The 72,089-nt window shown below is 36.4% G+C and overlaps 1 protein-coding gene across 1 annotated transcript; it reads left to right on the forward strand.

The window, feature by feature from the left end:
- The first annotated feature begins 12,755 nt into the window (after positions 1-12,755).
- On the forward strand, positions 12,756-57,805 carry LOC137243305 (lysosomal acid glucosylceramidase-like). Its single transcript, XM_067770873.1, has 10 exons — positions 12,756-12,970; positions 13,037-13,170; positions 43,425-43,548; positions 43,603-43,750; positions 43,822-44,142; positions 52,599-52,728; positions 52,794-52,907; positions 52,968-53,310; positions 53,386-53,557; positions 57,460-57,805. The coding sequence occupies exons 1-10, from the start codon at positions 12,913-12,915 to the stop codon at positions 57,557-57,559; spliced, it is 1,644 nt and encodes a 547-aa protein (XP_067626974.1). The 5' UTR covers positions 12,756-12,912; the 3' UTR covers positions 57,560-57,805.
- Positions 57,806-72,089: the final 14,284 nt, after the last annotated feature.

Genomic DNA, 72,089 nt, shown 5'->3' on the forward strand with positions numbered 1-72,089 from the left:
TATAAATTTCTCAGCTATAACTACAGATGCACGTTTATAGCTTCTCGCATAGGAATATGCGCGTGTATATGCCAGTAATACTTCCACCAATGATTGCATACTTTTGTGAGTATCTCAGATAAATGCATGAGTTTCTGCGTATTTCTTTGCTGCTTATATGTACATATGTGTAGACATAATTATTGATTTGTTTATGTAGATACAAGTGACTGCTTAGTATCGGCTTAGATATGATAGCATGCCTTAGTGTTGCTAATATTCGTCACAATATGTAAAATAAACAACAGCGTAAATCCAACTTACGACTCCCTAACTTTTTTTTGAATATTTTCTGTTTAAAATATGCCTGAGAAGGATTGGAAAAATAATTTATCGGAAATGAACTACTGTACAGTTGTAATTCACGCTGAGTATATAATGTTCGGTTACACCGGAACATACGCACCCTTACTTGTTTTTCCTCTGTTATGGGGGTACAATTTTCTTAGAAATGGGGAAAATTTTATAAAAAAAATTTAAAAATTAATTGCGTAATGTTACGGAGGTGGATTTCTAGTCGAGTTCCGCAACTTTACAGTCGGGTACCCTTTTTCACTAAGCTAACTCCTACACGTATATTTTCAGAAATATATAATCAAGTATTCTTGATTGCAAAAAAGAAAAAAATGAAATCAAAAATTTTTCTTCAAATTAATGAAAAGTTTTATAAAAAAAGAAACTCTTACTCGTTGCATTGAAATTTTCCTCAAATAAAAAAATATATTTTGCGTCAATAAACCAATCCAAAATCATGTTTCATCTCTTCTTTCATATTTGGTATAGAATTATGGAATTTTTTTAATTTTTCATAATTTTCGATATCGGAAAATTGGGCGTGGTCATAGTCGGATAAGTACGTGAACTAAGTTTAGTAAAGATATATCGATTTTTGCTCAAGTTATCGTGTTAACGGCCGAACGGAAGGACAGGAGGTCGACTGTGTATAAAACTGGGCGTGGCTTCAACCGATTTCGCCCATTTTCACAGAAAATAGTTATCGTCCTAGAATCTAAGCCCCTACCAAATATCAAAAGGATTGGTAAATTTTTGTTCGACTTATGGCATTAAAAGTATTCTAGACAAATTAAATGAAAAAGAGCGGAGCCACGCCCATTTTAAAATTTTCTTTTATTTTTGTATTTTGTTGCTCCATATCATGACTGGAGTTTAATGTTGACATAATTTACTTATATACTGAAAAGATATTAAATTTTTTGTTAAAATTTGACTTTAAAAAAGATTCTTTTAAGTGGGCGTGTTCGTCATCCGATTTTGCTAATTTTTATTTAGCACAAATATAGTAATAGGAGTAACGTGCCTTCCAAATTTCATCATGATATCTTGCACGACTGCCAAATTACGGCTTGCAAAACTTTTAAAATCACTTCTTTTAAAAGTGGGCGGTGCCACGCCCATTTTCCAAAATTTTACCAATTTTCTATTTTACGTCATAAGGTCAACGCACGTACCAAGTTTCATCGCTTTATCGGTCCTTGATAATGAATTATCGCACTTTTTCGGTTTTTCGAAATTTTCGATATCGAAAAAGTGGGGGTGGTTGTAGTCCGACTTCGTTCATTTTAAATAGCGATCTGAGATGAGCGCCCAGGAACCTACATACCATACCCATAATTGTTACCAAAGACGGCTAAAGCGATGAAATTTGGTAGGTGCGTTGACCTTATGACGCAAAATAGAAAATTAGTAAACTTTTGGACAATGGGCGTGGCACCGCCCACTTTTAAAAGAAGGTAATTTAAAAGTTTTACAAGCTGTAATTTCGAAGTCGCTGAAGATATCATGATGAAATTTGGCAGACACGTTACTCCTATTACTATATGTATGCTAAATAAAATAATAAATAAATAAAAACAAGTAAGGACGGGAATGTCTTCGGCTGTGCCGAAGACTTCATGTATTTCATGAATGGGCTGAACAATAATCTTATCCCGTTTGTAATCTCCAATTAATCGGATGTGTAAGATAAGAAATATATAGTGAACAGATGTACATACCTAAACGATTTTTAAGATAAATATAAAATAAAAAATGGCAAAAAACCCCCTTATCTGAACGATCGGTTGTATGGGATATATATTATATATAGCTCCGATCAAAATGATGTTTTCAGGAGATCTTCTATGATGTATTAGAATAAATATCACCAAGTTTAACGTTTTTATATTAGAAATTATGGGAGAAAATGCCAAAAATCTTTCTATCTGAACGATCGGTTGTATGGGAGATATATGTTATAGTGGTCCGATCCTACCGGATCCGACAAATGTCTAATATAATCCAAAAATACATCCTTGTGCCAAATTTCATTGAGATATCTCAAAATTTGTGGGACTAGTTTTCGTTCAAACAGACAGACGGACAGACGGACGGACGGACAGACGGACATGTTGATATCAACTCAGTTCGTCGCCCTGATCATTTCGGTATACTTAATGGTAAGTCTATCTTCTATATCTCTCAACGTTACAGACATCGGACCAAAGTTAATATACCATTTCATGTTCATGAAAGGTAAAATTAGCAAACTCGGAAGACGAACACGCCCACTTTAAAATTTTTTTTTTTTAATTAAAATTTTAACAAAAAATGTAATATCTTTACAGTATATAAGTAAATTATGTCAACGTTCAACTCCAGTAATGATAGGTGGAACCAAATACAAAAATAAAAGTAAATTTCAAAATGGGCGTGGCTCCGCCCTTTTTTATTTAATTTGTCTAGAATACTTTTAATGCCATAAGTCGAACAACAATTCGCCAATCCTTTTGAAATTTGGTAGGACTATAGATTCTATGACGATAACCGTTTTCTGTGAAAATGGGCGAAATCGGTTGAAGCCACGCCCAGTTTTTATACATAGTCCACCGCCTGTCCTTCCGCTTGGCCGTTAACATGATAACTTGAGCAAAAACCGATATATCTTTACTAAACTTAGTTCTCGTACTTATCTGAACTCACTTGGAATTGGTATAAAAAATGGCCAAAATCCGACTATGACCACGACCACTTTTTCGATATCGAAAATTACGAAAAATGAAAAATTGCCATAATTCTATACCAAATATGAAAAAAGATATGAAAAATTGTAATTGGATTGGTTTATTGACGCAAAATATAACTTTAGAAAAAACTTTGTAAAATGGGTGTGACACCTACCATATTAAGTAGAAGAAAAATAAAAAATTCCGCATGGCGAAATAAAAAGCCCTTGGAATCTTGGCAGGAATACTGTTCGTGGTAATACATATATAAATAAAATAGCGGTACCCGACATATGATATTCTGGTCCACATTTTGGTCGATATCTTGAAAACGCCTTCACATATACAACTAACGGCCACTCCCTTTTAAAACCCTCATTAATACCTTTAATTTGATACCCATATCGTACAAACACAATCTAGAGTCACCCCAGGTCCACCTTTATGGCGATATCTCGAAAAGGCGTCCACCTATAGAACCAAGTCCCTCTCTATTTTACAATACTCATTAACATCTTTCAATTTATACCCATATCGTACAAACACATTCTAGAGTCACCCCAGGTCCACCTTTATGGCGATATCTCGAAAAGGCGTCCACCTATAGAACCAAGGCCCACTCCCTTTTAAAATACTCATTAACACCTTTCAATTGATACCCATACCGTACAAACACATTCTAGAGTCACCCCAGGTCCACCTTTATGGCGATATCTCGAAAAGGCGTCCACCTATAGAACCAAAGCCCACTCCCTTTTAAAATACTCATTAACACCTTTCAATTGATACCCATATCGCACAAACACATTCTAGTCACCCCTGGTCCACCTCTATGGCGATCTCTCGAAAAGGCGTCCACCTATAGAACTAAGGCTCACTCCCTTTTAAAATACTCTTTAATACCTTCCATTTGAAACCCATGTCATACAAACACATTCCAGGGTTACCCTAGGTTCATTTTGCTAAATGGTAATTTTCCCTTATTTTGTCTCCAAAGCTCTCAGCTGAGTATGTAATGTTCGGTTACACCCGAACGTAGCCTTCCTTACTTATTTTTTATTTACTCTTAAGGCATGGTTTCCTCCAAAAGCGGTACCGCTATGTTACGACCGCTAAAGAGCGGCCGGTATACTCACCGTTTCTAGCGGCAACGTTTTGTTGGAAACTACGAACTGTTACGGCAGACGAGTTGCAAAAGTTAATTTTACATTTTTGCATGTCTTTTTTAGTTTTTTATAATTTTTCTTTTAATAAACTCGCAAGAAAAAAATTTCAATTCAAAAATGTTGTTTATTTTGTAAATCATTTGAAATATTTGATAAAATATTCACCGCTTTGGCAATAGCGTTGGGAAAAGCGGTGATGAACGAGTTTCTACCGTCATGACGGCAGGGTTGCTTTATGCCCGGGCGCTATATTATTACGTTACGGTGAACTTCACCATCTTCTTAGTTTCCACATAATTACTTTTACATTGCAATAGTTTTGACAACGTACTCTACCGCTATGTAACGGCCGCTATATAGCGGCACCGTTTTCAAGGAAACCAAGCCTTTAAAGATTGAGGGGTCTCAAGCTGCCCTTAGTCAAGTTGCAATACAGTGGTGGCCATGTCATATGCAACAAACAAGGCATTTACGCAAAATTGTATGTACTTTATCATCAAACTTTAAAGAATGTTGATTGAAAGTTAATTTATTTTAGTTTGGTATGTACACTTTTAATTTATATTTTTAAATTAAACAAAATAAATTCTGATATAAGAGAAACATTTAACCTTTATAACAAGTAAAAAAGGACGTGGACAAAAAAAATGCAACTTCTGGAAAGCTATTGTGAAAATAACCATAGACCATTAGTTAATCTATTTAATATGAAAGATCCTTCCTCGGAACTCTCTAGAATCAGATTAGATTTATCGGAATATAACTTTACAAATGAATACATTAAAGGAAAATTCAATGTTGTGGCTGATGCTCTTTCGCGTATAATTATAGACGAAATTAAATATTCTTTAACTGTTAAAACGCGATCACAAACTAAACAACAAGAATTACAAAACGAAAAAATAAGTTTAAATGATAGGAATTCTAACGATAATAAAGTACAAGTTTATGATAAATTTTCATAAGATTTTTCAAAAAAGACGCCGCGAGTAAAACCGGCTTTACAATATAACAAAAATAAGGAGATCCCCAATTTACAAATTTATGCGCATTTAAAACATAAAAAATATAATTTACTTAATCTCGTGACTGTTAACGAAATAACGAATTTAGATGAGCTACTTTCGAGGCTTGAAAAAGCAGCCGGCAATCACAATATTAAACAGTTAGAATGGCCAAAAAATGATATATTTTCCAATAATTTTTCAATTACGAATTTTAAGATCCGCGGAAATGAAATTTTAAAATCATTACAATTAATATTGACGGACCCTGTAGAAACAGGAACAAAACAACAGAAACAAAAACTTATGAGAATTTATTGCGAAGATCCACTGTTAGGCGGTTATTGCGGTACAAAAAGGTTATATGCCAAATTAAGAACTAAATATTACTGGAAGAACATGACACGTGATGTGGCGAAATATGTAAAACATTGCAACAAATGCCTTTTAAATAAAGTGAGACACAAAACAAAGGAAAATCTTGTTCTTACTCCAACACCCTGTAAACCATTTGACATGTTAATTGTCCATACAACAGGGCCACTTCCAGAATCAAACTATGGTAACAAGTTCGCTGTTACTATAATTTGTGACTTTTCTAAATACCTGGTAAGGGTAGCCGTACCAAATAAATCAGCAAAAACTATCGCATGTGCTATTTTTGAAAGCTTCGTATTAACATATGGTACAATGAAAGCCATTACATCCGATTTAGGAACAGAATACAAAAACCGATTATTCTCTGAATTAACAAAACTTTTAAAAATTAATCATGATTTCTCAACAACTTACCACCATTAAACGGTTGGTACTGTTGAAAGAAATCATAGAGTCTTTAACGAATATTTACGTGCATATGAAACGTATTCAGATTGGGATACATATTTGAAATACTTCACATCTTTACACAATACTACAAGTAGTTCGGGTTTTGATAATAAATTTACTCCTTTCGAATTAATATTTGGCAGAAAATCTACAATGCCACATGAATTGCGAAGGGAAAAATTTTACCCATTTTACAATGCCGAAAACTATGCTAAAGAGAATAAATTTAGAATGCAAGAAATTTAATAATTAAACAAGTAAGAAAGGCTAAGTTCGGGTGTAACCGAACATTGCATACTCAGCTGAGAGCTATGGAGACAAAATAAGGGAAAATCACCATGTAGGAAAATGAACCTAGGGTAACCCTGGAATGTGTTTCTATGACATGTGTATCAAATGGAAGGTATTAAAGAGTATTTTAAGAGGGAGTGGGCCATAGTTCTATTGGTGGAAGCCATTTAGGGATATCGCCATAAAGGTGGACCAGGGCTGACTCTAGACTTTGTTTGTACGATATGGGTATCAAATGAAAGGTGCTATTGAGTATTTTTAAAGGGAGCTTAGTTCTATAGGTGGACGCCTTTTCGAAATATCGCCATAAAGGTGGACCAGGGGTGACTCTAGAATTTGTATCAAATATATGGGTATCAAATGAAAGGTGTTAATGAGTATTTTAAAAGGGCGATATCGAAAAAGTGGGCGTGGTCAGAGTCGGATTTCGGCCATTTTTTACAACAATACAAAGTGAGTTCAGATAAGTACGTGAACTGAGTTTATTAAAGATATATCGATTTTTGCTCAAGTTATCGTGCTAACGGCCGATCGGAAGGACAGGCGGTGGACTTTGTATAAAAACTGGGCGTGTCTTCAACCGATTTCGCCCTTTTTCACAGAAAACAGTTACCGTCCTAGGATCTAAGCCCCTACCAAATTTCACAAGGATTGGTGCATTTTTGTTCGACTTATGGCATTTAAAGTATCCTAGACAAATTAAATGAAAAGGGCGGAGCCACGCCCATTTTGAAATTTTCTTTTATTTTTGGATTTTATTGCACCATATCATTACTGGAGTCAAATGTTGACATAATTTACTTATATACTGTAAAGATATTAAATTTTTTGTTAAAATCTGACTTAAAAAAACAAAACGAATTTTTTGGTAAAATTGTCGGGCGTTATTCCTTGTGGCTAGCATCTCAAGCCCCTATCTAGTTTAAAAGCTAAAAGTTAAGAGTGAAACATTAGGCTAACAGGGTCTTCAGAAAAGAAAACGCCAGTAATAACTCTTAAGTTTGGTGTTCAAAGTCAGGGCCGCAGGAAGCCGAGCCGGGCCCCTTGCTGCCAGCAAGGCTGGACTCCAAGGCCAATGTTCCAAGGCTTGTCAAACGATTTGGCTCATAGTAGAACATAAACAATTTTTTACGCGAGACAATACACTAAAGGATGCTCCCCTTCAGCCACACTGACTGGAAGTGTACAAAATATTGTAACGAATTTGCTGCAAATCCTCTTATTTGCAATCCTCTGCTAAGTTCGAATCACTAAACTCTTGAATAAATAACTCCAATATTGAATGATGGAAAAATGGCCTTTATTAAAGTACTTCACAATAACACTTATACTTTGCTACTCGCTGGCATAATAACCAAACTGATTAATAACTCAAATGAAACTCTACTATTGGCCGCCAGATCGCGTGCTTAAGCAAACTGATTGATAGCTCAACTCAAACTGAATTACAGCGCCTCTTCATCTGTTGCCTTTTATACCCTTTGGTTTCCTCGTTCGCATTTTTCCAGAATGTACTAGCATTGTCCATGAGCTCTCAAACTTCTCAGCTATAACTAAAATTGCACAATTTTATACATCTTTTAGGCGCTTCCAGAATCTACTAGTCCAGTAGCTCTCAAACTTCTCAGATATATGCATGTGCTTGCGCATTGACTCTCCGCTGCTCGTATTCGTACATGGTACATATGTGTAGACGCAATTATTTATTCGTTTATGTAGATACATAAAGATTGAATTATTGAGGTGAATGTTTGTAGTTTACAGTCTCTCGCGCGCACATAGGCGTATAAGTAAATGCATCTGTGTGTGACATCTCTCTGGGCTGCCTTATATATGTGTATACTTGATTTGATTATTAACGTAAATACTGCTTGGCATGGCCTTAGCATCGTCTTAGTGATGGGATAACTTAGTGGTGCTAATATCCGTGACACTGCCCTCCACCTATCTAAACGCCGCTAGCATCTCCAAATGAACCACCTTTCTATTTCGTGGTTTCCCAATGGTTTGTATGCGGTAGATGGAATTACTGATCTTCTTCACAACCTTGTACGGGCCTTCCCAAATACACCAAAATATGGCTGAAACACCTTTCCGCCGGTGAGGGTTGTTTAACAGTACCAAATTTCCCTCCAAGAACCCTTCCGAATTATTGTTCTCATTGTACCTGCGTTTGATCTTACTACTCATTATCCTTAGTCGTTCCCTCGCACTCTGTTTTTTGACCAATGAACTACTTCGCAGAGCTTGCGCTTGACGGATTGGCTTGACAGTATCGTTCCGCCGTTTCCCAACAGAAGTGCGCGATGGCTTGAAACCACCCTTGCATGCTTCCTGCAAAATTCTTGCAGTCGTTTTAGTGCGTCCATTAGGGTTTGTCAATGCCGATGTTTTTCTCGCAGGTACTTTTGATTTCGCTTTGTTTGGCCCATTTGTTTCATCAACCTTTACCTTTGACTTTCGTGGCCTTTGTCGACTTTTCTCCACCAGTACTCAATTACTGCTGAAACCTTTTTCCAAACTGAAGTTAATTGGCACATCCTGGTTCTTATAATGCATCACACTTTTCTGCATATCGATCTTGATGTGATGGTCAACCAAGAAGTCCACTCCCAATATGACTTCATCAAATATCCCCGCCGCAACGAATTTGTGTAAAACCATGACCTTCCCAATCAGTACTTCACATATCACTTCTCCCCGGACATGGTTATACTCGCCTGTGACCGTACGCAACCTTGCTCCAGGTAACGGTTTTACTCTCCTTTTGACTAATTCAGATCGAATCAAGGAATGAGATGCGCCCGTATCTACAGTCAGTACACGCTCCTTGCCATCGACATTCCCTCTGACGGTAAGACTGCTCGATTTTCTACGAATTTGCAACACAGATATCACAGGGCATTCAATAGCTGGATCTAGCTCTCGATCTCTACCTCTTACTCGCTCTTGCTCATCTCCTCGAGCTTTGCGTTTACGGCCACCCACATTGTTGGAATTATTAGGACCAAGATCGCAGTGACGTGCAATGTGACCGGACTTCCCGCATTTGAAGCATTTGATAACTTTTTCACTCTGCTTTTGCGATCCTTTCAGCGCCTCCAATATTGCGTCTACCCACTCTGGCCTTTCTACTTCCACACGGCGTGCTTTGAAAACTGGCTTACACAGAAGCGAAGCTGTTTCCTGAATCAGAGCTTGTGACACCGTTTCTGCGAATGTTGGCTTTGGGTTTGCGTATGTAGCCCGCTTCGTTTCCACATCTCGTATGCCATTTATGAAGCTCAGGATTTTTACCCTTTCAGTGTATTCCACGGGTGCGTCCGCATTCGCTAAATGTGCTAGCCTTTCAATATCCGACGCAAACTCTTGCAATGTTTCACCAGGCCTCTGGAAGCGGTTCAGCAACTCCATTTGGTATATCAGTCTCCTATGCTCAGTTCCGTATCGTCTCTCTAGAGCGCCCATCAATGCTTCATAACAGTTCCGTTCGCCCTCTGGAATGGTTTGTAAAATCTCAGCTGCAGGCCCTTTCAACGCCATGAACAGTGCAGCAACTTTATCTTCCGCATTCCAGTTGTTCACTGCTGCGGTCTTCTCAAACTGTACTGAAAAGGAACAGAACCGTCAAAGGATGGTGTCTTTACCTTTGGATTACTCGCTGAAACAGCTGGGCGATTTAGTTGTAACTGCTCCATACGACCTTTTAAATCATCTACTTCTGCCTGAAATTGAGCCATTTTTGCATCCTGCGCTTCCAGTTTTGATGATACCTGTTCCAAAATTTCTGCCGACATTTCAGATATACGTGCCTCTTGCGCTTCCAATTGAGATGCCATATATGTCGTTTGGTCTTCCAGTTGAGATGACACTTGCGACGTCATTTCTGAAATACGTGCCTCCTGTGATTCAAGTTGGGATGCCATATATGTCTTCTGTGACTCCAGTTGGGATGTTATATTTGTCTTTTGTTCTTCCAGTTGGGATGTTATATTTGTCTTTTGTTCTTCCAATTGTGATGACATGTTGGTGGATATTTGTGATGACATTTCGGACATTTGTGCCGATATTGCAGCCAATATCATGTTCAAGTCTGTGTTTGTAACTGTCTGCGATGTTTCGTTTTTCTCTTCAATTTTTGTTGTTGTTTCGTCCCCATCAGGATAAAAGACAAACTCGTCCACATCAATTCCTTGCGACTCCATTACCTCTCTTAGCCGTGCTTGCAGTTCGAGTTTAACGCCGCTTGTATTTAACCCACGGTTCTCCAACTCCTTTTTCAGTTGCTGGATCTTCAATTCACTGAACTTTGCCATGTCCTTGTTGTCTGCTGGAATTTATTCAACAATCCCACTTCTGACACCAATTGTAACGAATTTGCTGCAAATCCTCTTATTTGCAATCCTCTGCTAAGTTCGAATCACTAAACTGTTGAATAAATAACTCCAATATTGAATGATGGAAAAATGGCCTTTATTAAAGTACTTCACAATAACACTTATACTTTGCTACTCGCTGGCTTAATAACCAAACTGATTAATAACTCAAATGAAACTCTACTATTGGCCGCCAGATCGCGTGCTTAAGCAAACTGATTGATAGCTCAACTCAAACTGAATTACAGCGCCTCTTCATCTGTTGCCTTTTATACCCTTTGGTTTCCTCGTTCGCATTTTTCCAGAATGTACTAGCATTGTCCATGAGCTCTCAAACTTCTCAGCTATAACTAAAATTGCACAATTTTATACATCTTTTAGGCGCTTCCAGAATCTACTAGTCCAGTAGCTCTCAAACTTCTCAGATATATGCATGTGTTTGCGCATTGACTCTCCGTTGCTCGTATTCGTACATGGTACATATGTGTAGACGCAATTATTTATTCGTTTATGTAGATACATAAAGATTGAATTATTGATGTGAATGTTTGTAGTTTACAGTCTCTCGCGCGCACATAGGCGTGTAAGTAAATGCATCTGTGTGTGACATCTCTCTGGGCTGCCTTATATATGTGTATACTTGATTTGATTATTAACGTAAATACTGCTTGGCATGGCCTTAGCATCGCCTTAGTGATGGGATAACTTAGTGATGCTAATATCCGTGACAATATTCTTAATGTCATGCAGATGTTAGGAAATAATACTTCCATCTTCAAGTCATGAAATTTGTTCAGAAGTTGAAATGGTGGCAGCGAATCACATCCCAAATTTGCTAAGTGGATGGCTTTGAGATGAATGATTTCATCTTTTATATCCGAAGAAATATCGATGCCATATATCGCGCATTTAATCGCAATGTCATTTACGGTTTCGAAACGTCTTGTCATGTTACCAATCAAGCAGTCTAAAAGAACGTAAACACTTGCTGTTTGAATTGAGTTTCAGAATCACACGTAGGTGATTCGCCAGTTAATTCATCGAACTGGCGCTTTCTTATCTTCCTTCTTTCCCTGCGAAGGTATTCACAACTCATATACTCCCTGCCAGAAACTTACATTCTTGAAGTATGATCGACCATTGATCCCTGAATGTGAGTTGCGAAAGGTTTCACACTATCCACACGAGCAGACCATCGTTTTTGTGACATGCTGTGCAAGGAGCAATTAGTTTTTTACTTGAGAATTTACCATCTCTGAGGGTTTGCGCTAAAGATATTATACAATTTCTGCATAATACCGAAAAATGTGATGAGTTCTGCACATTAAAAAATTTACCAATAATTCCACGACTGAAAAAAGAAATACCAAGCTTGCAACAATTAACGCGAAACTGACCTAAGTAAGCTTATCCGCGGCATACTCATATGTTTGCAGAAATTTGCCCTTCGCAAAACAAGTCAACTGTACTAATTTCTTCAAATTAACGCTCTAGTTTATTATCAGCCAGAATTTACAGATGTCGCTGGCTTTTACAAAAATGAAAAAGCAATACGACCAAACCGATAGGGGCATAGTTATAGTCGAAATAAAATGTGATTTTAAGTTAGTTGAAGCATTTTTGACAGATAGCGCTTATAAAATTGTGTCAAAAATGTTTATCTAACCTAAAATCACATTTTATTTCGACTATAACTATGCCCCATAGTATTTGATTGGCTGCTTATGATTTTAGTTTAGTGATTTTCAATTTTAAAAGAATTTTTTATATGTATCTATGAAATCCTAGATAGAGTACTGTAAATACTGCTTTGCCTTGCCGGGCCGCCAAAAACCTTCCGGGCCCAGGCCAATTGCCCTGGCTGTGGCCTCCCCCTCTCCGCGGCCCTGCTCAAAGTAACCGTTGTTTGCTTGATTGAAATGAGTTGAGTAGAGCGTAAATTCAAAAGCGAAGAAAGTAATTAAAACAAAAGCGAAAATTAGCAAACCGATCGGTTGATAAGTCACAAACCTACATAGAAACATGTGAGGCTTACTATGGGGCCAGTTTGTAATGAATCGCAAGTGAGTGTGGGTCGTTAAATTATTACGGTGTCGTTTTCGGTATTTATTTCGCTTGTATACATTATAAGTTTGCATAACAGCTTGTGAGAACTTTTAAATTATTGTTTAAAATTTATAAAAGCGATAAGTAAAAAAAACGAGGCATGATTACTAAAATAATTCGCACATCGACGTTTGGCCTTCTGTGCTTCATATTTAGTGGTAAGAAAATAAAAAAAGGAAAAATTCAAAAACAAAAAATTTATTCATCGAAAACATCTCTTCCAGCCTATGCGAACACTGATTGCATACCGCGAGAAACAAAATATGGTTTGGTTTGTGTTTGTACGTCATCATACTGTGATTATTTGGAGAATCCGCAGCCGATATCAGATAATGTTGTGGTAATCACTTCAAGCAAGGTATATAATAAAAACGGGTTTTACATTGTATGAATGGATTTCAGCATATCAAACTTAACGAAATCAAAAGATAACGGAAATGGCATCTTAATAGCAGTGATGTAAACTACATAAAGATTTGTTTGTTTTCTTACTTTGCTACGAAAATTTCTATCAAAACAATGCACCGACTGTAATACAAATACCTTCCAAACAATTGTGCGACTACTCTCTAAAACAAGCTTAAAACAATTCCTTAAGGGTACATAATTAGATAGGACTCTCATGACACTCTTAATACCTGTAAAAAATATCGGGAGGGGTATGAAAAGATGATCACGAAAAACTGAAAAGTGACTCCGATCGCTGCGAAACCGAGGTGGGATCTATAGTATTTCTTGCGCAGAACATCTTTTTGCATTGATGACGCTCGGACGCGCTTATAAAAAATTACCCTGGGTTGGTGCAACACCGGTTTGGAGACCAAAATCATATCCGCGCAAAACACTTCTATTCAAAATTTTTTTTTGGGCTAAATCATCAAAATTATAACAACCATATGAAACTATTAAATTTATTTTGCAAATATCTCTTGGCAGACGTAAAATTTTCAACGTCCGTTATAGTATTTGCGATCATTTGTCCAAAATGCGTCTCTTGATACCCCTCTCGATATTTTTGGACCTGCATTAACGGTGTCTTGCTTTCTTATAGAATTGCTGTATTAGGTACCCAATACAATTGGGCTATTAGTCTTAGATTAGAATCAATAAACACCTCACATAGACTGAATGTGTCCATAGTGTTGCTATAATTGGTTTGAAAACCAAAAGCAAAAATCTCAGTTAGGTACCAGGACTGTTGTTTTAAAATAGCTTGGGTTAGGTTGAACGGGCTAGGTCGCGAGGACCTCACATAGTTTGAATGAGTCTATTTTGGTACAAGAAGTGCGCTCAAAGACCAAACTGAAAAACTATATCAGAAACCAGGACATATATAATAAAATAACTCCGTCCTCTAGGCATCTAACAGAAGCTCTGCTATAGATATCTGATAGCTGTACCACTAGAGGTGCTTGACACATGATCTTCGACAATTTGCAGCCCCGCGTTTGTTTCCACGCCTTTCCTGCTTGGTAAATCATGTGCCCCTCTCTTCTACTCTTCTACTCTCGGCTACTACATCCGCATGAAAAACACTACAGCGATCAGACAACTTTTAGGATTTGTTTATTTCCGGATCTGCGCAGTATAGCGCATGACCTACTACTGCCATTACTTTGGAACCATCCGTTTACATATGCATAGTCCGCCTACAATTTGAACGCCCTTAGTCCAACCTCAGGGGTAGTTTTCTAAGCTCCCGTTACGCTGAGATCATTGATAGCCTACGTACCTAGTCTAATTTTTTGAGGTACTTTCTTTTTTGAGTGGCCGTCCAGCAAACAAGGACTCCATAGTATAGGACGGGCTTTAAAATCGCTGTAAATATCCAATGATAGAGAGAGATAGAATGATATAAACCACTGAAAATAACTCCAACCTCTTGACAGGTATTAGACGTTTTGTGGGACCCTTCTTAATTTCCGCCTCGGGATCTGGCAATTTTGCCGCCTCTAGCAGCTAGAGCATTGTCCTCGAAAGCGTAGGACACGAATTCCGAACATACTCAATCAATTATATATGCTGTAGTTGACGAGGCCTTATTTATAGAATATGATGCATGAAGTCAGTGCAAATTAAAACAAGTTCATCGGGAGTTCTAAAGTCGATTAATTGCACGTAATACACTCAAAAAATTCCAAAATATATTCCTGAAAACGAGGAAAAAATCAGATCGATTTTGAGCCATAGAAACGCTTCCCTTAATCCAGACAAATTTCTTTCTTTAAAACCAAGAATTTTTTTCGTTGGTTGGAACAATTTTCTTAAAAATGGATAAAATTATAAACAAAAATTTTTAAATTTAATTATGTTACTGGGACGGCCGTGGAATTCCAGTCGAGGTTCGCAACTTTACAGTACTCGACTGAGCTAACTCGTACATGTAAATATTGTGAGAAATATTCAATTGAATTGATTGAAAAGAAAAATGAAGAAAAATGTCCCCTAATTAAAATCTTTATAGGACATGCTCCGAAAATAGGGACCAGTTTATGCCATACAAAAGGGTCTAAAGTTTTATTAGTCGCAAAATCCCCTACGAGGCATGAGGCATTTTTTTGCAGAATTGGTACTAGGAATGCCAATTTTTCCCCTTTTTATAACCCCGACCTTTTCGGGATCTCTGCATTACAATCCTTGGATCAGTTATATATTCATTACTTTGCAACAGCTTAAATTTAAAAAGGTTATTGATTCACATGTTGAAAAATAAATAATAAACAAAAAATTTGAGCTCTTTATTTAAAAATAAAATTCTTTCTTTAATAACTAAAAATAATAGAGCTACTTAAATTTGTACATATTTGATTAAGCTGCCACGCTTTGCGCATATTTGGTAAAGGAATATGTGTGTGCACATAAAGTACATATTTCAAAAAAATTCTCTCCAAAACAAGCAGAAAAAGTATTTAATACAAATTCATAAAAAAGTTTTAATTTGTTCTTGCTTGTATTTTTATAGAACGGACTTCGTACAGAGCATTTTTTCTTGAACAAACGCACGTCTGCGTTATTTTTTATTTACACCTAAAGATTGAGGGGTCTCAAGCTGCCCGTGGTCAAGTTGCAATACATCTGGAAGAGTTACAACTTTAGTGTCCTAGAAAATATTGTCCCTTGTGCAATGCCCGCAAACTACCTCAACTCTCCTCGACTGCTTCCAAATTTTTTTTCCTCAGAAATAAAAATTCCGAGTAAGTGTTCAGCAACATGTTGCAGCAACACGTTGAAAATTCCTGATCCACGTAATGGAAGGAGAAATGGGGGAACCGTTTGAATGAAATGCTACTAATTTAATAACGAACAATACTCTTCGGGAACCCAACTTAAACCTTTAATGATTCTGCACATAAAACTAAAGGACACTTTTTGACCAGCTCAAAATTTAAAGTATACGGACTATAAGTTTGTTCAGAAAAATTTATCTGTAAAATGCCACCTTGCAGAATTCTTAGGGGATTTTCAAGTATATACTGACATGGCCCTTTGAATTTTATTATTATATTAATGTGCAAACCAAAATTTGATGTGTGGACTGATATTCAGACTCTTGATAAAAGTATGAAATTTTTTTTTAAATGGGCGTGGCACCGCCCACTTGTGATGAAATCAATTTTACAAATATTATTAATCATAAATCAAGAACCGTTAATCCTATCATAACAAAAGTCGACAGAGAGGTTGCCTCTTTCTATAAGGAATGCTTCGAAATCTGATAAGGATCACGCCCACTTTTATATAAAAGAATTTTAAAAGGGTCGTCGACGAATGAAATAAGCTATATCTTTGCAAAAAAGAGCTTTATATAAATTATATTTATTTTCCCAAGAGAAATTTCAAACAAGAAAAAGGAAAAAATTCAAATTCATGAATATGGGCGTGGCACCGCCCCTTTTACAAATAAGCAGTTTTTATGTTTCGGGAGCAGTAACTCCAAGAAAAATTAACATATCGTAAAAAAATTGGGAATACATACCTACTTTCTTAATATGTACCAGGAAATATTTCTAGTAAAAACGGACGGTATCGGTTAAGGACCACGCCCACTTTTATATAAAAGATATTTAAAAGGGTCGTAGACTAGAATAATAAGTTATATCTTAGCGAAAAATAGTTTTCTATCAATGATATTTCACTTACCAAGTTTTATTGTAAGAGGAGACATTTTTTTTTGAATGGGCGGTGCCACGCCTCTATTTCGATCATGCATTACACAACATTTCTAGAGGCTCAAAACAAAAATAAAGATAAATCCCTCGTCAAAAAATTCGATACACATGTAAGTGCATATATATAAATATGCAAAATAAACAACAGCGTAAATCCAACTTACACCCGAACTAAGACTCCCTTACTTTTTTTGGAATAGTTTGTGTTTAAAATATGCCTCAGAAGGATTAGAAAAATAACTAATCGGAAATGAACTAGTGTACAATTGTAATTCACGCTGAGTATATAATGTTCGGTTACACCGGAACATAGACACCCATACTTGTTTTTCCTCTGTTATGGGGGTACAATTTTCTTAAAAATGGAGAAAATTTTATTAAAAAAAATTTAAAAACTAAGTTGTGTAATGTTACGGCGGTTGATTTCTAGTCGAGTTCCGCAACTTTACATTCGGGTACTCTTTTTCACTAAGCTAACTCCTACACGTAAATATTTTCAGAAATATATAATCAAGTATTCTTGATTGAATAAAAAAAAAAAAATGAAATGAAAAATTGTTCTTCGAATTAATGAAAATTTGTATAAAAAGAAAGAAACTGAAATTTTCCTCAAATAAAAAAAATTTTTTTTTTGGGAAATATTTTTCCTCCCTTAAGTGAATGTTTTTTTTCTGAGTGTACCCATTCGATTAGAAAAACTGTAAAATAAAAATCTTTAGAGGACATGCTCCGAAAATAGGGATCAGTTTAGGCCATACAATAAAATCTTAAGTTGTATTGGTCGCAAAATCCCCTACGAAGCATCCAGCATTTTCTTGCTGAATTGGTACTAGGGATGACAACATTATCCCTTTTTATAACCCCGACTTTTTCGGGATCTATGCATGCGATCCTGGAATAAGTTCCGGGAATTAGATATTCGTTATTTTGAAACAGCTTAACTTGAAAAAGGTTATTGATTCACCTGTTGGAAAATAAATAATAAACAAAATGCTTAAAAAATATGAGCATGTCTCGCTAATTAAATACAGAAAATGCTTTTAATATTTCATTTAAAAATAGAATTATTTGTTTAATAACCAAACGAAATTATACAGCTACACAAATTTCTAAATATTTATTTAGCTATCGCTCTGTTTGTGCATATTTGATAAAAGAATACCTATAAGGTCAAAAACGCTAACAAAACGTTTGAAAACAAATTCATAAAAAACAATTATAACTTATTTTTGCATTATAACCCAGCCCAGCCCGTCTGTGTTATTTTTTATTTACTCTTAAAGATTGAGGGGTCTCAAGCAGCCCTTAGTCAAGTTGCAATACAGTGGTGGCCATGTCATATGCAACAAACAAGGTATTTACGAAAAATTGTATGTACTTTATCATCAAACTTTAAAGAATGCTGATTGAAAGTTAATTTATTATTATTAGTTTGGTATGTACCCTTTTAATTTATATTTTTAAATTAAAAAAAATAAATTCTGATATAAGAGAAACATTTAACCTTTATAACAAGTAAAAAAGGACGTGGACAAAAAAATGCAACTTCTGGAAAGCTATTGTGAAAAATACCAAGACCATTAGTTTATCTATTTGATATGAAAGATCCTTCCTCGAAACTCTCTAGAATCAGATTAGATTTATCGGAATATAACTTTACAATTGAATACATTAAAGGAAAGTCCAATGTTGTGGCTAATGCTCTTTCGCGTATAACTTACTTACTTACTTAATTGGCGCTTAACCGTCTAAACGGTTATGAACGTCCAACAAGGCGCGCCAGTCGCTCCTTCGCTCCGCCAACCGGCGCCAATTGGTCACACCAAGGGAGTTTAAATCGTTTTCCACCTGGTCCTTCCAACGGAGTGGGGGCCACCCTCTACCTCTGCTTCCATAGGCGGGTTCCGATAGAAACACTTTCTTGGCCGGAGCATCATCTTTCATTCGCATAACATGGCCTAGCCAGCGCAGCCGCTGCGTTTTAATTCGCTGGACTATGTTGATGTCTGCGTATAGCTCGTACAGCTCATCATTAAATCTTCTTCGGTACTCGCCATCGCCAACGCGTAGAGGTCCATAAATCTTTCGAAGAACTTTTCTCTCGAACGCTCCCAAAGCCGCTTCATCTGCTGTTGTCATGGTCCATGCTTCTGTCCCATATAGCAGGACGGGTACGATAAGTGACTTGTAGAGTATGATTTTCGTTCGCCGAGAGAGGACTTTACTTTTCAATTGCCTAAATATTCGACAAAACACGTTTTAGCCGTTAAAACGCGATCACAAACTAAACAACAAGAATTACAAAACGAAAAAATAATTTTAAATGATAGGAATTCTAGCGATAATAAAGTACAAGTTTATGATAAATTTTCATAAGATTTTTCAAAAAAGACACCGCGAGTAAAACCGACTATACAATATAATAAAAATAAGGAGATCCCCAATTTACAAATTTATGCGCATTTAAAACATAAAAAATATAATTTACTTAATCTCGTAACTGTTAACGAAATAACGAATTTAGATGAGTTACTTTCGAGGCTTGAAAAAGCAGCCGGCAATCACAATATTAAACAGTTAGAATGGCCAAAAAATGATATATTTTCCAATAATTTTTCAATTACGAATTTTAAGATCCGCGGAAATGAAATTTTAAAATCATTACAAATAATATTGACGGACCCTGTAGAAATAGGAACAAAACAACAGAAACAAAAACTTGTGAGAATTTATCGCGAAGATCCACTGTTAGGCGGTCATTGCGGTACAAAAAGGTTATATGCCAAATTAAGAACTAAATATTACTGGAAGAACATGACACGTGATGTGGAGAAATAAAAAAAAAAAAATCAAAAGAAAATCTTGTTCTTACTCCAACAACCTGTAAACCATTTGACATGCTAATTGTCCATACAACAGGGCCACTTCCAGAATCAAACTATGGTAACAAGTTCGCTGTTACTATAATTTGTGACTTTTCTAAATACCTGGTAAGGGTAGCCGTACCAAATAAATCAGCAAAAACTATCGCATGTGCTATTTTTGAAAGCTTCGTATTAACATATGGTACAATGAAAGCCATTACATCCGATTTAGGAACAGAATACAAAAACCGATTATTCTCTGAATTAACAAAACTTTTAAAAATTAATCATGATTTCTCAACAACTTACCACCATTAAACGGTTGGTACTGTTGAAAGAAATCATAGAGTCTTTAACGAATATTTACGTGCATATCTTAATGAAACGTATTCAGATTGGGATACATATTTGAAATACTTCACATTTTTACACAATACTACAAGTAGTTCGGGTTTTGATAATAAATTTACTCCTTTCTAATTAATATTTGGCAGAAAATCCACAATGCCACATGAATTGAAAAAGGAAAAATGTTATCTATTTTACAATGCCGAAAACTATGCTAAAGAGAATAAATTTAAAATGCAATAAAATGCAAGAAATTTAATAATTAAAAAAAAATACAAAGCAAAGATTTGTATGATAAAACCGCTCGCCCGTTAATCATTAAAATAGGCGATGAAGTTCTTTTACAAAAGGAACCACGCCACAAACATGACAATATGTATGTATTTAAACTTAATGAACCTAACATAACAATTTTTGTTAAAGTAACAAAAGACGAAAAAACTGTACACAAAAATAGAATAAATAAAATTAATTAATAACTATTCTCAAAAGAAAGTTTATGTAACAATAAAAATGTAAAATTGCTCCGAATGAACGAATGTCAAAAAGGAAGGTACACCCTAATATATTCGTTCATTCCAATCAATTAATAGAATGCAAAAGAAGAATGCCAATTTTTCCCCTTTTTATAACCCCGACCTTTTCGGGATCTCTGTATTACAATCCTTGGATCAGCTAGATATTCATTATTTTGCAACAGCTTTAATTTAAAAAAGTTATTGATTCACATGTTGACAAATAAATAATAAACAAAAAAATTTGAGCTCTTTATTTAAAAATATTTAAATAACTAAATAACTATTTAATAACTAAAGAGAATAGAGCTACATAAATTTGTAGATATTTGATTAAGCTGTCACGCTTTGCGCATATTTGATAAAGGAATATATGTTTGCACATAAAGTACATATTTCAAAACAAATTCGCTTCAAAACAAGCAAAAACAGTATTTAATACAAATCCATAAAAAAGTTTTATTTTCCCTTCCTGTACGCACTTCGTACAGAGCATTTTTTCTTTAACAAACGCACGTCTGCGTTATTTTTTATTTACACCTAAAGATTGAGGGGTCTCAAGCTGCCCTTGTCAAATTGCAATACATTTCGAAGTGTTACAACTTTAGTGTCCTAGAAAATATTGTTCCTTGTACAATGCCTGCAAACTACTTCAACTCTTCTCTATTCCTTCCAATTTTTTTCCTGAGAAATAAAAATGCCTAGTAAGTGTTCAGCAGCATGTTGCAGCAACACATTCAAAATTGCTTATCCACGTAGTGGAAGGAGAAATAGCGTAAGCGTTTGAATGAAATGCAACTAATTTAATAACGAACAATACTTTTCGGGATCCCAACTTAAACGTTACAGTATTCTGCACATAAAGCTAAAGGACACCTTGTGTCCATTTCAAAATTTAAAGTAAACTGACTATAAGTTTGTTCAGAACAATTTATCTGTGAAATGCCACCTTTCAGAATTCATAGGGCAGGGGTCGTCACTCAATAAGCGCTTTCACTCAATTGTCTTTGTAAAACGCTCAGGCAAGCGCACCACATATCCCCGCGCGCACGCATTCTATCCCCTCGCCGAGAACCGAATGTATTCTGCTGTGCCCATTAGGAACTAAACTGCTATAATTTCATGTAAAATGACTTTTGAAGTGATATTTTTGGGTATATTTTTGGTTCACCTGTACGAAAACAATGAAGATTTGTTTGATTTATTTAATAATTCAATTTTAAATTAAATTAAATTTTAATTGAACGCATGCTGAAGTATTTTTCAATGCATTCAAGAAAACAATGCGATACGTTAATTTTAAAAGCTACCAACTGGTTTGTGTACGTGCCAGCGCCATTTCTACTCGTTGATTGGTTTTCGCTATTTTTTTAGAAAACAAAATGAAGAATATACATGCACTGACAAAAATTTATTTCGTCTCACTTGAACTTAAAAGTTTAATATGGAATAAACATATTAGTGAAAAGTTTGAAGTAAGAAGATAATTTAAGATTATCACTCATTTATCTAATAGAATATAATAAATAATAGCCGTGTTTTTTTTTAACTTTTTTTTTAGCTTGACTCTGTGTAGCGAACAGAATTTTGTAATCGAAATTTAGGTAACTTCCCGATAAGCTAAAAGCTTGAAACTTGGAAAATAGTTCAAAACCCGATGACAATGCAATAATAAGAAAAAAAATTCCGATAGGTGGCGCATGGATCGAAATATTTCAAAAAATCGTATTTGTGCTCCGATTAGGCTTATATTTGGAACACGTATTACATACGGGAATAGAAATCGCTTTGTGAAAAAACGCCCGCTAGGTGGCGCATGGATCGAAATATTTCAAAAAATCGCATTTGTGCTCCGATTAGGCTAATATTTCGAACACATATTACATGCATGAATAAAAAGCGATATATGGAAAAAAATCACCGCTAGGTGGCGCAAGGATCGAGATATTAAAAAAATCTTATTTTATGAATTTTTACAGAGCTATTGTTAAAGTTTTTTAGTCAAAATTCAACAAGACTATGTCTGTATTAAAGGAAAAATTGCCTTCTATTTTTTGGTCCATTTATATGAAGGTAGTCCTTAAAATTTTCTTATCATCTTTTTATTTTCAATTTTTTATACTGTCTACAAAAAGGCAATTCCAACTTTGAATAGTAATTTAAGTGATTCCTAAGTGAAAATTCTTATCTTTATTTATTTGTTCAAAATAGCAATATTTAAGAGAATTAGTGGAATTTTCGCTGACAACACTGGCGAAGACAACAGAATTCTAAAACGCCTGCAACACTCAGGAGGCTAGCAATGAAGGTATGGCCTAATCTTCTAAATGGTTGGACTTGTGCGTTACGTAGCTCAAATTTTTTGATCAAACATTGCACTGTCACCGAGTTTTAAACTATATTTCAGGTTTCAAGTCTCTAGATATCCAGGAAGTTAGTTAAAATCGATTGCAATATTCCCAATTTAAAACTAGTTTTCTCAATATCTCGATCCATGCGCCACCTAGCTGAATTTTTTGATAAAATATTGCATCGTCACCGGGTTCTGACTCATGGCCCAAATTTCATGTCTCTAGCTCATCGGGAAGTTACTCGAAAATCGATCGCAAGCTTCCCCCCGTTTTTAAGGATTTGCAGTTATCTTGACTAGCGCGCCACCTAGCGGAACTTTGTTTCCTACAAGTTGCATTGTCACCAGGCCTCTAACTAAGTGCCAAGTTTCAAGTCTCTAGGTAACCGGGAAGTTAGTGAAAAATGGATTGAAAGATTCCCAAATTAAAAGTTGTTTTCTTACTGTCTCGATCCGCGTGCCACCTAGCGGACTTTTTTATCAAATGTTGCATTGTCACCGGATTCTGACCCACGGGCCAAGTTTCAAGTCTCTAGCTCACCGGCAAGTTACTCAAAAATCGATCGCAAGATTCCCTCGTTTTTCAGGGATTTGTAGTTATCTCACTTAGCGCGCCACCCAGCGAAATTTTGTTTTCTTAAATTGTATTGCCACCGGGTCTCGAACTATGTGCTAAGTTACAAGTCTCTAGGTAACCGGGAAGTTAGTTAAAAATGTATTGAAAGATTCCCAAATTAAAATAAATTTTCCTAATATCTCGATCCATGCGCCAACTAGCGGAATTTTTTTGATCAAATGTTGCATTGTCACCGGGTTCTGACCCACGGCCCAAGCTCACCGAAAAGTTACTTACCGGGAAGTTGGTTAAAAATGAATTGAAAGATTAAGAATTAAAATTAATTTACCTAATATCTCGATCCATGCGAGACCTAGCAGAATTTTTTTGATAAAACATTGCATTGTCACCGGGTTCTGACTTACGGCTTGTAGCGCTCATGCCAAATATAACCTACAGGGATATTCGAGTATCGAATTGTTTTCTACATAAGGTGATATGGCCACAATAGAATAATTATTGTAGGTGTTACATTAACTAACTACATACCTTTTGCATAAACCATAGCGGGATAATCAGGCGATTTATGAGAACAAAGACAAAAAAAGTTTTTTTTCTTAAAGTACTTGTGGCGCTACATTTTGCAGTCGGTCACTTTAGTTCGGCTTAAAATACTATAGTTTTTTTTTCGTTAGGGTTTGATTTAAGCCATTTAACTCTAAATTACCTAATTCAATTGGACTTAATTCGTCAATAGTTAAGTCATCAGAGGTTAGTTCGTAAACCGTAATTCGCTAATAGTTATTTGATACCTACTTAATTCGTGAATATTTAATACGAAAAGACAAGAGTCATAAATACTTAGTTCACCACTTACTTAATTCATTAAAACCCAATTTGCGCATACTTAACTCGTAATTACCAAATTAATTCATATTTATTACGTACATATACCGAAATAGCTCATTCATATTGTGAAAATGCTTAATTCATTAATTCGTAATCTATTTAATTATAACTAATTCGCGCGTACCTAATTCAATAATACTTGTTTCGCTAATACTTAATTGGTTTGTATATAACTTAATACAATTAATTTCGCTCGTGCTTAACTCGAAAATACTTAATTCAATGCTCCTTATTTCGGTATAACGTAATTCGTCAATATCTAGTTCATACTTACTTCTTTCAAGAATACTTAATTCAGATATACCTAATTTATACAGACCTGATTCAGAAATACCTAATTTAAGCATACTTAATTCATGAATACCCAATTCAGGAATAACTAATTCAGAAATACCTAATTGAGACCTACCTAATTAAGTAAAATCTAATTCATGCATACCTAGTTCGTCAATACCTAATTTATACATACTTAATTCAGGAATACCTAATTCATACATACGAAAATTCTTCGATACCTACTTTGTCTCTGCTTAAGTAGCGTAATGCTACAGTCACCTATGCCGAATACTTTTTAAAATTTTCCATGCCTACTAATTGTTTACCAATTATGGTACCAATCAGCAGGAACAAAAGCAGTAAGTACCGCAAGTCCTAGTTCAGCATTAGTTGAAGGTGAGTGAGATTTTTTTTTCTAAAGCTTAGCGGGAGTTGACTGCGAGCTGAAGAAGTTAGTATTTTGTCGGCACTTGAAATGAAAACGTCTGATATTTTGGCGATAAAATATTTAAAAAAGATTTATTAAAGAAAAAAAGTTAAAATGTGAATTGTTTTTGTTTTTATCGGCCTATTGATAAATGATTCAAGGTTCGATTCGAGCTCAAGGCCTGAACAATAATTTTTTTCTAATGATAATTATTGTTATTTTTTAATTTTTCTAAATTTGAAAAATTGTATTTTGTTTTTGGAATAGTAAGTAGAAAAATTTTTCAGACAACCTGCCATAGCTGCGCAGATAGATCCATTTCGAAGGGTGCTAAGCCTTCATCATCAGTACGATTTAGGCATGCTGCGCTAACCATTTAGCTATACAGCGGTGGTTTCTTTGACTGGCAAATTTGCTACTTCTATTCCTTTTTACCAACTTCATTTATTCAGTGTTGCGCCATCTGGTGCAAATCACTGATAATGCTGGATTTTTGTTTATTGTCAATTACTTTGTTTGACATTCCCAAGTGCTCATGGTTTATTAACAATTGTTTTTGTTTTTATCGGCCTATTGATAAATGATTCAAGGTTCGATTCGAGCTCAAGGCCTGAACAATAATTTTTTTCTAATGATAATTATTGTTATTTTTTAATTTTTCTAAATTTGAAAAATTGTATTTTGTTTTTGGAATAGTAAGTAGAAAAATTTTTCAGACAACCTGCCATAGCTGCGCAGATAGATCCATTTCGAAGGGTGCTAAGCCTTCATCATCAGTACGATTTAGGCATGCTGCGCTAACCATTTAGCTATACAGCGGTGGTTTCTTTGACTGGCAAATTTGCTACTTCTATTCCTTTTTACCAACTTCATTTATTCAGTGTTGCGCCATCTGGTGCAAATCACTGATAATGCTGGATTTTTGTTTATTGTCAATTACTTTGTTTGACATTCCCAAGTGCTCATGGTTTATTAACAATTGTTTTTGTTTTTATCGGCCTATTGATAAATGATTCAAGGTTCGATTCGAGCTCAAGGCCTGAACAATAATTTTTTTCTAATGATAATTATTGTTATTTTTTAATTTTTCTAAATTTGAAAAATTGTATTTTGTTTTTAGAATAGTAAGTAGAAACATTTTTCAGACAACATGCCATAGCTGCGCAGATAGATCCATTTCGAAGGGTGCTAAGCCTTCATCATCAGTACGCTTTAGGCATGCTGCGCTAACCATTTATCTACACAGCGGTGGTTTGTTTGACTGGCAAATTTGCTACTTCTATTCCTTTTTACCAACTTCATATATTCAGTGTTGCGCCATCTGGTGCAAATCACTGATAATGCTGGATTTTTGTTTATTGTCAATTACTTTGTTTGACATTCCCAAGTGCTCATGGTTTATTAACAATTGTTTTTGTTTTTATCGGCCTATTGATAAATGATTCAAGGTTCGATTCGAGCTCAAGGCCTGAACAATAATTTGTACTTACTATTCCAAAAACAAAATAAAATTTTTCAAATTTAGAAAAATTAGAAAATAACAAAAATTATCATTAGAAAAAAATTATTGTTCAGGCCTTGAGCTCGAATCGAACCTTGAATCATTTATCAATAGGCCGATGAAAACAAAAACAATTGTTAATAAACCATGAGCACTTGGGAATGTCAAACAAAGTAATTGACAATAAACAAAAATCCAGCATTATCAGTGATTTGCACCAGATGGCGCAACACTGAATAAATATAGTTGGTAAAAAGGAATAGAAGTAGCAAATTTGCCAGTCAAACAAACCACCGCTGTATAGCTAAATGGTTAGCGCAGCATGCCTAAAGCGTACTGATGATGAAGGCTTAGCACCCTTCGAAATGGATCTATCTGCGCAGCTATGGCATGTTGTCTGAAAAATGTTTCTACTTACTATTCCAAAAACAAAATACAATTTTTCAAATTTAGAAAAATTAAAAAATAACAATAATTATCATTAGAAAAAAATTATTGTTCAGGCCTTGAGCTCGAATCGAACCTTGAATCGTTAAAATGTGAAGTTAGCCCTAATTTAGTATAAACTAACAAAAACTTCAAACGATTTTACGTTGCACTAAAATAAAATAATAAGTGTATCAGTTAAAACCATAAATATGCAAAATGAAAGTGAAGCGACTTAGGGTGCCAACCTAGGCGTAGACAACTGTAGAGATCCGCGCTTGACGTCGTATTCCCAAAACCATGTTCTTGAGGCCTACCGTGAAGATCCCGAAATCCATAGTGCCAGTGTTGCTATTTGTGAAACACTTATTTTTAACACGCTTTTATTAGCTTGGCCTGTATGTAACGGAATCTTTGAGCTTAATTCTCACCGGTTTCTAGAAGTCTGATTAATTTGAAGCTTTGCATAGGTATCAAGAACCGATGACAATGCATTCATGTGATGGTGTGGTGACATAAGGTCAACGGCCATAAGGTCAATTGGCCTTATTACCACTTTGAATGGCCATAAGTTTGATTGAAACTTTGCACACGTATCAAGGCTCAATGAAAATGCATTAATGTGACGGTGTGGTGACTTAAGGTCAGCGGCCATAAGGTCAGTTGGCCTTATTACCACTTTGAATGGCCATAAGTTTGATTGAAACTTTGCACACGTATCAAGGCTCGATGAAAATGCAATAATGTGATGGTGTGGTGACTTAAGGTCAACGGCCATAAGGTCAATTAGCCTTATTACCACTTTGAATGGCCATAAGTTTGATTGAAGCCTTGCACGTGTATCAAGGCTCGATGACAATGCATTAATGTGATGGTGTGGTAACATAAGGTCAACGGCCATAAGGTCAATTGGCCTTATTACCACTTTGAATGGCCATAAGTTTGATTGAAACATTGCAAACGTATCAAGGCTCGATGACAATGCATTAATGTGATGGTGTGGTAACATAAGGTCAACGGCCATAAGGTCAATTGGCCTTATTACCACTTTGAATGGCCATAAGTTTGATTGAAACTTTGCACACGTATCAAGGCTCGATGAAAATGCATTAATGTGATGGTGTGGTGACTTAAGGTCAACGGCCATAAGGTCAATTGGCCTTATTACCACTTTGAATGGCCATAAGTTTGATTGAAACCTTGCACACGTATCAATACTCGATGAAAATGCATTAATGTGATGGTGTGGTGATTTAAGGTCAACGGCCATAAGGTGAATTGGCCTTATTACCACTTTGAATGGCTATAAGTTTGATTGAAGCCTTGCGCGCGTATCAAGGCTCGATGACAATGCAATAATGTGATGGTGTGGTAACATAAGGTCAACGGCCATAAGGTCAATTGGCCTTATTACCACTTTGAATGGCCATAAGTTTGATTGAAACATTGCACACATATCAAGGCTCTATGACAATGCAATAATGTGATGGTGTGGTAACATAAGGTTAACAGATATAAGGTCAATAGAACTTATGACCACCCCAAATGGCCATAGATTTGAAATCTTGCACATAATGTGAAAAACGCATTCCTTTATTAATGATAGAAGTGGATGCATGGCACATCTACGAAAGAGCATACTGGAGCCCTTTTTAACACGCTTTTATTAGCTTGGCCTGTATCTATCTATGTATCCGTGTATGTATGTAACGGAATCTGAAGTGGAGCCGAGAGCTCCGGTAATGCAGAGCTCCGAACTCCAATGCACCTTTTGAAGCATTTCAAGGTAGGTACTTTTAGCTTGTGCAGGCCACCAGGCCAAGGCACCATAAAGAAAAATCGGGCGCACAATGGCTGTGTAAATCCAGTAGGTCACCTTAGAGGAAAATCCCCAGGAGGTGCCAATTGCCCTCTTGCAGGTGAACAGCTCTGCTGCTGCCTTCTTGCATCGCTCCACTATTTGGTCACTCCATAATAGCTTCCTATCCAGAATAACTCCCAAATACTTGACTTGATCGCTAAACGCTAAGAACGTACACCCAATTCTTGGCGGTGTAAGATTTGGTACTTTGTACCTCCTCGTGAAGAGGACAAGCTCGGTTTTATCCAGGTTGACTTCCAAACCTGTTTCGGGTTTTACTCCTAGAGCAGCTCCAGGATGTCAGCTGGGTCCATTGGCGTCACTGGAACCCAGGCTCTAGCCCTTGGTCGTGAGGGGATATCACGCGCCTCTACTACCTTGAGGCGCGTGCCCGGATATACCACCCCTATCAGCGTGACGGCGGCCCTATAGAGGTTTACCGACCTGGCGTCGTCACAGGCAATTAGCTTGACATTGCCCTGGAACCACCCTGCATCGGTGTAAGATGGCGGTGGACCAGGGTTGTCTTTCTTAACCTTAACGGCCACCGTAGCGAGCGCGGCCTCGATCCACTTCCACTGTTGTTTCGGGATCCTGCCATCTTCGCTGCTCTCGTCTATAATGCCAATGATTTGCCGACCCTTGGTAATTTCGGCGAAAGACCGCGTCCAGCCTCCTTGCGTCTTGGCCCTTTTCGGTGCCGTGGGGTTGGATTCATCCATGCACCGCTGGCGTTTCGAGGTTTCATCACTCTCGACTAAAACTTTTAAAATTACTTGAACTAAAAAATTTAAAATAAATAATAGTTTAAAAAAACTAAAAAAACACGCTTTTATAGCTAACCGAACTAAAAAATAGGAAATAATTTTCAATTAAAAAGAGTTTATATAACAGTAGTAGAAGGTCAAACAATCATTTATAGTTAATCACCGCAAAATAAAATTATAATAAAATTTAAGTTATTAACAGAATAATTTACTTCACAGTAAAAAGCGTGGGGTGCTTGATATTGAATGTTACAGTCATTCTATTGGCAACTATCTGAGAGGAAAGATATAAAATGTAGTCAAATTCACCCCACGCTTTTTAATCTGAATTAAATTATTCTGTTAATAACTTAAATTTTATTATAATTTTATTTTGAGGTAATTAACTATAAATTATTGTTTGACCTTCTACTACTGTTATATAAACTCTTTTTAATTGAAAATTATTTCCTATTTTTTAGTTCGGTTAGCTATAAAAGCGTGTTTTTTTAGTTTTTTTAAACTATTATTTATTATTTCTTTTATTATAAATCAAAAATCTTTGTTTAAATTTAAATTTTGCAAAATGTTGCTAAGTGCAATTTCTGAAGTCCTGCAATCTGTATTCAGAAAAATAAGCAGTACGAAAGACATGAATCTCTTTGGTTAATCGGAATATAAATTTCTTCCGAATTGTTGAATACAAAGTTAGAAAGTATAAATTATTTCTCAAGAAAAAAAAAATATATAAAAAGAGTATGAAACAATCTTAAGAAGCCCTTAATTCTATTATGTTTTATTGAGTTCTGAATGTAATCATGAAGGAAACAATGCGCAGTGCAAGCATAAATGTTAGCTAAATTAAAATAAATAAGTAAAAATTAATAGAAAAAAAAAAAATAAAATTAGAAATCTAGAGACAACAAAAAACTATATCTAAAATATGCAGAGTTTTGTGAGCTCGAGGCCTTGCTTTAAATAAAACACTGTGTTAGTATTCACACATTTATTTGGTCGATATTTCGCCTTCAATCTGAAGTCCGATGTAAAATGTTCGATCGACATACAAACAGGCATTTGAACATAATGTTGTTTGATTCTTTTTATATTTTGAGTTTGATGTAGTTTTTTTTCTTTGTGCGAATTGTTGAGATTAAATTCCTAAACATTCACAAAGCGGATGCTAATTTTCTAAGTATTCTGATGTAGGCGTAGGACTTAAACTTTAGTTTAGATTTGGATTGAATAAAATGTAAAAACTTGAATATTAAAATGAAGATCTAAATATCTTTTGGTCGATGATGAAATGTAGAGGTATGATGAGCTGAGCAGAAGTAAGTATAGCTAGGGTTAACCTAAACAAATATCTTTCCTAGGTTAACAGGTTGGGTGGGTATAGATATGGGGGATTTGTCCACCTTTTTCTCCCATCGGCATTTGTTTTCGCAAAATACTCCATGTCCCAAGTTTTTCTAGACAGTTAATCGTAGGCTGTTTTTATTATAGATTTTTTTTTGGTTGTTTGGCTGCAGTTTGCATTTCGCTGGTTTCGTTTTGATTTTGATTTTATAGATTTAAAATTGGTTTTCGGCATACAATTTAAATCTTTTTGTACGACTTCGCTGCGTAAGGATGAAGCAAAGCCACTCCCATTTTCCCTGAGCTAAGCTGAAGCCGAGATAGGTGTGCCACCCCGCTTCTATCCGAACGCACCTTCGTAGGTTTCCCTGGCTTAAGCAGCAGTGTGAGGAGAAGTTCGTTACAGGCTCAAGTTTCATAACTCCAGCTCACCGGAAAGTTACTCAAAAATCGATTGCAAGATTCCCTGCTTTTTTTCAGGGATTTTTGTTTATCTCGATTCGTCTGCCACCTGGCGGCATTTTGTTTTCCACGAATTGTAGTGCCATCGACTCGCAAACTATGTGCTAAGTTTTAAGTCTCTGGATCACCGAGAAGTTAGTTAAAAGTCGTTCGCAAAGTTTCCATTTTAAAATTAATTTTCTGTATATCTTGATCCGTGCGCCACCTAGCGGATTTTTTTTCACTTGCATTAAGTGTCTAGCTCAACGGGAAGTTACCGAAAAAGACTTTTCCGTGGGTCAAAAATTCATATGGAAATGAGGGGACAAACATGAAAGCTACTTAATATAAAGGTAAAAATAAAAATAAAATACAGTTTAAAAGTTTGTATTTATAATTTTATTTGGCCGATATTTCGATCTCATTCTGAGATCATCTTCAGGAAACAATTGAATATGTTTACCGACTATTCAATTGTTTCCTGAAGATGATCTCAGAATGAGATCGAAATATCGACCAAATAAAATTAGAAATACAAACATTTAAACTGTGTTTCAATTTTTTAAACTGCCTCGAGCTCATCAAAATTCAATAAATTATAATATTTGAAGGCAAATAAAAATATTTAAAAAAAATAAAAATAAAAAAAAAAATTTAGCTCTTTATTTAAAAATAAAATTCTTTCTTTAATAACTGTAAAGAATAAAGCTACTTAAATTTGTACATATTTGATTAAGCTGCTACGCTTTGCGCATATTTGATAAAGGAATATATGTTTGCACATAAAGTACATACGTAAATATTTAAAAAAAAGTAAGGAAGTCTAAGTTCGGGTGAAACCGAACAATACATGCCCAGCTGTACACTTTAAATGCTGTTGTTTGTTTTGTGTGCTTAATGGTGTTACAAGACTGCGCAATAATGCATATACATATGGTTCTATTCTGAACTAGTTTTCGTTTAAAAGAAGCAAAAAGGATACAGAGGCTAACACCAATGACCTTGAGCGGGTAATAATGCAGTTTTCCTTCAGTTGTGGGGATTTCCCTACTGTTTATTTTGAAATAAAGATATAACAGAACAATAACAATACTATTGGTAAAAAACTATTTTTCGCTAAGATATAGCTTATTATTTTCGCCTACGACCCTTTTAAAAATCTTTTATATACAAGTGGGCGTGGTCTTTTACCGATCTCGGCCATTTTTTCAAGAAATATTTCCTGCCCTAGGGAAAATTTTTGTACCCAATTTTATTACGATCCGTTAATTTTTCTTCGAGTTATGGCTCCCGAAACATAGAAAATTGCTTAGTCATAAAAGGGCGGGGCCAAGCCCATTTTTCTAAATTTGAAATTTTTCCTATTTATTGTTAGAAATCCACTTCGGAAATGAAATACCATTGATATAAAGCTCTTTTTTGCAAAGATATAGCTTATTTTATTCGTCCACGACCCTTTTAAAAATCTTTTATATAAAATTGGGCGTGGTTCTTAACCGATTTCGTTAATTTTTCTTCAAAGCATTCCTTATAGTGAAGGCAACCTCTCTGCCGAATTTTGTTACGATAGGTTTAACGGTTTTTGATTTATGAGTAATAATATTTGTAAAATTGATTTTATCACAAGTGAGCGGTGCCACGCCCATTAAAAATTTTTTTTTTTCAATTTTTATCAAGAGTCTCAATATTAGTACACAAGTCAAATTTCAATATTCTAGATGTATTATTTACTAAATAATCAGGTTTTTTGTGTTTTCCAAAATGTTATATATATAAAAAGTGGGCGTGGTTATCATCCGATTTCGCTCATTTTCAATACCAATCTATTCTGGGTCCAGATAAGCTCGTGTACCAAATTTGGTGAAGATAACTCAATATTTACTCAAGTTATCGTGTTAACGGACAGACGGACGGACATGGCTCAATTAAATTTTTTTTCGATATTGATGATTTTGATATATGGAAGTCTATATCTATCTCGATTCCTTTATACTTGTACAACCAACCGTTATCCAATCAAAGTTAATAAACTCTGTGAGCTCTGCTCAACTGTGTATAAAAACTAAATTGTGTAATGTTACGCCGGTGGATTTCTAGTCGAGCTCCGCAACTTTACAGTCGGGTACTCTTTTTCACTAAGCTATCTCCTACACGTAAAAATTTTCAGAAACATATAATCAAGTATTCTTGATTGAAAAAGAAAATCAAATGAAAAAATTTTCCTCAAATTAATGAAAAGTTTTATAAAAAAAGAAACTCTTACTCGTTGCATTGAAATTTCCCTAAATTAAAAAAATTTTTTTTGGAAATGTTTTACCTCATTTAAGTGTTTTTTCTGGGTGTACGCATTCGATTACAAAAAGTGTAAAATAAAAACCTTTAGAGGACATGCTCCGCAAATAGGGACCAGTTTAGGCATGGTTGGTACTAGGGATGACAACATTTTCCATTGATATAACCCCGATCTCTTCGGGATCTATGCATTGAGATCCTGGAATCAGTTCCGGGAATTAGATATTCGTTATTTTGAAGCAGCTTAACTTGAAAAAGGTTATTGATTCACCTGTTGACAAATAAATAACAAACAAACAAATTTTGGCTCTTTATTTAAAAATAAAATTCTTTCTTTAATAACTAAAAATAATAGAGCTACTTAAATTTGTACATATTTGATTAAGCTGCCACGCTTTGCGCATATTTGATAAAGGAATATATGTTTGCACATAAAGTACATATTTCAAAACAAATTCGCTTCAAAACAAGCGGAAAAAGTGTTTAATACAAGTTCATAAGAAAGTTTTAATTTGTTCTTGCTACATAATTTGGTAATTTTTATAGAACGCACTTCATACAGATCATTTTTTTTTTTAACAAAGGCATGTCTGCGTTACAACAGTTACAACTTTAGTGTCCTAGACAATATTGTTCCTTGTGCAATGCCTGCAAACTATTTCAACTCTCCTCTATTCCTTCCAATTTTTTTTCCTCAGAAATAAAAAGGCCGAGTAAGCCTTCAGCAACATGTTGCGGCAACACGTTGGAAATTCCTGATACCTGCGGGGAAAATGCAACAACGTAGTGGAAGGAGAAGTGATGGAAGCGTTGAAATGCTACTAATTTAATAAGGAACAATACTCTTCGGGAACCCAACTTAAACTTTTCAGGATTCTGCACATAAAGATGAGGGACACCTGTGAACAGCTCAAAATTGAAATGAAAATTTAAAGTTAACGGACTATAAGTTTGTTCAGATCAAGTTATCTGTGCAATGCCACCTTTCAGAATTCTTAGGGGATTTTTAAGTAAGCACTAGCATAGTCTATTGAATTTTATTAGTATAATAATGTGCAAACCCCAAACTGCTGAAAATTTTCTATAATTTGTCTGCAACTTTTTATTTACTGACGGTGCTTAATATATTTCCCATATTAAAATTTCGATTGTTTTTTATATGAAGAAATATTAAAATGATTTGCAAACAAGTAAGGAAGGCTAAGTTCGGGTGTAGCCGAACATTATATGCTCAGTTGAGAGCTATGGAGACAAAATAAGGGGAAATCACCATGTAGTAAAATGAACCTAAGGTAACCCTGGAATGTGTTTGTATGACATGTATATCAAATGGAGAGTATTAAAGAGTATTTTAAGAAGCAGTGGGCCATAGTTCTATAGGTGGACGCCATTTAGGGATATCGCCATAAAAGTGGACCAGGGCTGACTCTAGAATTTTTTTGTACGATATGGGTATCAAACGAAAGGTGTTAATGTGTTTTTTAAAAGGGCGTTGGCCTCAGTTCTATAGGTGGACGCCTTTTCGAGATATCGCCATAAAGGTGGACCAGGGGTGACTCTAGAATTTGTTTGTACGATATGCGTATCAAATGAAAGGTGTTAATGAGTATTTTAAAAGGGAGTGGGCCTTAGTTCTATAGGCGGACGGCTTTTCGAGATATCGCCATAAAGGTGGACCAGGGGTGACTCTAGAATTTGTTTGTACGATATGGGTATCAAATGAAAGGTGTTAGTGAGTATTTTAAAAGGGAGTGGTGGTAGTTGTATATGTGAAGGCGTTTTCGAGATATCGACCAAAATGTGGACCAGGGTGACCCAGACCATCATCTGTCGGGTACTGCTAATTTATTAATATATGTAATACCACGAACAGTATTCCTGCCAAGATTCCAAGGGCTTTTAATTTCGCCCTGCAGAACTTTTTCATTTTCTTCTACCTAATGTGGTAGGTGTCGCATTTTACAAAGTTTTTTCTAAAGTTATATTTTGCGTCAATAAATCAATACAATTACCATGTTTCATCCCTTTTTTCGTATTTGGTATAGAATTATGGCATTTTTTTCATTTTTCGTAATTTTCGAAATCGAAAAAGTGGGCGTGGTCATAGTCGGATTTCTGCCATTTTTTATGCTAATACAAAGTGTGTTCAGGTAATTATGTGAACTGAGTTTAGTAAAGATATATCGATTTTTGCTCAAGTTATCGTGTTAACAGCCGAGCGGAAGGACAGGCGGTCCGACTATGTATAAAAACTGGGCGTGGCTTCAACCGATTTCGCCCTTTTTCACAGAAAACAGTTATCGTCATAGAATCTAAGCACCTACCAAATTTCACAAGGATTGGTAAATATTTGTTCGACTTATGGCATTAAATGTATCCTAGACAAATCAAATGAAAAAGGGCGGAACCACGCCCATTTTGAAATTTTCTTTTGTTTTTGTATTTTGTTGCACCATATCATTACTGGAGTTGAATGTTGACATAATTTACTTATATACTGTAAAAATATTAAATTTTTTGTAAAAATTTCACTTTAAAAAATTTTTTTTTGTAAGTGGGAGTGGTCGTTCTCCGATTTTGCTAATTTTTATTAAGCATAGATATAGTAATACAAGTAACATTCCTGCAAAATTTCATAATGATATCTTCAACGACTGCCAAATTACAGCTTGCAAAACTTCTAAATTACCTTCTTTTAAAAGTGGGCGGTGCCACGCCCATTGTCCAAAATTTTACTTATTTTCTATTCAGAGACATAAGCTCAACCCACCTACCAAGTTTCATCGCTTTATTCGTCATTGGTAATGAATTATCGCACTTTTTCGATTTTTCGAAATTTTCGATATCGAAAAAGTGGGCGTGGTTATAGTACGATATCGTTCATTTTATAAAGCGATCTGAGATGTGTGCCCAGGAACCTACATACCAAATTTCGTCAGGATACCTCGATACCAGGATACTCAAGTTATCGTGTTAACGGACGGACGGACGGACATGGCTCAATCAAATTTTTTTTCGATACTGATGATTTTGATATACCGAAGTCTATATCTATCTCAATTCCTTTATACCTGTACAACCAACCGTTATCCAATCAAAGTTAATATACTCTGTGAGCTCTGCTCAACTGGGTATAAAAAAACAAAGATTATTAAGGGAGTTCTGGATTTTGTACAAGTGCTCATTGCATTACAAACATCCGTAGCATATTTTTTACAGTGCACTAAAAAAATACACGGCTATGCATTTGCTATGTCATTACAAAAAAAGGAGTTTTTCAATATTGAATAGCAGCGGATCAACTGTCAAAACAATACAAAAAGTGCTTGAGGTCCAGAAAATGTATAAATAAAACGCAAGTTTTATCCGTTTCTTACCATTATATTTCGATTACACACGGTAATCGTCTTCAGGGTAAATTCGTGTGCACGTCTGTAGCGCTTGACGTGGAGCTTTTCCAGTGAGAACCAATTAGCTGGGCGAGGTATTGCACAATTTGTTCCCGCGACTGTGCCACTATCAACAGAAGGTGCAAGTACTGAACTCATATCCATCAGAATACCACCGTCAACGGGGGAGCCATTTTATCGTTACCACAACAACAACCTATTATTATACAATTGAATAAATAAAGCAAGTAAGGAAGGCTAAGTTCGGGTGTAACCGAACATTACATACTCAGCTGAGAGCTATCGAGACAAAATAAGGGAAAATCACCATGTAGGAAAATGAACCTAGGGTAACCCTGGAATGTGTTTGTATGACATGTGTATCAAATGGAAGGTATTAAAGAGTATTTTATGAGGGAGTGGGCCATAGTTCTATAGGTGTACGCCATTTAGGGATATCGCCATAAAGGTGGACCAGGGCTGACCCTAGAATTTGTTTGTACGATATGGGTATCAAATGAAAGGTTTTAATGAGTATTTTAAAAGGAAGTGGGTCTTAGTTCTATAGGTGGACTCCTTTTCGAGATATCGCCATAAAGGTTGACCAGGGGTGACTCTATAATGTGTTTGTACGATATGGGTGTCAAATTAAAGGTATTAATGAGATTTAAAAAGGGAGTGGTGGTAGTTGTATATGTGAAGGAGTTTTCGAGATATCGACCAAAATGTAAACCAGGGTGACCCAGAACATCATCTGTCGGGTACCGCTAATTTATTTATATATGTAATACCACGAACGGTATTCCTGCCAAGATTCAAAGCCCTTGATTTCGCCCTGCAGAACTTTTTCTTTTACTTCTACTTAATATGGTAGGTGTCACACCCATTTTATAAAGATTTTTTCCAAAGTTATATTTTGCGTCAATAAACCAATCCAATTACCATGTTTCATCCCTTTTTTCGTATTTGGTATAGAATTCTAGCATTTTTTTAATTTTTCGTAACTTTCGATATCGAAAAAGTGGGCGTGGTCATAGTCGAATTTCGTCCATTTTTTACACCAATACAAAGTGAGTTCAGATAAGTACGAGTTTAGTAAAGATATATCGTTTTTTGCTCAAGTTATCGCGTTACCGGCCGAGCGGAAGGACAGACGGACGACTGTGTAAAAAAACTGGGCGTGGCTGCAACCGATTTCGCCCTTTTTCACAGAAAACAGTTATTGTCCTAGAATCTAAGCGCCTACCAAATTTCACAAAGATTGGTAAATCTTTGTTCGACTTATGGCATTAAAAGTATCCTAGACAAATTAAATGAAAAAGGGCGGAGCGACGCCCATTTTGAAATTTTCTTTTATTTTTGTATTTTATTGCACAATATCATTACTGGAGTCGAATGTTGACATAATTTACTTATATACTGTAAAGATATTAAATTTTTTGTAAAAATTTCACTTTAAAAAAAATTTTTTTTAAAGTGGGAGTGGTCGTTCTCCGATTTTGCTAATTTTTATTAAGCATAGATATAGTAATACAAGTAACGTTTCTGCCAAATTTCATCATGAAATCTACAACGACTGCCAAATTACAGCTTGCAAAACTTCTAAATTACCTTCTTTTAAAAGTGGGCGGTGCCACGCCCATTGTCCAAAATTTTACTTATTTTCTATTCAGAGACATAAGCTCAACCCATCTACTAAGTTTCATCGCTTTATCCGTCTTTGGTAATGAATTATCGCACTTTTTCGATTTTTAGAAATTTTCGATATCGAAAAAGTGGGCGTGGTTATAGTCCGATATCGTTCATTTTAAATAGCGATCTGAGATGAGTGCCCATGAACCTACATACCAAATTTCGTCAAGATACCTAAAAATTTACTCAAGTTATCGTGTTAACGGACGGACGGACGGACATGGCTCAATCAAATTTTTTTTCGATACTGATGATTTTGATATACCGAAGTCTATATCTATCTCAATTCCTTTATACCTGTACAACCAACCGTTATCCAATCAAAGTTAATATACTCTGTGAGCTCTGCTCAACTGAGTATAACAAGCGGACCATAGGATAGTTTATTTAATTCTATTGAGCATGCTGTTTTTGTTTACTTCCTCAATGTCGCACTTAAATCAGTGTAATTTTTCCCTAACCTGCAAAAATAGTTCTGTCATTTGTTCCATATTTGTTATACTGGAGTACACAAAAATACTCCTTTGCAAAGCATTGGCTCTTGATTTTACGATCGGAGTTGGAGTAGTAGCTCCGGTTCTATGAATTTAGATTGGTTTTTAAGTACTCTTTCGATTCCTTAAGAGTATTTTTAATAGATTTATGTGAAATTCATCAAGTAGTATCCTGGAGTGCAAATCAGCATTGAAGAGATTTCGTTTATTGGCCAAAAAGGTAAGGAAAAGGCCGATGAGTTGGTATTACACTCGATGAATCGACAGTAGACGTCCCAATCCAAAAATTTCCCAAAATTTCTAAAATCATATGTGCAAAACCTACCATGTCAGACTTAAAAAGTTGTAATTATCTCTAAAGAGAGAGGACTAAAGGCTCGGTTTCCTCCAAAAGCGGCGCCGTTATGTTACGACCGCTAAAGAGCCACCGGTATACTCACCTTTTTCAACGGAACCGCTTTGTTGGAAACTACGAAGAGGTACGGCAGATGATTCGCAAAATTTAATTGTGCATTTTTGCGTGTCTTTTTTAAGTTTTTTTTTTACTATTTTCTTTAAGTAAATGTACAAGAAAAAAATTTTAATTCAAAAATGTTAATTTTTTATAAATAATTTCAATTATAGGGCTCATGATAGGCTCATGATACCTTAATCGCTGTCTTCTGATGTCACATGCATGCAAAATAGGCTAGTAGGTCAGTAACAGCAGGAATAAAGGGGTGAGCAGGATAAGAACACAACATCCTGCGCTCTCGAAGTCAAGGCTCCAGTAACTAGGGGCGGCAGAGCTGCCAGCTTCAAACAAAGTCTGGAAACACTATAGATGCATTCAGTCTATTTGAGGTCTTAATTAACAGGCCAGTCAAACCTAGCCTTTTATTATGAAATGTTCATATTTTCACAAGTAACAATTTCTCTTTCTTACACCCATCAGCATGGTCTTAACACCCGATAATTAGTTGTATGAAAACAGACATCATAAATATATTGTCATGAATTTAATTAAATTTGTTTCATAAACATAAATTAGTACGTGACTACCTTTATCTTTCTAAGAAATAACTATTCGTGAACTGTACTAAGTAATACATTGTGTTCAGTATTTGATAAAATTATCGGATTTTTCGTTAACTCACACCCTATGGGGCTTTACGTCAATCTATGCACGATTTGAGAGGTAGATAATGACGAAATATAAGTGCAAGTCTTGCGAGTGTAGATTCTCAAAGTTCACTGGTTTGCTTACAACTGGCATAGAAAGTGAGGTCTGCAAGAAGGGACAGTTGAACACTAAATTGTGTTCGTGCGCTGCGATGCCGCTATCAGATCTAGGATCAGCAATTAGGGTTAATCTCGGCAAACTTTATATATTTGCCAAGAAGACAGAATATTTTATGAATTAGTTTTTTCGTTGGACACACCGTTTTGTCTTTATTAATTGGCCACTTTAACCTAACTTAATAATGTGCATATATATGACTTCCTTAACGTCCCGGCATTTTTTCCATTTCTTCAAGTGATCACGGAACTATGCCAATCATAGGAGTATGCCTTCCCTTTAGAAAAAAATTAACTCCATCCAGCTTTCGTGGGTTTATGACACCATTTTCCTTGACTGCAATAAGTACTTAGATTCCGTATTAATACCTCAGCTCGTGAATTAACAAGAACAATAATATTGTAAAAAGATTGGAGAATTTACAAAAGCCCCACTTTTGAGTTTATATAAATCAGAAGCTCCCGAAACCTAACATCCATGAGGTCTTGGAGGCTCCTGAAAAATTTGGTCAATTTTCATTCATGCCGCATGAACCCCAATTGACCAGTTCCCGGAGAGTGAAGCAACCTTTCCTTTCTATTCGTCTTAAGAATGGCTACATGCGTAGAAACTCAACATGACTGCAAACGCCTTCACATATTGTTAGCCTTGCTAAGTCAGTACTGTGACATTAGACCCTTGATGATCATCAGGGGTGCAAGAAATTCCTTCGCTTCGATGAGATTAAGAGCCTAGAATGGCTACCGTGCTAACTAATCCAACACTCCATGATAACCTCACATAGACTGAAGGAGTCAATAACCTTGCCATAAGTTTGTTTAACGACCAAACTCATAAAATAATTCCGTCGTCTTAGCAAATACTAGAAGTCCTCAAGGACCTATGCCACTAGATCTGATAGATGTATCACTCCTAATATCTGGAGTCTTAGCCTGGTGATTCATCGTTTCCTTCACCAACCCGCACTTCGTCCTATCACGGGATAGGCATATTTTGAGGGTATGTGATTCGAGAAGGTAGTAGTCAGTCGGAATTCCCAACATGAGCCTACAGTCCTTTCTTTTTAATGATAAGAGTGACGATTCTTTCCGCGAACTGCTTACACTCTTACACACTTGTAGGGTGTTGTGCTATACGAGATTACTACCTTAATTGAAACCATTGGTGTAGACATGGATCGCATCATTTGCTATTTGGCCACTCACCTCTAATCACCTCTAATCACACCTAACTGCCCTGGTAAAGAAATCGATGTCTAAGATATTGCATACCATATTTTAAGTCCCTGAATGGAATGACTTGATCGCCCACAGTCAGATAATTTAACCTCCGCTATCATGACCATTTTTCACCAAATTAGTGCTCCGTATGCTACGATTGGTCGAATAACCTCTTTGTACATCTATGTATGTGGTAAGTTCGGTGGGGTCGCATAAGGTCAATGGGCAAAAGTTCAATTGCCGTCATGTCCACTTCAAATGGCCATAAGGTCAATTGGCTTTATGACAACTTCAAAATGGTCATAAGGTCATTTGACTTTACGCCAGTTCTTTATCCTTTTTTTCATAGAAAGAGACCAAAATATGCACAAAATCATCATAGTTATCTGAAAATTTGTAAATAACTGAACTAATCTGAAAATATAAAAAAAGAATAAATAAAGAAAATATTTGGCGCGATTTATCTTCGAGGAGATTAAGATCTAGCTTTCTTTCTAATTTGTGTCGTACTCCTTTTAATTTTGCCTACAAAATGGAGGGACAGCCCTAAATATTTTACTCGGACTCCGAACGGCAGCTACAAGGCTGACCGCTACCTAGAGTCGACCTACTTAGAAAACGTTTTCCTAACTGAAACAACTTTTATAAATTTCTGATGTTGATTTGCCCGGGTTTTGAATTCAGGAGCTTCGGTGTGGTAGGAAACAAAAACGAAGTTGTTATTCAAAAGTTGCTAATATTTTAATACGTGAAGGTGCAAAACAAAATAAATTTACATTATAGCCACCTGAGAAAAAAAAGTTGACCTTATGACTATTTCGGAAAAGCAGGATGGCTATAATATCAATATCATTTATGTTGTAACCATTTGAAATATGACGTTGTAAACATTTCATATGATTATATCTTCAACTGACTTTGTGGCTGCTTAAAGTGGTCAAAACGTCAATTGACGTTATGTCACCACCCCGGTAAGTTCTGGTCTCACTCATTATTCAATATTTCCTAAGCTTGTTCGACCCAATGATATGTGTTTGGCCTGCAGTCAGCTGAGGTGTCACAACTACTCTCAAGTGTTAAGTGCTATCAGAAAGACTTAGCTCTTGCCCATTAAGAGAAGGAGCAGACACGATATCACTATTACTAGTTTTACACAGCCTTTCTATTTAACTGTTTCACGAAAATTGTATGTAATTTTTATATGAACTTTCAGCATATTTGATACGTTTGCGAGCTGATAATCTCTTTAGTAACGCAAACGTTGTCGCCAAATCTTTGTGACAACTTTGTTTCGAAAACCATGTAGGTTACTCTTTTTGACGAGAAATATTTCTTTCTTGCTAATTACCTAATATCAATTATAACTAACGTAATAGCTTAAATCTAGGATTTTTAAACTAGATCAGTCTTGAGATTTCATGATTGGTTTAGTGCGATTTCTATCACATCTTACCTAAGACACTATAATATATTTATCTCCAATATTTTTCTCTCCCAGGAAGGGCAACGTTTTGCTGTAACTAATTTACGCTTTGGTGACGATAACACCGATTTTGAAAATTCCGCTGTGGTCGCTGATAACCGTCGTAATATTGTTAAACTTTTGGTAAATGGGACTAAACGTAAGTCGAGCTTTACAAATTTATTATTTTTTATAAATCAACTTAAATTTTTAGGTTTATTTGGCTTAAATGATCCAATAAAATTGAGTATAGACCGTTCTGTAGAATATCAAAAAATAACTGGTTTCGGTGGAGCTTTTACCGGCACTGTTTCGCACTTACTAGGGATACTGGATCAGCAACTGCAGGATCACATTTATAAGTAAGTGAGAATGGCGTTTTCAAGAACTAAAAAGGTTACATTAAAACTATACTCGATACAAATTCTTGTAGATCATATTACCATAAGGATGGTATCGGCTTCAATATGTTACGCACTCCAATCGGTGGTTGTGATTTTGATCTTGAACCGTGGGCATATAATGAACTACCTGAAAATGACGCAAACCTTTCAAATTTTACGAAACTAGATCCACGCGATGAGGTAAAGATACAACAAATAGAACGTTTAAAAAATATATCCAATTTGAATGAGTTGAGAATAATGGCTGCAGCTTGGAGTCCACCTCGTTGGATGAAATCAAATGGTGAATGGACTGGTTTCGGAAAGTTAAAAGAGGAATTTTATCAATCTTGGGCTGATTATCATTTGAGGTGAGATATTTTATTAAATAATTTATGTATTTTTTTACATATTCCTGTGAGGCCTGGAATTGAGAAATTATATCAAAAAATTGATCACAGGCTTAGGGAATGAAACCGAAGGCTTCCGAAAATTTATTTCAGTAGTAAACAAATTAAATTGTTGAGCGGCTCTTGGCCTGGATAAAGCGCAGAAAAGAAGGCACAATGGACAACAGTGTTATGCTTAAACATAATTCCATTCTATTCTAACGATTGATACCTCCTGATAAGCGAATAAGAGCTATTTTCTTCACACTCCCATTCGTCCTTTTCACTTACCGAACTACCCTTACACTGAAAGAAAAAGGCTGGTAAAATCAACCGAAATACGGGTCAATTCAACCGAAATTTCTGTCAATTTTTATCCATCGCAACAAGATGTTGAATCAACTGCGCACAAATCGTTGATTCGTAATTGACCGTTTTAGTAGTCAAATGAACAAAAAAGGTTGTTGCGACAGCTTTGTACGAAAATACCTATGTTGCGGCATTTGCAAGGCAGATGAGTTTTCACTGAGATCTTTTCATGTCAGAAATACATTCGGAGTGCTTGCCGAACAGTGCCGAGGGTCGACCCCGCTTAGGAAAATTTTCTTCTAATTGAAAAACCTTATTTCTAAAATTTGTATGTTGCTTTGCCCGGGGTGTGAACCCAGGGTTTTCGGTGTGGTAGGCGGAGCACGCTACCATCACACCACGGCGGCCGCCATATATATACGTGAATATCTGCATACATATAGTACACAGCATACATAAGTACAAAGTAGAGAGCGCAGTGAGCGTAAAATTTTCTTTGAAATTTGCTCATGTATTGACTGTTGATCGCTGTTGAAATGACCAGTGAGATCAGTTGTGTTAACAAAAAAATTAGTTAGATTGATTAGGAATATGCCAATTTTACAGAATTTTGTTAACTTAAGAGCGACAATTTCTCTTCTGTTGAAATGACTAAACTAATTTGTTCGCTTGACAAAGAACTCGGTCGAATTAACCATAATATGATCAATTTCACCGAATCTCCGTTAAGTCAAGAAAAACAGAACCGATTAGTTGATTTTACTAGCACCATTTCTTTCAGTGTAATTACTAACCGAATTAAGCTAAGGGCCCAATTTTATAGCGTGCGCTCAGTCACGTTTGAATTCTCGACAATATAACACCAAATAATTCACAATGGCAGGTTTATTGTCATGCACTGAAGTGTGTATATACTAGAGGTTTACGCCGATCACTTTATCGGCGGCGGCGGCGTAGGCTGTATTAATACGCCGGTGTTCTTACTTTAAAAAGCTCGACTTTTCTATTTAAAAAAATAATATTTAGGAAAGGTTATGTTTGTATGTATTTAAGGAAATCAACGTGTTGGCCATTTCGGAAGGATCCAGGGTTTTTGCCTCAAGATCTCGTAGACCGTTCAAAAATTTTCAGGAGTAGCTCCTTGCTGAGTGTCTGTCCCTCGTTCGCTTACTACAGAGAGGCTTCGAACCTAACCCCGGTCTTTGGAATTGGTACTGCTGCGTCTGCTGAAAAGAAATAGGGATACATAAAATAGTCACACTTTTGTCTGTATATCTCGTGTAAAGCGTAGGTTCACCCAGGGTTAACTCCTAATAATCATCGCGAACACAATTCCTTTAAATCATTTGTGGCTCCTTGGCGGCCACGCACAAAGGCGACTTACGGTTGCTTTTAATGGTCTTTTAATACTCATTACGCTCGTGGCACAGGGCGCCTCCAGTTGTTTCGGCTGTTTTTAAGAGCTATTCTCGATGTGCGAACAGTAGCAATCCCGACCACCAGTCTCTAACACGCCTCCTGGCCCTCACACCATATACCAGCACAGAAGATATAGGACTGCGACTTCGAACTCATACCTTCGTTGACGTCACTTTCCTAGAAGCTCTAGGTGTAGCTCCAAGAACTTTCCAACGGATGCTTTTGTCGCGCTATGCTGCCGAGCTACACCAGAGAAACACCTTGAAACGTTAGGGAGTGACTATTGGGCCAAAGATGCCGCCCTCGAAATCATAAGCAGTCTAAGTGGATGTCATTGCGTAATGGGTGAAAATCGTATAATCTTTGGCGCATCTACATAATTAAATTTTACAAGGACCCTGGATAAAATTTTTAAAATGTAGACCAAAGTTTGCAGGTGTTTGTGTTCACAACATTGATTTCAATAGTATTCGTTAAATCAAAACTATATTTTAGAATGAAAGTCGACCGATTTTAAGTTTGTTAACTTCTGTTTTCCGGCCTTATGATATAAGAGCTCATTATGGATGACCGCGTAGCTTCAGTTTTCAGACTAGTTCGACTGTCCACTACGTTAGGGTAGTAGAACACACGGTCCTTAGTTCGACTGTCTTGGGAAAGCTTTTCCTTCAACACTTTGAGAGTTCTTGCGAAGGACAAAGCCTCACCTGGTAAATATATGTGCCTACATATTCACATTTTTAAAAGGAGACGTAGCGTGTAGGTGATATTTAAACTTGGTTGATAGGCTATAATCAATGTGATTCACTCAAAGGGACTAGTTTTGGATAGGGCCGCCAACTTTAGGAAATATCAAACCGGGAGACTTGGGTGTTGAAGGATTAAGTGTGAAAATGAAAATTACCATTTCAGACCTTATTGTATAGTTTCGCAAATAGACAACAGATGTTTGAATGTAAGCCCAAGTGATTTTTCAAACCCTTATACGTACATATATCCTCAACTTAAGTATGAGGTAAGAATCATTTCAAAGGAGTGTGTATGCCCCTAGAACCTACTAAAGAATTTTGCGTCACTGATTTCGCTTATTCTTCCAGCCAATCTCAATATAAATATTTTTTAAATCGGCACCTTTTTTGGTTAATTTGCTATTTTTAACAACTTGAGGACAATTTGAAAACATGTTCGCCATGGGTCATTTTATTTGGATTCATTGTTCATTATTAATTTTTTGAAAAAATATGCAAAGTGAGCATATAAATTTATTAGATATATAACTTTTCTTTTTGTGTTTTGTTTTAATAACTTGGTGAATTGGGTGATGCAAAGTCCGTGTTAAGCTGACATCGAAAGCGCCTGTTTTTTTAAATAACTTTTTAACAGTTAGAAAGAGTTAAATTTCGCAATTAGTTTCTTATAACTGGCAGTGATGCGCATCCGTTGATACCCCTTTCGACCATATCCGTCCAATTTTCGACATGAACAATAAATGGCCTAAACAGTATTAAACGAGTAGAAAATATAGTGTTTTTGACATTCGGCGGCGGGTTGCGAAAAACGACCCTAATCGGCGGCGGCGGCGGCGTTTATCGGCGGCGTAAATCTCTAGTACATACTTGTATATTAAACGAATTTTGGTTCACACTAAAAAAAGTTACTCGCTCCGTCTAAGCTCGAGCTAAACCCAACATTATAACCCGAGTGTGTGCTCCCTTATATGTACATACTAGCCTTTACCCGCGGCCCCATCCGCAAGGAGATAATAAAATATATGTGCTATTCAAGTTAGCCTGCTTATCAAGTTATCTGTTTAAAAATTATTTTTGTCTAATGTATTTTATTTTTGTAATTTATTAAAAAAAAAGAACTAAATGAGAAGATAAGCTGAAAGGCACGCTTTCATGGATAGTACAATACAGCTTTTTCGAATAAAAAAACAATACATTTTGTTTTTAAATTGAATTAACTGATATGAGAGGAGTGAAAGAATTATTACTCATAGAACAAAGGTGTGAAACTACAATTAGTTAAAAACTTTTTAGATGAAAATAGTGTTGCTTTTTCGGGTATTTAGTTGGTTAAAATATTACAATAAGTGAAATTATAGTTATAATAGTTCGTTACACGATTCATTTAAAAACTCAAAAATAGAACGAAAATGCTGTGTTAGATTGAAGATAAAACATACCTAATTTTAGTTACGAATAATTAGCAGCAAATCCACGGCCATAAAAGCTCATAATTTAAAAAGGCATGTGTGCTGAACTACCGGTTGCGAAGAGACCTAAAATGATCCTGGAAGGGTCCAAAAATGATAATAAAATTCCCGGACAGATCCCGAAAATCATCCAGAAATTAACCAGGAGGGGTCCCAAAATGATTCCGAAATAGTCCCGAAAAATTCGTGAAATGACCCTGATGGTATCCAGAAAACCATCCAGAATTGATCTCTGAAGGGTCCGCAAATGATTGCGAAATAGTTCAAAAAGAGTCCCGAAAAAACTCCGACGGAATCCCGGACAGATCCCGAAAATCATACAGAAATTATCCCGGAAGGGTTCCAAAATGATCCCGAAATAATCCAAAAAAAAGTCCTGAAAAAGTCCCGAAAAAACTCCGACGGAATCCCGGACAGATCCCGAAAATGATCCAGAAATTATCCCGGAGGGGTCCCAAAATGATCTTAACGGGATCGTGCAGGAATCCCGAAAATCATCCAGAAATTATCCCTGAAGTATCTATCCTCAAATGATCCCGAAATACTCCCAAAAAAGTCCCAAAATGTTTTTGACGGAACCCGATATAGCCCTGAAAAAGTTCCGAAAGTGTGCTGACGGGATTCCCGAAATAATGCCGGAAGGGTCTCCAAATGATCTCGAAATAGTCCCGACAAAGTCCCGATTTGGCCCTGACGGGATCACGAAAACCATCCATGAATCTGGAGGGATCCCCAAATGATCCCGGAAAAGTCGCGAAATAATTCCGACGGGATCCCGGACGAATCCCGAAAATCATTCAGAAATTATCCCGAAATGATCCCAAAATGATCCCAAAATAGTCCCGAAAAAGTCCCGAAATAACTCCGACGGGATCCCTGACAGATCCCGAAAATCATGCAGAAATTATCAAGGAGGGGTCCCAAAATGATTCCGAAATAGTCCCGAAAAGGTCCCGAAATGACACTGACGGGATCCCGAACGGATCCCGTAAACCATCCAGAAATGATCTCTGAAGGGTCGGCAAATGATCCCGAAATAGTTCGGAATAGTCCCGAAAAGATCCGACGAGATCCCGGACAGATCCCGAAAATCATCCAGAAATTATCCCGGAGGGATCCCAAAATGATTCCGAAATAGTCCCGAAAAAGTCCCGAAATTACACTGACGGGATCCCGGACGGAATCCCGAAATACTTCCAGAAACGATGCCGAGAGGGTCCCAAATGATCCCGAAATAATACAGAAAAAGTCACGAAATTTTCCCTAAATGGTCACCAAATGATCCCGAAATAGTCCCGAAAAAGTCTCGAAATGACACTGACGGGATCCCGGACGGATACCGAAAACCATGCAGAATTGATCTCCGAAGGGTCGGCAAATGATCCCGAAATAGTTCGGAATAGTCCCGAAATAACGACGATGGGATCCTGGAAATATCCCGAAAATCATGCAGAAATTATCCCGAAATGGTCCCAAAATGATTCCGAAATAGTCCCGAAAAAGTCCTGAAATGACACTGACGGGATCTCGGACGGATCCCGAAAACCATCCAGAATTGATATCTAAAGGGGCCGCAAATTATCCCAAAATAGTCCAGAAAAAACTCCGACGGGATCCCGGACGAATCCCGAAAATAATTCAGAATTTATGCCGAAATGGTCCCAAATTGATCCCGAAATAGTCCCGAAAAAGTCCCGAAATAACTCCGACGGAATCCCGGAGAGATCCCGAAACTCATCCAGAAATTATCCCGGAGGGTCCCAAAATATTCCCGTAAAGTCGCGAAATAACCCTAATGGGATCCCGGACGGATCCCGAACCTTTTCCAGAAAGGATGCCGAGAGGGTCCCATATGATGCCGTAATAATACAGAAAAAGTCACGAAATTACCCGTAAAAGGTCCCCAAAATATCCCGAAATAGTCCCGAAATTACCCTGATGGGTTCCCGTACAGATCCCGAAATCCATCCAAAAATGATGCCGGAAGGGTCCATCATCCAAACATCCAAACTTTCCCATTTATAATATATATTAGATAAATATATTAAATGATACAAGCGGATTCTTATTAATGGCTAACAAAGCTTTAAAGTTTTCTAATCCTTAATGTGGACGGATTCATGTCCATTCTCTAAAATTTGTATCTTGCTTATAAAGTACATAAGTCCACTCGCCAAGTTTTATTAGTTTGCCGATATTTGTTAAAGAACTGTCACTTCTTTCAAAATTTATGTTATCAAAAAAGAAGGCGTGGTTACACTATTTTTTTTTTTTTTTCAAAGCGGGCGCGGTCGTCAAACAATTTGGTTAACTTTCACAAAGTGTGTATATGAAAGCAGAAAAATCTCCATGACAGATTTCAAAAGGACAACTTTGACAGCTTTTCATTTATGGCGTTAAAACTTTTAAATTTGCTTATTCTAAATAAGTGCAGGGCCACGCCTGTTTTGCAAAATTTCACCATTTTTCTATTTTTCGTCATAAACTATTTTTGTCACTTTATCGATCTTTAGGAATGAATTTTCGCATTTTTGTCCATTTTTCGAATAATCGATGTCGATGTTTTTAGTGGACACAGAGTAAAGAAAATCTGCGTGCCGAATTTCAGCACGATATCTTTAATGGCTTTTGATTTACGGCTTCAACAACTTTTGAAATTTTTCTTTTAAATGTGGGTGGTGTCACGCCCATCTTTCAAAGTGTTTTCAAAATTCTATTTTTCATCATTAAGGGCTTTATTCCATGTTGTGAACGTTAGCTCAGACGAACAAATCGTCCTTAAGCGATTTCGTCTAGCAATGGTCGTCTCTATCCTTTTCGTTCGGCCATTACGTTTCTTACGTTATACCTATAAGGAAGGAGAAAACAATTGTAAAGTGATATATTGCCATCGCTTAACATGTTGCAAATGCACGAACGATTCGTCTCTGAGGCGAAACGAATGTTCGTTCGTAATAGAGAATGAGGCCCTAAGACAGCTAATGATGAGCTGTACGCGCTAAATGCAGACACCAACATAGACCAGCGAATTAAAACACAGCGGCTATGCTGGCTAAGCCATGTATTCTTATTGGAACGCGCCTATGGAAGCAGAGGAGGCCGACCTCCAATACGCCGGAAGTACCAGTTAACCCAATGAAGAAGCGACCGGCGCGTCTTCTTGTACGGACACAACTGTTTAAACGGTTAGAACGCCGATTAAATAAGTAAGTAATATATCAAGTTTCAGCACTTTTGCTGTTTTTGGTAATGAATTATCGGTAAAAATGCGAAATCGTTCGAAATTTTCGATATCTAAAAAGGGAGCGTGGCTATCGTTCGATTTCTCCCATTTTCGATACCAATCTATTCTGTGTGAAGATAAGCCAGTATAATTTCGCAAGGTTATCTACATAAATGTTTGCTGAAGTTATGGTGTTAACGGACAGAGGGGGCGGACGTGGCTCAATCGAAATCTTTTATAATGTTTTTTGGAGAAGAAAGTCTATATCTATCTCGATTCCTTTATGCCATAACGTACTAACTGCCGTTATCCAGTCAAAGTTAAAGGCGCGTGTGGACAAGATATAAAAATTGAGTGTAGCTAGGTAAAAAAATGGGGGGATCATCTCAATCTAGGGTAATTCACTCTGAGGTCCACTTTCTTTCAAAGTCCACTTTTCGAATTTATTTGACTGAACGTCAAATGAACTATGTCAAAGAAAATTAAACGGTATTACTCTGATAACTCTGTGTTTGGAATAAAATGGAAATAGATATTAGAGAAAATTGCAAAGTTTACAAACGGCGATGGTTACTAGGACATGTTTCTGAATATCACATATTCATCGGCTAGCTTTTCGGAAGCTGAGTATTGAACTCAAAATCTCCAACATTCATAATTTATACTAGTGCAAAGGCAGATGCCTTTAACCACTGAGCCATATGAATGCCCCCCTGCTCGCTTTGCAAATTGGTATCTAAGTATTGCCTTTTTGTTGCTATTCCTTTATTCACCATTTAGGTTCATACTAATTCTATATGCTTTTTAATCCTAATTGTGTGGAATATTTTTAGGTGCGCTTAAGAGCTTAGTAACATTGGATTTTTATAGTATTGCTTTTATTAGCAGTACTTCCGCTGTTCACTATTATATCAATATTATCATATGTATTTAATTAGCAAGACATGCTCATATTGCATTATACTATTGTTTTTGTTATTGATATTGTAACTAATTTTGGGGAATCCTGGTTTATTATGTTCTAATCACTGAACTGTCGAATAAATAACTCCAATAAGGGTAATTCGCGAATTACGTATTAAATTATTTCCAGTCGTTATTAGGTGTCATGCAGATAAAATCGGCATGTAATTGTCTCGATGAAGTATCAATTCGGAAGAAATGTATATCCCTAGGTGTGAACAGTTTGATGTTTTTCTGACTAGTTTCCGCTTTGACCAGTTGGTGTTTATATCTTTGAATAACGTTAGTTTCTTTTTCCGTTTGTAGATTCCTGCAATTAATGGATGCTAAAAAGATGCCGGTTTGGGCCATATCAACTGGTAATGAGCCTTTTAATGGAAATGTGTTTGTCTTTTTCGTACATTTCATGAGTCTCGGATGGGTACCAAGAACCCAGGTATTTGCACATAAAAATCATAAAAAGAAACCAAGAAATTTATTACGTGAACTTTAACTATACAGGCTGTTTGGTTGAATGATTTTCTTGGACCTACAATAAGGAATTCCACGTACAAAGATGTTTTGATCTTCGGCAATGAAGATCAGCGTTATTCGTACCCAGCATGGTTTAAAGAGGTGAGCCTATTAAGACTAAACACAAAAAATTGGTTTAAAGTTGACATTCCTCCTTACAAGATGGACGCATTTCGTCCAGGCGTTCTAGACTATCTCAACGGTTTTGCTGTACATTGGTATTGGGATGAATTCTTAGCGCCCATCGTAATGGACAAAACTGTAGAAAAATATCCTGGCAAAATTTTGTTAAATACTGAGTCATGCATAGGTGACAAACCCTGGCAAACTCATGGACCTGAATTGGGCTCATGGAATCGTGGCCAAATATATGCGAGCGCTTACTTGAAAAATTTACAACATTCTTATAATGGTTGGATTGACTGGAATATCGTGTTGGATGAACAAGGTGGACCAAATTATGTGGAAAATTTTGTTGATGCACCTGTAATTGTGAATGCGACCAGTAAGTGGTATAAATTTGAATGTGTACTTAGAAAATTTCAGTCTCAATATAGTCCAATCAAATTGTTTCTAACAGATCGCGTTGAAATCTATAAACAACCTATCTTTTATGCAATGGGACACTTTTCGAAATTTGTGCCCAAGGGCTCTGTGCGCATTGAGGCGGAAGTAAAAAAATTACTAACATCGCTAGAGGTGGTGGCTTTCAAGAGGCCGGATGAACGGATTGTTGTAGTGCTGCTTAATAGGTATGTAATATGTTTGTATGTGCGACATTTCAATAAGGGAACGTGTTTAAGAAAGTAAATTTGTTGGGCGATGGAGCAGCCTTAGGCACGCGTCTTTTGATCTTCCTCATTTTCACGAGGCGGCGCGTGCGCTTTGAAGACTATCACCTAATGGTTAGTTGTTGTAACAATATTTAAATGGTTTTATGACAAGTTTATTAGAACATACTTAAGTACTTACATAAATATAAATTATAAGTGATTTCTTCATATAGGGTGATTAAGTTTGAGATTTAAAACTGGTGATGTTGTTAGTACGATGAAATTGATAGGGCAAAACGGATAAGTGACACTTCAACCGCCACTTAGGCTACGGATGGCCCCACCCGGTCATCAAATTGTCTATATCCCGTAGTGCACCAATTATGTGGATCAAACCACTTCGTAGAATCGGCAAATTTAGTTAACACTCTGATTTCAAATTTGGATACCTATGTACATAGGACCTCTAGAAACAGTTGCCCAAGAGAAGCTAACCATCTCCTCCTTAATGACGGGCAATAACATAGCAAAAGCTGTACCCTTTCCTTCTTCACAATACCTTTGCGGCTTCGGCGATGCACGTCTTTGTTGCTTCAGTGCGTCTTCAAAAATGTATGTATAAAAAAAAAAAAACAAAGTGTTTGCGGCATTGAGCGACCGACTTTGTGTCTCAAAAGATAAGCACCCGTTTTATATCCTTGGACATAGGTGCTAAATGATTTAGGGCACCGTGGATTGCTAACAGTTCCGCTTAATATACGTCACAGTGGTCATAAAGTCGGAAAGAGATATCCTGTCCCAAGTAGAGTGAACAGCCTTCTTCTCCTACCTAACAACCGGGTCGGTAATGGCCTAAGGATATCATCTCCGCATTGACTTCTCCTCCCACCTAATGACCGGGTCGGTAATTGTCTAATTATATCATCTCCTCGGTGTATTCTTTATTCTTAAATTGATGCTGATCTTTACTAGGGATTCTAAATTGAATCTTATGGTTCCAAGGGCTATTTGGAAAATCTATTATCATCATCATTAACTAACGCTTAAAAAATAAAAAAAATAAATGTAAGGCGCGATAACCTCCGAAGAGATCTAAGGCCGAGCTTCTCTTCCAATTTGCGTCGTGCTCCTCTTGATTTTTCCCTACAAATTGGCCGGACGGGACCTACATGTTTTATGCCGACTCCGAACGGCATCTGCAAGGCAGATGAGTTTTCACTGAGAGCTTTTCATGGCAGAAATACAATCGGAGCGCTTGCCAGACACTGCCGAGGGGCGACCCCGCTTAGAAAAATTTTCTTCTAATTGAAAAATCTTATTTCTAAAATTTTGATGTTGCTTTGCCCGGGAGTTGAACCCAGGGCATACGGTGTGATAGGCGGAGCACGCTACCATCACACCACGGTGGCCGCTAACGCTTATTGCCTATAAATCGCGTTCACATGAGATTGATCTGGTTCATACTTAAAATTCAGCCTCATTTTGAATCACCCACTAAACGCTCATAAACACAAACTTTTACTCACATAAGTGTGTTCACTTAGCTAAGAGGTGACATCCCTGTAATGATGTAATTGTGTTAGTACGTTACACTAGTTTACTTAGATTTGAGTTTCTTAAGAGTAATGTAGCCTAAACATTTTTCGACAGCACATCGGTTGGTGATGCACACACAGCTAGCAATACACGCAGAGATACCGGTCCTATAACGAAGCGACGCTTTTGTATCCAAAAAGGCTACAAGGGAACCGAGAGGCGAGTTATATAAAACTCAATTACAAAGGAAATGAAGAACGATTGTAATGGAGGGGAAGGTTGGATACAAAATATGTGAAAGTCACTTTTTTGTAATTGCTATACCCAGCTGTCCTTGTACACAATCTGAATCGGGGTATGAATAGACTTCTATATATCGAAATCATCAGTACATAGAATGTCTTTTAAGGAGCCATATACAGCCGGTGGGTCAAGATAACAAGAGCAAAAATTGAGGTATCTTTACTTAGTTCGGTTTACGGGTTTGCTTGGATTTAGAATGGGTTCATCATCATCATCATTAATTAGGGATTAAGCGCCTAAGCGATTTTGGCCGCTTCGGACCTATTCACGCCAACTACCCCTGTTTTGCGATAACTGACGCCAATTGTGAGCACCAAGGCATATCATTCTTCCCCCAACTGCCTCTATAAACTCACAGGAGGGCTCTCTTTTCCTCCGCTCCGCTGTCGATTGAAATACTTTCTAGGCTGGAACGTTTTCGTACATTCGCTTAACATGACCTTGACGGCGAAACCTTTGGAAAATGTATGCATATATTACATTTGAAGCTAAAGCGTTTACATAAACACTTTCCCTCTCGGTACCACAAGTTGCCTACTTAACTAAAAAGGTATCCGCTTTCAATAAAGACCACACAATATGGATGAAAGTAAAACTTAACTTCCCGGGAAAAGACCGGAATAAATATACCAGCTATCCATAGTCCTACCAGAAGTTTGCTCAACGACAAAGCTGAAAACCCCTATCAGAAAACGGGACTTATGTTATAAAATAACTCCGTCCACTTGGCAAATAATAAAAGCTTTCTAGGACCTGTGCTACTTGCTGCTTCTAGATCTGATAACTGTGCCATTCCTAATAGTTGGAGTTTTAGCCTTGTCGGCGCAGGATACGAGCACAAAACGTGCCCGATAGTGCCTTTTCCAACCTTCACTTCCTACAAATGCTATCTTTATTTATAGGTCTAATTTGAGGGCATGTAATGCCAGTAGGCAGTCTGCAATCAGAATATCCATCTTTAGCCTACAGTTCCATCTTTTCAAAGATAATCTCGTCCAATCTTTTTGGACCATATGCGGTACAAGCTTCGAGCGATACACCCTTTTTAGCTAGCTCATCCCCTTTTTCATTTGGAATAGAAATCCGATTGCAAAATTTCTGAAAAAGGTATAATTATTTACCCACAATAATAATTGATATACCCAGATCCCTGAAAATTGGCATACGCGAAATACAGCCATGCCCACGTTTTCGATATCGAAAATCTCGAAAATGGTTGAATTAATTGACGAATATTTATCAACTGATTTATCGATCTTGTTACAAAAGGCGTTATGTTAAAATTTGGAAGCAGTTTTCTTCGTTTCCTTGCTTTGAAAGTCTGCCTGGTACTCTAATATTTAACCAAAAAAATTATGCATAAAAAAAAAATCATAATATGCTCTGAAAAATTGTAACATATCATTTTTTCAATTTAACCAATATCTGTAGGCCTATATATACAAAGGGCAAGCAGGTCCCGAAATGAGCATGAATAAAACTTTTACCTTGAGTAGTCTCTGAAATATAACTTCCGGTATAGATTTCTCTCTGGGGGTACAGACGCCAACCTAATAGCAATATATAGTGACTAAATAATTCCAGCCACCCTCATCGCGATATCTATGGAGCACGATTGGAGCAGGAATAACGCTACAGATGTTACAAAATATCGAAAAGTTGTAAAAAATGGGAATACCATCGGCCCATTGAAAGAGAACTTTACATACCCGGTTCCTTAAGTGCTCATAAATGCACATCACAACTATCACTTAATGTGTTTAAGTATTTTTAGAATGTACTTTAATGACTTAATTACACGTTATAGACACCAATATGAGGTTTGCACTTCTATCGTCCGTCTTCCTGCATTTGGCTTTTTTTTTTCAAAACATACCTACATAAATTTCCTATGCAAACACATCACAGATTGGGCATAGAAATATGTTTGATTTTATGTGAATGCATTTATGAAAACCTAAAAGCTTTAGAAAATATGAATAATCATTTGGGTATCTACTTATATCGTCTATTTATTAATAAATTCTTTATTTCATTTGCAGCGATGGAAAGGCCGTCGATGTCCTCCTTAATGACAGCGTACAGGGCGAGATAAAGATCAATGTACCGGCGAATTCTTGGCACACGATAATTTATAATTGAGTTTGCATGTTTTGTACGTCTTTATTGTATACAGATTCATAGAGCCAATAAGGATTCTGTTATTCAGAACTTCATACAAAACTAGTCAAACTCATGTATTAAAAAGAGACCAAAAAAATGTTTATTTGTAAGGTGTTTTAATATATTGTAACGATTTACTGCAATTCCTCTTATTTGCAACCTTCTACTAATGTTCGAATCACTAAACTGTTGAATAAATAACTCCAATATTGAATAATGGAAAAATGGTCTTTATTGGACTACTTGGAAATAACACTTATATTTCGCAACTAATAGCTTGCTTAAATCAAATTAATTGTCATGTCTCTACTGTTGCCGCTTTTATACTCTGTGATTTCTCGTTCGCATACTTCTAGGCGGTTCTATTCTAGAATTTACTAGTTAGTTATCAGCTATAAATTTCTCAGTTATAACTACGATTTCATAGCTTCTGTCATAGCCCATGCGCGTGTATATGTGAGTAATGCACAATTAATGCATACTTCCAGGAGTATCTAAGATATATGCATGTGGTTGTGCGTTGCTTCTCCGCTGTGTGTACGTACATATGTTTAGACATAATGATTGATTTATTGATGTGCATACAAGTCACTGCTTAGCATCGGCTTAGAGATGATAGTATCCCTTAGTGTTGCTAATATTCGTCACAATATGAAAATTTATGCTTTGAATTATCGAAATACTAACCTTTACCCGCGGCCCCGTTCGCAAGTAGAAAATAAAATGTATGGGTTATTCCCGTTAGCCTGCTTATTCCGGACGGATCCCAAAAATAATCCAGAAATTATACCGGAAGGGTCGCCACATGATCCCGGAATAGTCCCGGAAAAGTAGCGAAATGACCGCGATGCGATCCCGGACCGTTCCCGAAAACCATCCAGAAATGAGCCACAAATGATCCCGAAAAAGTCCCAAAATAACCCCGACGGGGAAAAAAATCGCGAAAGGGTCAATTTTTCGACCAAAACACTCCCAAAACCCCAACAATTTTATTTTTTTTTTCAATAAACGGTTATCGCCAATATTTTTACAACAGTTTTTTGAAAAAAAAAAAAATATTTTTTGGGGTTTGGGGAGTGTTTTGGTCGAAAAATTGACCTTTTAGCCATTTTTTTTTCGCAGACTCGAAAATAATTTTTTTGAGTATGCGTAGTAGAACTTTTTTTCCTGTGCCCATATCCTATCGAAAAATCGATGGCGCGATATCGGTTAACTTTCGTCCATACAAATCGACCCAGATTAATATACATACATATATTGATAGTCAGACGGCGATTAAGAGAATAATATCGCACAGTATTTCATTTAGAAGTGTCCTGGAATGCAAACAAGCATTTGAAATACTTCTCTCAGGCCGAAGCATACTTCTATATTGGGTGTCCGATCATAAATCCTATGATATTAGACTCACAAAGTTGCTCATAGCTCTAAAGTGAGACGGCTTAAGGTTTATGATATGAATACTTACTGAATCTTGTCTTCTGGCGTCACTTGTTTATAAATTAAGCCTCGTCTTCAAAAGTAGATGTAGGAAGTGCGGGATGCAGGATGAAACGGCTGAGCATATTCTGCATTCGTGTCTTGCGCTAGCGTGGTCAAGGCTGCAGCTACTACAGGCACCATATCTCGAGGCAGGTACTACGCTAGGCCTTAGAAAACTTCTACTATTTGCCAAGAGCACGATGTAATTTTATAGCATATGTAAGTACTGAACTCATAGGGTTCCGCGGTCAAACAAGTTCTGGTGACACCATGGACACATTCAGTCTTTATTGTTCGTCGGCACAGTTTCATTCTTGTCGTAAATTCTAGTTACATACTTTTAATTTTTTTTATTTTTACTTTTGGAAAAATGTGAATATTTTGTGAAATGGGGCAGAACTTTCCTAATTTTTTCTCGTTTTCGGAAACTTTTTAATTGGTTAAACTTATAATAAGTGACTGCCACACAATTTTTTCTTGTTGAAATGAAGCCGACTTTCATTTCGAAGGTTTTGCAAGGATCTTGGCGGATAAGTTCTGTAATTCTATGTGAATAAATCATATTTTTCCATAATCTAATTAACACCTCCTCCTAAAAACTTTTTTTACCTACTTAAAAACCAATAAATTATATACTTATTTAATGTACATACATATGTATATATATGTAAACTACATATTTATTGGAATCAGATAACTGGGTAATTCAATAATCAAAATTCTTTTTAAACTGACAGCTGCAGCACGTCTCAAAGGAGTACTTTAGATATCGATAACAGTGATACATATGCTAACAGTAAATATTTACGATATAGTCACTTGTAAGTATGACTTTGGGAGTACATACATTTAATCTATGGGATAGGTACAGGATATAAACACAAATGTATGTATGTATGTAAATTCATATGCCAATACGAACTAAGGAAGACACTTGAAGAGGTCATTAAATTGTAGCTATTTTCCTTTTTATCTAATGTAACCCAATGTAAATATGTTCTTACACACATACAATGTATAGATCCAAATGTTTTCATAAATCTACACGAATTGAGTCTTTTGTTTTTAAAATCATCAGAGTGAATAGTGAATACTCTTCAAACTGATCGCATCAATTAGTGCGGGAGAATAACAACACGAAAGCAATTCCGACGTATCCAGAGATGCAACAACGGAAATTTGTTTAGCGTTTTAAATTTTGCATGACGAAAAACGTCGTATTACACAAGAAACAAGTAAGGGTGTCTAAGTTCAGGTGTAACCGAATATTATATACTCAGCGTGAACTTCAATTGTACAGTTCATTTCAGATAAACTACTTTTCTACGTAACGCGTGGCACCGCCCATTAAAAAAAAATGTCTCCCAATTTCCTCTTGCAATTAAACTTGATAAGTGAAATATCATTGATACGACCCATTTAAACATCTTTTATATAAAAGTAGGCGTGGTATTTAACCGAGCCCGTCACGTTTTTACTAGAAATTTCACATTCTATTAGGAAATATTTGTACTCAATTTTATTACGATACGTTCATTTTTATTCGAGTCATGGCTCCCAAAACATAGAAAACTGCTTACCTAAAAAAAGTGCCACCCCCATTTAAAATTTGTTGTAATATTTTCAAACTTTTTGTTATAATTGAATTTAGAAAGTAAAATAATATTAAGCTATTTTTCGCAAAGATATTTCTTACTATATTCGTTTACGACCCTATTAAAAATCTTTTATACAAATATGAGTGATCCTTAACCGATCTCGTCCATTTTTGCTATTAATATTTCCTGCTATAAGGAAAATATGTGTACCCAATCTTACGGCGATCCGGTAATTTTTATTGGAGTTATGGCTCCCGAAACATAGAAAATTGCTTAGTTAAAAAAGGCGCGTGCCACCGCACCAACAATTCTACTTTGGAAAAGGAACATAATTGATATACAGCTCTTTTATGCAAAGATATAGCTTATTTGATTCTTCCACGACCCTTTTAAAAAATCTTTTATAAAAAAGTGGGCGTGGTCCTTAACTGATTTCGTAAATTTTTCTTCGAAACATTTCTTAGAGTAAAGGCAAACTCTCTGCTGAATTTTGTTATGATAAGTTTAAAGGTTTTTGATTTATGATAAATTATATTTTTTAAATTGATGTTATCAAAAGTGGGCGGTGCCCACTTTTTTATCAAGAGTCTTAATATAAGTCCACACATTCAACATTTTAGGTGTATTATTTACTAAATAATTAGGTTTTTTGTGTTTTACAAAATGTTATATCTATATATATAAAAAGAAATGTACATTTTGATTGTCACTCCATAACTCGAGAACGGATAGAAAGATTGCAATCAAATTTTTTAGGAAAGATACAGGAAGGAGAGATGATGGTTAGTTGATTTTGAAATCCCAAATCGGTTTAGCCATTCTTGAGTTTTGATTTTTTTTTAGAATATGTATATAAAAATGAATGTTTGTATGTATGTCATCGATTAACTCAAAAACTACTGGACCGATTATTATGAAAATTGGTATATATATGTATTTTTCCACGGGGAAGGTTTGTATAATGAGTACTTTGATACCGGGTGACTAGGGTTTCGAGATATAGGCCAAAATATGGACCCGGGTAACTCCAGGAAGTGTTTGTACAATATGGGTATCAAATGGAAGCTGTTGATGAGTGCTTTACTACAGGGTAGTTTTCATACCTATTGGTTACTAGGGTCTTGAGATATAGGCCAAAACATGGACCCGGATACCTCTAGAATGTGTGTGTATTTTGGATATCAAATGAAAGCTGTTGCTGAGAGCTTTTAAGTAATTTTCATTGTGATATTCGATTTAGTCGCATCAATCTGGGAAAACTGATAAATATGCATGCGAAGCCGAAATAAAGACATGAATTAATAATACCCACATACCTATTTACATACGTCCTATTCGATTTGCCTGAAATTTGGTATATAAATTTGCCTATATTAGTATTTACGATGCTTTTTTCCGGAAAGTAGACAAGAGACGGACTGGGACTGGGATTAAGACTGGGACTGAGACTGAGACTCGGAGTGGGACTGGGACTGAGACTCGGAATGGGACTGAAACAAAATCCACCCTCTGGGACTGGCAATAAGATATGAAGAAGAATCAGAAAAAACTTGAGAGAAGAGAAAAAAGAGAAGGAGACTGAGAAAGAGATAGAATGAGACGAAGATGCAGATAGATGAAGCGAAAAATACGGAGGGAGGAGTGAATACAAAGATAAGGAAAAGTGTAGAGGGGCGAGGGCGGAGTTATACGGAAAAAGCTTATTAAAATGTATGCAGATATAGCAAATTTGGGGCAGAACAACGTCTGCCGGGTCTGCTAGTATATATATATAAAAAGTGGGCGTGGTTATCATCCGATTTCACTCATTTTCAATACCAATCTATTCTGGGTCCAGATAAGCCCGTACACCGAATTTGGTGAAGATATCTTAATATTTCCTGCGGGACCTACATGTTCATGACTCCGAACGACAGCCGCAAAGCAGATGACTTTTCACAAGGAAGCTTTTTATGGCAGAAATACACTCGGAACGTTTCCCAAGCTATTGCCAAGGGAGGACTCCGCTTGGATACCATTTTTTTCCATTGAAAAAACTTGTTTTTAAATTTTCGACATTGCTTTGCCCACGGATTGAACCCAGGACCTTTGGTGTTATAAACAGAGCACGCTACCATCATACCACGACGGCCGGTGGTAACAAAATCTGGCGCTAGTTATCTGCCTTTCTGGCGATTAAGCTTAATTACAGCGGTATTGACCGAGGCTATTATGTCTCTGAGCTCGAGATTAAGCTTCCATGATAGATTGCTGTCAAGTAGACTGTCCAGGTACCTTTCCATCTGTTAGTACAATCGAAACTCCCCCAGTGGATTGTGGTCTAAATACAGTAGTATTACTATATAGAACTAACTTAGATTTATTAGGGTTTACAGTAGTCCACAGCATTCGGACTATCTAACCCTCGACAACGTAAAAAGTAACGCAGGGTATCCTAACGAGTATTACCAGGTCGTCGGCGTAGGTCACTCCTTGGCAGCCGCTACATACGAGCTCTTATAGTAGTTCGTTTACGCATGACGCAGAGATGGGGAGACAGAAAACCACCTGCAGCATACCACTTATTTTCCTCTGGACCACTGCGATATGTAAGGCGGGCTTCCTAGAAGCCTGTTGATATAGGACTACAAACGATTCGACGTCCAATCCTGTCAAATCCTTTTCGATGGTAGTCGACAGGGCATTATTGAAAGCCCTTAGATTTCAAGAAAGGTCCTTCATTTTTCTTTTAAGGGAGTTTGACATGTTTATGTGTTCTTGAGAGTCAAGGGCAGGTAGTAAGTTTAAAAGATATGCAAAGTATAACCAGCAACGATGTCTATTCCGTTTAACTTTTAGACGGCTGCCATGGTGTGGTGGTAGAGTGCTTCGCGTACCACACCGAAGGTACAGGGGTCAAATTCCCAGCAAAGCAGCATCAAAAATTTAGAAAAAGTTTTTTTAATAAAAAGATAATTTCCTAAGCTAGGTCGCCTCATGGCAGTGGTTTGGCAAACACTCCGAGTGTATTTCTGCCACGACAGCCATCTCAGTGAAAGCTCAACCGCCTTGAAGCTGCTGTTTGAAGTCGGCATAATTTACGTAGCTCCCGTCCCGCCAAATTGTGGGAAAGAATTTAATAAGAAGAAGAGTAAAATTGGAAGAGAAGCTTGCCCTAGATCTACTTAGAGGTAAATCACATCAAGTATTCATTATTTTATAAGTTTTACACATTAGCTTGTATCGTATAACTTAATATGAAGTGATGAATGATGAACAAAAAATTTAAAATTGTGAACACTTTTTACGTCTGTTTGCAATGAAAACTAATTTGGCGTTAAGAAGGCAGCGCCAAATACATTTATGGACTACGAATACAATATACAGTGCCGGACAAAAGTCTACATACACTCCCTACTGACGTTGTTTGGAGAAGACAAAAACACTGCAAAAAAATATGTGCATGCAATATCATTTTAGCAAGTTTTTTAATCATCATATATATTATTTCTAATCGCTGGTTTTATGTACGGGTGCCTTTTTCGCTCGTATTTGGAATCCAAATCTATAAATAAAGTTTTGGTTGTAAAGATGGAGATTCGGGCTATTAGCGAGTTTTAGGCTATTTTGGTCGTAGAGCTTTTGTTTAGCTATATTTTATTAAAATAATTTGTTAAAAATAAACGATTGTGAGCACACAAAGAAATCTATTTGTACTATGGCACTATTGTGAATATTTGCACTGCATTACTGGCAGTTGCTACCACGCGCCAAATGGCAGCGTACTGTAAGTTTTAATTGATTGATAGAACAGATGATTTCTGTTGATATTTGATAAGAGACTTTTATATTGGTTGCGCAAGATGCGCACGGGTCCGGCTCGTTTTACCTAAATCAAATCCGTCCTTAAACATAAAGCATTAATTATGGCGAAAAAGTCTGCATACAGCATCAGTACCTATCTTAATGAGTTTAATTTCGGTTTGAGCACTTAAACATCAACAATGCCTCATAGAAAAGAAATATTGGCAGACTTGCGAAATTTGGTTGTACAGCACAGAAAAGAGAAAAAAACATAAGGTGAAATTGCAAAAAATGTTAACTTGAGTCAAGCAACAGTACAGACCATTGTAAGGAAACGTTGAAAATAGTAATTCTACTCAAAATAAGAAGCGCAGTGGCACTCCGAGTAAACTATTTCGCCGAGAAATTAGCTTTATTTTGAAAGAACAGGACAAAAATCCAAAAGATTATCCTCAAAAATCAGCCGAAGATATGGCAACCAAACAAGTCAATTATGCCCATCCAAGAATAGTCCAAAGAGCTCTGCACAAGAACGGCTCTCACAGCAGAACACCTTGAAAAAAGGCTCTTATATCTGGAAAAAGCGCGTAAACTTCGCTTGGTGTTCGCGAAAGCACACAGGGAAAGAGGTTGGATTTTTGGCAAACATTTTTGTTTCTGTAGCGATGCAAGAACAAAATTGTAGAGGAAGAGTAATACTGCATTTGATCCGAAAAACTTAGTATCAACTGTTTATTGGGGGAAATATGATCGTTCTAGATATAAGTCTTTATTGGAATATATTTTGAAACCATGTGGTTTTTATTTTTATTAACGATAAAGATACTCCCCGAAGATTTTCGGGAGCATTATCGATGTTGATGGTCCTTTGCCGGATATAGATCCGGCACGTTTCTGTAACAAGCATCATTAAGGTACTAGCCCATCACAGGGGCGATTAATATGACCACATTTTGAAACCATCCCTCGATAAATGGGAGCTCGGTGCAGGTTGGATCTTTCAGAATGATAACAAACCAAAGTACACGGTACATACTGCTTTACTATGATCTAAGGCAATTATGTAAATACACCACTCCTAAGCCCAGATTTAAATATATTTGAGCATGTCTGGGAAATTCTAGAACGGCAAATAAGAAAAAAAAAACATGTTCCTTACGCTGCTGTCCTTAAAGAACGCATCAAAGAACCTTGGAACAGTATAACGCCTGCAGAGTTAACAGATTTTGTAGCTTCAATGCCCCGACGGCTTCCAACTGGTCTTGATGCTAACGGCGGACTGACTAAATTCTAAAAAAGATAATTTAAAAAAATTTTTAAAGTTAAGCGGTTTTATTGAAAACAATACTTACATTAAGTAACAGTAATACCAAAAGATAGAAAATAATTAGGTAGGTCCTAGGTACTAGTCATCACACTCCTCATCAATCTAGGGCGTTGATCAGAAAAATAAATAAAAGCGTTGCGCGTGTGAAATTTCTAAAAACGTGAGGCGTAGCATAACCTAATTAAGGTTAATTTGATCGTACTTATGCATATATGAAAATATTTTAAAAAAAGATGTAAGCGGTTGACTATCAAATTTGACGCGGCTCACGCTTTTATTTGTCTGATCAATGCCCTAGATTGATGAGGGGTGTGATGACTAGTACCTAGGACCTAACAAATTATTTTCTATCTTTTAGTATTATTATTACTTCATGTAAGTATTGTTTTCAATAAAACCGTTTAAGTTAAAAATTTTTTTAAATTATTTTATTTTCAAGTTTTTAGTTTTTATTTAATTGGCTATAATTTCTCATTCTATTTAGTTCATTTAGTGACTCATTATTACAAGGACCCTTTCCTGACAATTTGTTACAATCTAAGTCCTCAATACATAATCCTTCCAAAGACTTTACTCGAAAAGCCTCCTCGAACTCCAAAATATTTTGATGTCACTTCTACCGGACTATATGTATTTTGTGTTCCAAATATGGATCAAATCGGACCACAAATACGATTTTTTTAATTTCTCGATCCTTGCGCCACTTACCGGCGATTTTTTGTCATAGGTCGCTTTCTATTCATGTATGTATTATACTAGCTGCAGAACTTAACCACACTGGAACAATATACCATAAAAGCGTGCAATTACTGGCATATGCTGATGACATTGATATCATCGGCCTAAACACCCGCGCTGTTAGTTCTGCTTACTCCAAACTGGAAAAAGAAGCGGTAAAGATGGGTTTGATGGTAAATGAGGACAAAACGAAGTACCTGCTGTCATCGAGCAAAGAGTCAGCGCATATGCGCCTTGGCGACCACGCTACTGTTGGCAGCCATAATTTCGAAATAGTAAAATATTTCGTTTATTTGGGAACCAGCATCAACACTAGCAACAACATCAGCACTGAAATCCAGCGAAGAATCAATCTTGCCAATAAATGCTACTTTGGACTAGGTAGGCAATTGAAAAGTAAAGTCCTCTCTCGGCGAACGAAAATCATACTATACAAGTCACTTATCTTACCCGTCCTGCTATATGGGGCAGAAGCATGGACCATGGCAACAGCAGATGAAGCGGCTTTGGGAATGTTCGAGAGAAAAGTTCTTCGAAAAATTTATGGACCTCTACGCGTTGGCGATGGCGAGTACCGAAGAAGATTTAATGATGCGCTGTACGAGCTATACACAGACATCAACATAGTCCAGCGAATTAAAACGCAGCGGCTGTGCTGGCTAGGCCAGGCCATGTTATGCGAATGAAATATGATGCTCCGGCCAAGAAAGTCTTTCTATCGGAACCCGCCTATGGAAGCAGAGGTAGAGAGCGGCCCCAACTCTGTTGGAAGGACCAGGTGGAAAACGATTTAAACTCCCTTGGTATGACCAATTGGCGCCGGTTGGCGGAACGAAGGAGCGACTGGCGCGCCTTGTTGGACGGCCATAACCATTGAGACGGTTAAGCGCCAATTAAGTAAGTAAGTAAGTATTTATTATGTGTTCCAAATATGAAACACATCGGACCACAAATACGATTTTTTGAAATATTTCGATCCATGCGCCACCTATTGGAGTTTTTTTTTCTTATTACTGCCTCGGGTCTGAACTATATTCCAAGTTTCAAGCTTGTAGCTTATCGGGAAGTTACTTAAGTTTCAATTACAAAATTCGTGCCAGCCAACCAGCCAGCCTGTCATGTCAAGCTAAATAAAACCGTTTAAAAATAGACGGGATAGGTTAAAGACCCCGCTTACTTTTATATAAAATAAGTTTAAAACGGTCGTAGACTAGAATAATAAGCTATATCGAAAAAAATATATAGCGAAAAATAGTTTTGTGTAAATGATATTTCAGTTACCAAGTTTAATTGTAAGAGGAAATTGGGAGACTTTTTTTTGTTTTTTTTTTTTTTTTTTAATCGGCGGTGCCACGTGTTATTTAGAAATATATATAATATATAATAAGTATGTAAGGTTCGGTTACATCCGAACTTAGACACCCTTACTTGATAAATTTATTATACATAGAAAAAGGTTTAAAATAAAACTCTATAAAAAAATGTTTCAGATAAGTCTTAGTCTTTCCATCCAGCGGAAATAGGGGGTGTATGTAAACTTTTGTCCGTCACTGTATATACATAGTTTAATACACAAATAGTTACAATATTTTGTATAAGAATCATTTTAACTATATAAGCAAAAGTACACATTGTGGAAGTCTTCCATTCCCCTGATTTCAATGTTATATCCGCACGTAAAGCAGTGACGTAGCAGCGATCGTTAAAACGTCTCACGCTCGGTAAATGCCATGAAGGATTAATTTGAGTGACAACTGTCAGTGAAGCAGAGCGGCCTTTTTTGAAAAATGCTCAATAAATAATACATTTTTATCATGCATAAAATGCTCATTTAATTATTATTTATTTTGTAGTTTGCTTCTCTTTTTCACATCTTTATGGTTAAATATTCTATATAATTGGCCTTCTAAACTTAATAAATTTTATTATCGTATAAGTTAAGTTCCGTAATTTTGTAATTAAATTTATTTTTATGAGTCCATTTGTTATACATTAAAACAAATGTATTCTATTTTTATTTTGGCGGTAAAATTCCCTTTTTTATTTTCTATGAAATCATATTTAGATATTGAGATACGTCAATAGTTTCGTTGTTGTTGTCTTAATAGCAAAAACTTTCGGTGAGTACCACTTTTGGATATTAACCCGTCTGCTACGGAAACAACTTGTTTTACCTATTTACTTTTCAGGAGAATCACTTTACTTCTCTGTCCTCTGAAGCACATTCGAAGAACAGAAAATTTATAGATAAAGTTTATTTACATAAGTCAGCACTAGAGCTCCGCACGACATTATCTTTTAGAACTCAGAACTCGCCCTATCTTATGACTTCCCATAAACTCATTTGACTAATACGGGCCTGAGAAGTTCCTTTAAACGAATAAAGCATCACGCTCGTGTGTCCCATATCTGTGGTTCACCTTGGACCCTTCCTTGTTTACACCACATAAATAAATATATAATTGTTTTTAAATTTTTAATTTTCTTTTTAATTATTTCGTTATGTCTGAATGATTTGACGCTATCCTAACATTTGTTTGTCTCACAACTAAAATTTGCAGAGGGAAACGAATCGTTATTATTAATTGGCGCTTAACCGCCTAAGCGATAACTGACGCCAATTGGAAGCACCAAGGAAGGTCAAGTCTTCATTCATCTGCCTCTCCCAGTTCAGTGGAGATTTCTCCCTCTCTCTCTCTCTCTTCTTCCAAACTGCGGTGTCGAATAAAATACTTTCTAAGCCAGAGCGTCGTCGGCCATTCGCATAACATGACCGAGCCAGTGAAGCCTTTGGGTTTTTATACGCTGCAAAATCGTCATAACTAAAGCTTATACAACTCATACAGCTCATACAGCACCACGGACAGAACCACACAGCGCGATTCTTGCAACGAATAATAGTCCAATATAACTAGTTTCAGTTGATCACCCTTCGGATATAGAGGAGGGATAACATCCACTGGATAAGGCGGGCACCGTCTTGAGCGGACTTAAAAACCTTGAAAACCAAGAAGGCAAATCTGGCAACTTTCAGAGGTCTATGCAGACTCCTCCCTTCCCGAGGTTTCTTTAGACAGCGATGATCCTACAGGCAGCACGAAGAGTAAGTCTATGGAGGTTCGTGGTGCAATTGCAAGATTTCATTGCTCAGGAATGTCATTAAACAAACAACGTTTAGCGGATCTGAGCAACCTTACAAACATTTGTAATAAGTTTTCAAGAAGGCAGTCAATAAGTGATCTTTTGTAATAACTTGTACGATAATGTGAAAAAATTGCGATATGCGGAAGTTCTAATGAATACGCCCTTTTCATGCTAAACTAAGCAACGACTGACTACTGTTAACGCTATTGGAAACTACTACTCCCTCCGACATCTAATCAACCCTTAAAAAGTTGAATCGGCAACAAAATATTTGAACCACTTAAGTATCCGACCATGCCCTGAGTTTGCCAGGCTAAGACTTCAGCTATTACGAGTGATACGTCTTTCAGACCTATAAGCACCAAGTGGAGTTGGTCCTCGAAAGCTTCTAGTATTTGCCAAGAGGACGGAGTTATTTTACAACATAGCACCTGGTTTTTGATAGGGGTTTTGAGTTTGTTCCTTAACAAACTTCTGGAACACTATGGACTAATTCAGTCTATGCGAGGTCCTTATGGACCGGCCAATTCAACCTAACCTAAGTATGCCATAACATCTTCGAAAGATAAGTATCCAAAATGTTACCGTTTTCCAATGCTGTCAGTGGTCTTTGCAGCATGTCTAAGACTCATGCATCGAGTCAAAAAATGCGTTATTTTTGTTTTAACCGCTAAAACACTCCACGAAGGCTTGTGGAGTGTGTTACAAATATGGCAGTCCTTTGTCGGATTGAATCTGTTACGTGCCGGTGTTAGCTCCTTCTGGTAATAGTCTGATTGCTTCGAAAACGTTTATTTTCTACCCTCGAACCTCCGCATTCATAGATTTTCCGTTGCCTCTTGTTGGAGGCATGCCTATTCTAAAGGAGGAAGGGCTACACACATTTTTGACGTGCATATTGACGTAAATCTCCCTGCGATCATCGCAAAGATAAAAAAAACAAGTAAAGGTGTCTAAGTTCGGGTGTAACCGAACATTATATACTCAGCATGAGCTTCAATTGCACATTTCATTTCATATAAATTACTTTTCTAAATTATACGTGGCACCGCCCATTTAAAAAAAAAATGTCTCCCCATTTCCTCCTACAATAAAACTTGATAAGTGCAATATCATTGATTCAAAACTATTTTTTGCTAAGTTATAGCTTATTATTCTACTCTACGACCCTTTTAAACTTGTTTTATATCTAAGTTGCCGTGGTCTTTAACCGATCCCGTCCATTTTTACTAGAAATATTTTCTGCTATAAGGAGAATATGTGTACCCAATTTTATTACGATCCGTTAATTTTTCTTCGAGTTATGGCTCCCGAAACAGAAAATTGCTTAGACATAAAAGGGGCGGTGCCACACCAATTTTCAAAAATTTGAGTGTTTTCCAATTTAGTGTTATAATTCAATTTAAAAAGTAAAATTCTATTGATACAAAGCTCGTTTTCGCTAAGATATACATAGCTTATTATTTTCGTCTACGACCCTTTTAAAAATCTTTTGTATAAAAGTGGGCGTAGTCTTTAACCGATCTCGTCCATTTTTTCTAGAAATATTTCCTGCTATAGGGAAAATCTGTGTACCCACTTTTATTACGATCCGTTAATTATACCTTTCATGAACATGAAATGGTATATTAACTTTGGTCCGATGTTTGTAATGTTGAGAAATATAGAAGATAGACTCAACATTAAGTACACCGAATTGATCAGGGCGACGAACTGAGTTGATATAGCCATGTCCGTCTGTCCGTCCGTCTGTCTGTTTGAACGCAAACTAGTCCCTCAAATTTTGAGATATCTCAACGAAATTTATTAGATTATATTAGACATTTGTCGGATCCGGTAGGATCGGACCACTATAATATATATCTCCCATACAACCGATCGTTCAGATAAGACGATTTTGGTCCTTCCTGCCGCAATTTTGAAAGTGTAAACGTGAAACTCGGTGATATATATTTTAATATATCATAGAATGCTTTCTGAGAAAATCACTTTGATCGGAGCTATATATAGTATATATCCCATACAACCGATTGTTCAGATAGAAAGATTTTTGGCAATTTCTCCATTAATATCCAATATAAAAACGTGAAACTTGGTGATATTTATTCTAATATATCATGGAAGATTTGCTGGAAAAATCTCTTTGATCGGTGCTATATGTATGTAGTATATACCTATCCCATACAACCAATCGTTCAGATAGAAAGATTTTTGGCCATGTTCTCCCTTAGTTTCCAATATAAAAACGTGAAACTTGGTGATAAATATTCTAATATATCATAGAAGATTTCCTATAAAAATCATTTCGATCGGAGCTATATCATAATATATATCCCATACAACCGATCTTTCAGATAAGGGGGTTTTTTGCTATCTTTTATTTTATATTTATCTTAAAAATCGATTAGGTATGTACATCTGTTCACTATATATTTCT

The sequence above is a fragment of the Eurosta solidaginis genome, chromosome 1 (assembly GCF_040869045.1).
Source record: "Eurosta solidaginis isolate ZX-2024a chromosome 1, ASM4086904v1, whole genome shotgun sequence".
Lineage (NCBI taxonomy): Eukaryota > Metazoa > Arthropoda > Insecta > Diptera > Tephritidae > Eurosta > Eurosta solidaginis.

Excerpts from the sequence above, each read along its gene's own strand:
- LOC137243305 (XM_067770873.1), top strand. The coding sequence starts at position 12,913 with ATGATTACTAAAATAATTCGCACATCGACGTTTGGCCTTCTGTGCTTC. Across the intron at positions 43,751-43,821 it reads CTGCAGGATCACATTTATAA|ATCATATTACCATAAGGATG; the intron begins GTAAGTGAGAAT and ends AAATTCTTGTAG. Across the intron at positions 53,311-53,385 it reads TGTAATTGTGAATGCGACCA|ATCGCGTTGAAATCTATAAA; the intron begins GTAAGTGGTATA and ends TGTTTCTAACAG.